This window comes from Lutra lutra, chromosome 6 (genome assembly GCF_902655055.1).
Source record: "Lutra lutra chromosome 6, mLutLut1.2, whole genome shotgun sequence".
Taxonomy (NCBI): domain Eukaryota; kingdom Metazoa; phylum Chordata; class Mammalia; order Carnivora; family Mustelidae; genus Lutra; species Lutra lutra.
Genome location: NC_062283.1, coordinates 55,220,707 through 55,281,654, shown reverse-complemented (window position 1 = coordinate 55,281,654; position 60,948 = coordinate 55,220,707). Strand labels below are relative to the sequence as shown.

Below are 60,948 nucleotides of genomic sequence, written 5' to 3'. Positions count from 1 at the left end.
GTTCTCACCCTTTGAGATTGCTCCTTCTTAAAGCAATAATATGGAAAATGTCCACAATGATGGAAATACCTGTCTTCCCGCATTAGTCACGCCAGGGAAAGCGCGCACCTCTCACATTTTGTGTATGAAATATCCCTTGGTATTGGGAACAACTGTGCTGTGGCTGTTTGCATCATTTACTCCAACCCCCCATCTTCCATTTCTTAACCTCTTTATCTCCAGAAGATAGAAATTTGAAAATTGTCCCCTGAGCAACTTCATACCCCTGCAATTAAACAGAAAAGTCTAAGGACATCAGAACATCTAAAATATGTAATAAAATTACTACTGCTCCTCAAAAGTCCAAGAGAAAGTAGTTTCTACAGGCACAGAGATTTTCATTCTTACAAGTGATTTCAACTAAATATCACTTTACAAGTTCACAAGTGCCCAACTGTTTGAAGATTGTGGTTAAAATAATAAATGCTATTTCCTTTCCAGTGTTTGTCTCACTCTATATAATCACAAAGAATCAATAGTCACTCTGTATAGTCACAAAGAGATCATTTCATCTTCGTTTAATTTTTGTAAACACTCCTGTGTAATTAGCTCCTCCTATTTTGTTTCCTCAGACCCAGACCAGTGAAACCTACATAGTAGCAAAGTCTTCTATAGCCAAGGATAGGTACTTGAATTGTGTTTTTACACATTTGATAGTAATTTTTCCAAGTCAATGTTAAAAGTATTTGATCAGGAGGCTCCTGGGTAGCTCAGTCAGTTAAGTATCTGCCATTGGTTGAGGTGGGATCAAGCCCCATGGCTGGCTCCCTGCTCAGTGGGGAGTCAACTTCTCCCTCTCTCTCTGCCTGCTGGTCCTCTTGTTTGTGCTCTCTCTCTATCAAATAAATGGATAAAATCTTTATATATATATATATGTATATGTATATACATATATATGTATATCTGATCAAGATTCTTTTAAAAATATGATTACGAGAAAGCTTCAAGATAGAACTGTGTTAGAAAAGAAGAGTCAGGCTTTCACCAATAAAAAGGGCAACTGTCATGTCTTATTAATCAACTTGGTGGAAAATTAATGGTTCTGATGGGTGAAAGGTGGGAGTGGAATCTGCACATGTCAGAGTAAGTCAGTGCTCCCTTTTGCCTTCTCCTTTGCCTGCTTATAAATCCAGAACAAAAACAACTCTGGAAAAACTTAATCCAAAAATGCTATCATCTTAATTTCAGAAGGAAGGGAGGAACGAAGAAAGATAGCATCATGGTGCTGTGAAGAAAGTGCTCAGTACGTGGAAGACCTAAATTGGTATTTCCATCCCACTTTCCAAACAGGAGATCATTTGAGCTCCTGCACCCAGACTGAGGAGGATCAGGGTCTTGACTTGGCACAATAATCCTAATTCTAAGTCTTGGCTTTTTCCATTTTATTATTCCTGTGTTTGTGGATGATAAAAATAAAAATAAAAAGGAAACCTAGGCGTCTCATGTAATGTATAAAAGAAAAGGTAGTCCATCAGGCAGCTGCAAAGGGAGCTCGTTTATGACCTGAAATCATAGGTGCCAAGAGCGGAAGGAAGGAAGTCTGAGAAAATTAGTTAATTCATAATTAGATTTTTAGAAAAAAGGAGACTTGACAGTGTTAACAGTTGATCTTGATTTAATATAATGGTATTTTTCAGGGATGCCTGGGTGGCTCAGTCATTAAGTGTCTGCCTTCAGTTCAGGTCATGATCCCCGGGTCCTGGGATTGAGCCCCACCTTGGGCTCAGCAGGAAGCCTTCTTCTCCCTCTTCCTCTCCTACTCCCTCTGCTTGTGTTCCCTCTTTCACTGTGTCTTTCTGTCAAATAAATAAATAAAATCTTTAAAAAATATATAATGGCATTTTTCAGTAACATTTTTAAATGAAAAGTTATAAGCCTACTCCGAAAACCACCAGCAGAGGGCTCTATCCTAGGTGCTGTGGCCTACGTTTATCAGAAAATACTCCCTCCATTTGAGACTGAGAAAACGAGGGCATTATTAACTCTCCTTTCTGTTCTTGTAAATGGAAATAAATATAAGTGAAAAGGGAAAATAATAATATAACTATCTCGAATGTCTCCAGCAAGCTTTTAACCTAGGCGATTGTGTGCGTGCCCTGAAAAAGAAATATAGGCATAAGGCAGGATGAATGGAAAAATGAAATGATGAAAATGCATATTTTACCCGTTTATCCTCCTTTTCAAACCAGAATTTGTTTCGCCTTTAGGTTTGCTTTGTTTGGCATCTATTAAGTCCTCCCGGGGTTCTTTTCCCACATCATGTGATTATTGGAAGTTAAAGCGAAATGCAGCAGAAAGTGAAGAGCAAAGCAAAGCAGGCTCAAGTGAGGAAAATTTTCTCAGTAGAGACTGAGTTTTTAAGTGAACATTTTAGATCTTGAAACAATCGTTTAAAAATTAGTACATGTAATAAGAACTGAACTTTTAAAACGCTTTTAACGAAAACAGGTTTTCAAGAATGGAACTGAACAGCTAGAAAAAGAAATCAGCGGCCCTGCAGGATTTGCTTGTTTAAAATCCCGACAGAGGGCGCTGTTGCCCGTTCGATGACTGAGCGTCGGCCTCCCAAGGAAAGATTTCTCTTGCAATTTCTAGGATTTTTTTTGAATAATGCCCATGTGGAAAAATTGACGCGGGTTTTAATTATTCTTATGTATTTTTTTGCATATCTCTTTATATATGTGTGTATATTTTTAAATTTATACTCCGTTCTTAATAAAACTAGATTTGGAGTTTTCTTTTTTTTTCCAGTTTTCCTAAAGAATGTATATAAATTTTAACCAAATATTTCAAGATGTTTCTAATCTTAAAAATACCTAATATTAGCAAAAAGTAAAATTACATATGCAAAATTTGAAATTATACATCTACAAGACTATAAAATAGCTATGCTAGTGATATAATTTAAATAGCTTTACATATAAAAGTATCTTCATGGGTTTTTTTCTTGTTTTAAGCTCTAGAGTTTGTTTATTTTAAACTAATCAATGATATATCAGAAAGATTTAAAGGATTTTAGAGGGAAAAAATTAAAAATTTTTCAAATGCTTTTTATTTGGGTTGGAATGATCTTTAGATTTAAAAAGATAATGGAGTTACTGACTTGAAAGGCAAAAGACAATTATTCTCATTAATAAATTTGTGTCCAAAGCATCTGAATTTCCAAGTCTGTAATAATTGTCTTGCAAAATATTGATCTGGGACTGATTTTAATTCTGGAAAAGGTGGGAAGGAATGGTAAAACCCGTTCCAAGTCCCACCACACAATGAAATTAGATAGAATGCTTTCCCATGTCCAAACCAGCTCTGGGGGCAAAGAGGAAATCTTTGCTCATGCTCCCAGTGGGAAATCTCTATAGATTTTGTATGATTTAGGGTGTTAATATTTAAAGTAGGGGAAAAGAAGAAGGAAGGATAACAGGATGGAAGGAAGAAAGAAAGGAGGGAGAGTGAAGGGTAGGAGGGAGGGAGAAAAGGAGAGGCGTACCATGAAAATTACAACTGGAAATGAAGAAAAAAAGGGTTTATTCCTGAAGTTCATTCTAAAGCACATTTTTTGGTGTTCTTATCGTTAAGAAAGCAAATAAAAACCTGCAGAATTGTTCATTCTGCATTATATGAAGCTTCTCCTTGGTTTTTATCGAGTCCACCGCGGTTGTCCGGAGCCCTGTCCTGAAGAGCGTCTGTCCCTGCGCGCACAAGGCGCGCTCAGCAGTCGTGAGATTTACAGACAATCGTCCTTTGCAGATTCACTCTTATCAGGTTTAATAACTTCCACCCCAAATTGTCCCGTCCCTCCTCATTCCCTCCTGTCATTTATTTTCTGCCCCACGGGCAGAGATCCTCCACTGTATTTCCCTTCTGGCTGTGGGAATCCTTCCGTACCCTGAAAGGGAGTAGGAAAATAGAGGGGGTGGGAAAAAGAGGAATGGAGTGAGTATTCACTTCGTGATGAAATTCGGAAACCTTGTGCCTTAAAGGGCACCCATTTGCAAGGTTTGGTTAACTTTGTTATTGTTGTTTATCTGTTCCTTTTTGAAAAAAAAAATACACAATTCACCTAAGGGGGGAAAATACATTCTAAACAAAAACAAAATTCGTACATAGTAAATATCTTCACTATCTCTTTGAAGAACATTCTGCTTAAATCTTCTACAGGTTCAGGTGAACATTTCTTGACTGTCCATGATTAAAAACAACTTAAAAGTTATAGGCAACTGTGCAAATACAATGTCCTATGCCTGTGCAAAGATGGCTTGGAATTAACAGTGTGTGAATGTGTGCATGTGTTGCTCCCAACATCAGAAAAAAAAACCCACTTCATAATATGGAGACTCTAGCCAAGGCACAAGGAATTCGTTGAAAATGCACACAAACAACACTTGAAATGACAAACAAGACAGACTGAGGTGTTCATACAGTATTTAAGTTTCCAAATGTGTAGGGCAAAATGGCCAAAAAATATTAGACATGGTCACCATCATGAGCAGGCTTTTGTTGTTGTTGTCGTTCTACACTGACAGAGGTACAGCTTAAAAAAAAAAAAAAAGTTTGTAGACATCAATACAGAGAGATTGCCCTAAAAAATCCCCAAATCCAGCTTTCAAAATACCCTCCTGCTGAACACACATGAATAGGAGCTTTTGTGTATAAAAATCTCAGAAATGGTCCCGCTTTTAAAATCTACATAGAAAATGGGGGACTCTTGGCCCCCTGGTTTCTCATTATGAATTGTAAAGACTTCAGTCAGTGGCTACAATGATTCATCATTTTCCATCTAGAGGTTTTTAAATCTGTATATTTATATTAATCACAATGAACGACTATCTCTCCTTTAAACGCATGTTCGGAGCCTGCAGACTCTGCGTGACCCAGGGGTGCTTATATAACTCAATGTGGGTGTCTGGGTGTAAATACGTGTTTATGATTTTTATAATATATATGTCTGTGGGTTGCATCTAACTCCTGTGTGTGTAATAATGTTTTTCTCTCTGCTGAGGCTTACTTCTCCAGCCTATTGTTTGAGACAACAGATATAAGTTGCGATGGGAGAGGAGCGTCGGATTTGGTGTGTATCCCCCATTTCCAATTATAGATGGATCATTACAGACAGCGGAGTCCTGAGAAGCCAGACATCTGCTCCTCACATGAATGCACTCACCTCCTAGAGACCAGGCTGCCATCATGCTCTGGAAGCTCGTGGAGAATGTCAAGTACGAAGATATCTATGAGGTGAGCCGACACCCCCGGATGCATCTTAGAGCTTTGCAGATAGAGAATTTGAGCTTCTTGACACCCCAACTGATATATATTTTTCGGCGTTTAGTCGTAGATTTCCGGCCGGTTTTCTCAGCTTTCTCTAACTTTTAGGAAAGGGGCAAGGGGGAGACTTCGCTATTCGGAAAAAGAACTTTAAGGTTGAAATCTGGCTACTTGAAGTTAGGAGATTTCTCTCGCGCGCTCTCTCTTTTTCTTTTATTTTTCTTTCTCTCTTCCTCGCCCCCCCACCCCCACTTTAAGGTTCTGATGGGGAAGGCGATGCTACTGAATGTGGGCAGAGGAAATAGGGACTGATAAAGGCAGAGGCTCTCCTCGTTTTGAGTGTGGGAGAGCATTAGATTTTCAAGCCTCATTCGTAACAGACTCGGGCTTTTAATTTTTATTTTCAATAATATTTCTGAAACCAATAACCAACGGATCCAAGTAGAGGACGGAAAATTAGAAAGAGGGAGGTAGATAGACGGCTAGACGGGTGCAGACAGAGCACAAGCCAAGGAGCCCTAACAGATCTTTTATTTCTGTTTTTATTTTTTCTTGTGTTTTGCTTTCTTGGGGGCCAGTGCGTCCAACCACCCCGCGTCTGGGCATTTTTAACTCAATGTTCTGCCCTTGTTCAGCGCGCCCGGCTCTCCAGCGCTGGATTAGCGCAACTCTCCTCGGGCTGGGGAAGTTGCCCGCCGCTGGGTGGGAGCGTGCCGCCCGGCGGGGCCGTGGCCGAGCACGCCTCTGCCCTTCTCGGTCCCGGGCGCCGACCGCTGCCGCGGCGGGGCAGCTCCGGGGCTCGCGGGCTAGGCGGGCGAGGCGGGCATCCGGGCGGGGCACGCGGCGGAACAGGGAGGGCACGTCGGCGGAGGCCCGCGGAACTTCGCTCGGAGCGGAATGGCCTCGCAGACCCGGACTTAGGTGCCAGGGCAAGAGGGAAGCGAAGGCTGGAAGAGACGTCGAGGGAGGCAGGACAGACAGAAAAGCTTCGAGGACGGGCGCCGCCGAATCCAGGCGGGGGGAGGTCGAAGCTGGCGAGCCGGGCGACGGAGACCGTAAAGCGGAAAAGTTGGAGCGAGGAGGGAGGACGGGAAGCAAAGTCCCGGGCTGGGAGGGCCAGGAGCGCTCGGTCGGCCGTACCCAACGACCGCGGCAGGACGCACAGCGCGCCCCCAAACCAGTGGGGAGAAAATGCGACCCCTCCGCGCCGGGACCACTCCGGAAAGCCCGGCGGGGAGCCGCCTGGCGGATAATGGGCCGCGCACTGCAGCGGCCGGTAAGCTCCGATTGACGCCGCCGGCCCGGTGTCAGCCGGCGGACCCGGGCTCGGAGGCCCGCCGCAGTCTGGCCGCTGCGTCCCGCAGGCAGCCCGCTGCCCCCAGCTCGGCCAGCTTCTAAGTGTGTGTGTGCGTGTGTGCGTGTGTGCGTGTGTGCGTGTGTGTGTGTGAGTGACAGAGATACGGAGACAGAAAGGGAGATTGAGGAGACTCGTCTTTCTGCGGAACGAGGATTAGGGTTTTCCTTTCCTCTTTTGTGGCTGTGTATTGACTGTAACGAAGAGCCGCGCCTCCGCCTGGTGGGGTTTGTTTCGGTTCGGCCTCCTTTTCTTTCTCTAACAGGCGGGATAATGGTAAAGTCGAAGTCGCTAGAAGTATCCTAAAGAATGTAAGCGCCCGAAGTGGGCAGGAGACGGGCGGAGACGGGGGCACGGTGTGTAAATAGCTCGGAATATACATTCAGGGATTTCAGTGGGTTCCCAAAAGTGAGCAGGATGAAACTTGTTCTTAGTTTATGAAAAAGTAAATGGCTAAATGGGGAAGGAGGGAGGGAGAGCAGAAAGGACTGACAGAGGGAGAGAAGAAGAGGGAGGGGTGGAGTGGAAGAGGGGTAGAGACAGGAGAATAAAATGGGAGGGAGGGGTGAAGAGAAGGGGAGAAGACAGAGGAGGGGGAGGGAGAAGAGAGAGGAGAGAGAATATTGCAGGTATCCCTATTTGCCTAAATTTTCTGCTCAGTAATATAGGAGAACCCGCAACCCTGTGGAAGGAACCTTTTTAAGTCAGGAGAAAGGTTGAACTTTAACAGAAATGGCAGTCAGGCCAGTTGAACGGGTTCTTGAAACATCCAAAAAGGTTTTCTGTTGCCCCTGGCTTTGCCTGGAAAGGATAAGTTTAGTGTACTTGAAGATTGATTGCATATATTTTAAACTGAGGTAAAAATCACGGGTCGAATGTGCAGTATAAGGAGGGAAAGTCTACACAAGGGATGAAAAGCCCCCATCTCGCCCCTGTCCTTTAGAAAGTAAGCATAATCTCCAGTATTCAGTACAAGTCTTTAAACGTCACTGTAAACAACCAGGCCCACCGGTTTACCTTCCCTTCCCCTCCAAATGATGAGGCAACGCCTTTTTATTTTGTTTTTTAATCTGCACACAAAGCACCTAGGGCGATCAGTTCTTCCCATTAGGAAAGTCCCTCTCCAGGAACAAGGACACCTACGTTCTGTAGAAGCCCCCAGCGATGCTCTCCCTCACTGCCTTGTCCAAAGGAGCAGGGGCTGCTTTACGCGTGTCCCCGGCTCAGTTAATTGAAGTTCTGCCTCTTTCCTGCTAAACTTTTTCCCCAGTCTGCCTTTGCCAGCCCCCTCGTCTGATTACATCTAGTAATTCTCCACTGAATGAACGTCATTTACAATAGTAGGGGAGCTCTGCGCTCGCTGCTGCTTCACGCTCCATTTGTCCTCCATTCTCCCTTTAAAGTACTCGTGTAATATTAATAGTCATGAATATCAATTATTATGAGGCGGTGTAGGCAAGCAGAGGGAGGAAGGGGCGCCCGAGCAGTCTGAGCCCAGCTTCGGGTGGAAGAGGACTGCATCTGGAGCCCGAAGAGCGGCAGAAGAAAAGAGGCCAAAAAGACAGCAAGAGACTGATGAACAGTTCTGTCTGTGTGTGACAGGCATCGCCAATCTTGTTTGGGGGTGGGGGGGGGGATTTTTTTTTTTTTTTTTTTTTTTTTGATGGCTTGTCCTGGAAACCCCTCAAGCTCGGCTCCTGTGTCCAGCTCGTTTCTCTGCTGGACTCCTTGATTTTTTTTTTTTTTAATCATTGTTTGATTTTGAGCAGTAACCAGGCTTTTTTTTCCAGATGTTAGTCCACACCTATTCATCCATGGTGAGTTTGGATTCACGTTGTACCAGAATTGCATGCTCCCTCCTCTCACTGTCTCTCTGTCTCTCCGTCTCTGTGCGTGTGTCTCACTCTGTCTCTGTCTTCCTTTGAGCGCCTTTGGCTTGGTAATTTAGCACCATAATTGGACGAGGCTGCAGCTGCTTCTCTCTGCATTGTGTGTTCTCCGTCTGAGCTCCATGAGTCAGCTGGGAAGGGGGGAGGCCTCAGAGAAAAACTTTTTATTTGCCATTGCAGTTTGGAAATTTAGGTGACTGTTTCTCCAAAAAGAACCATAGGGACTTTACCAAGGCATTTCCACAGAGGAGAGGGAGAAACTTAAACACTCCTCACACACACACCTCCCCCCTTCTCCTTCCACTTAGTTTGCCACTCCAAATAGACCCAACAGTAAGTTGTCTGGGTTTTTCTTGTTTTTCCCTTCCCAACCCCAGGTCCTTCATTTTCACACCCTGGAGTCTAATAGCATTAAATACAGAAAAGCAACCTTAGAAACAACTCCTCAGGACCACAATTCAACTTAATTTAACGTGGGCTCAGGATAGGATTTCAAATGAGAGTCATTCCAATCAAATACTATTTAAATTATTTAATTCCTTGAGGGGAGGGAGGGGTGACTGGGAACTCAGAGCAGGCAGATTCCTCAGAGCTCCTGGAATTATCAGGTCCTGTGGGGAGCTCTTTGGTCAGCCGGCTGGGTTGCCAGGGAGGGCAGAAGTTGGTTTTGAACCGGAGGAGCAGCACAGCAAAAGTATGGAGTTTCATTTGTTATGCTTTGGACCTCTGAAAGAGTTAGAAAAAAATAGTTTAAAATACCCAGAAGAGGAAATGAATGCTCTGTATAAGGCTACTGTATTTTTAACCAAGGAATTTAGAATCTCTCCCCATACACAGTTACTTTACCCTCACTCCTTTTGCCCGCTTTACACTCCCAACACAAGGCTCAGATGTTGGTTAAGTGGGTGGTGATTCTCCCCATTTTTTCCCCCAAAGCCTGGCATTTGGAATTGCTGAAATCATGTGCCCTCTGAGTCAACTTGGGAGTATAAGTTTCAGACTCTTGCTTTCCCTGTCCTGGGAAGAATATACAGAAGCCGGGCTTCTCCATTAGTCGCTTGTATTTTTTTTTTCTTTCTCTCTCTCTCTCTTTCTCTCTCCCTCTTTCTGTCTCTCTCTGTCACTCTGTTTCTCTCTCTCTCTTCTCTCCGCTCCCAGGACCGGCACGATGGCGTCCCGAGCCACAGCTCCAGGCTCTCCCAGCTGGGCTCGGTATCCCAAGGACCTTACTCCAGCGCCCCGCCGCTGTCCCACACCCCGTCGTCAGACTTCCAGCCGCCCTACTTCCCGCCTCCCTACCAACCGCTTCCCTACCACCAGAGCCAGGATCCCTACTCCCACGTCAACGACCCCTACTCCCTGAACCCACTGCACCAGCCCCAGCAGCATCCCTGGGGACAACGGCAGCGGCAAGAAGTGGGTTCGGAAGCCGGCTCTCTCCTGCCCCAGCCTCGGGCAGCCTTGCCCCAGCTCTCGGGCCTCGACCCCCGGAGGGACTACCACTCGGTCCGCCGGCCAGACGTGCTGCTGCATTCGGCGCACCACGGCCTGGACGCGGGCATGGGTGACAGCCTCTCGCTGCACGGCCTCGGCCATCCCGGAATGGAAGACGTCCAGGTAACCACAAACAAACAAATGAAAAGGATAATAAATAAATAAATAGCGAATGCCCCTGGGAGATGGGAGGGGTGGGGGAGGGGCAGCTCCGTGTCTTCTGGGGGAGGTAGCTTCCCTCTTTAGAAGAGGAATAGCTGGACACCACATATATAACTGTTTCTGTGTTGTACTGGTATGGCCCTGTAGTGGCGATTTCTGGAGGTCCGATTATGAAAGCTGGAACCACTTGAAATGAAATCACGAAGGAAAAAAATATTTGTGTGTGTGTTGGTAGTTTAGCATCATTAGAGTTAAGGTTAGATGTTTTTCGTCTTGCCTTAGCTACTTCCTAGTCCCTTGTACTTTGTGCCACACAGCTGGGTATCCTTCCCAACCAATTCCCCATGCATGTGCCTTAGTGGGCCTGGCCTCCTGACAAGGCAGGTGACAGACTGGGCTGCCTAGAGTCTGGAGCTTAAGCAGAGAGGCACAGGATCCTCTCGGGCTCCAGAGGTTCCTGCTTGATGTTAAGCATGACAAAGCACATGGGAAGAAAAACATGTGCTATGATTGTCCAAACTGGGTCCTATTTTGAATGTCTCATAAACTGCTGAGCCCTTTTTCAAGATAACTGAGTTCCAGAGTCATCTCCTGAGAAATGGAATAATTGTGGGGAGAGACCCAGAAAGCCATAATTTTGCTTGGGAGTCCAAGAGGACACATACCATTTTGGAGATTGTTTTCACCTTTTGATCCATTAAATGACTGTGGAGCAATATTCTTCACATCCCTCCTCAGTCCTCCCCCTCCGTTAATATTCTCCTCTCCCCAAAGCCACTCTCCCAGTTAAAGAGGCATCACGTGTTTGTTTCTTAAAACAAAAGGCTCAAAACACTCCCCCCACCCACTCCCTAACCCATCTGCAACCTACACAATGGAGCCTGATTTGGTTGAGAATACTTGGTTAAACTAAACAAAGAAACATCAAAGAAAAGATTTCTAAAAACTGTCTGGGTGATTCTGAGCAGGTCTCCCTTTGCTCCCTAATTTAAATAGTCTGCAGAAAAGATAAATATGGTTGAGAGGTATTTGACACTTTCGTCTCATTGGCATAGTTGTGTATATTATGCATCATTTTAGACATACCTCTAAAGCAAAGAAAAATGAAATGGGGAAGAAAAAAGAGTACTTGAGTCCTTTTTTACCTTACTTGAAAAAGAATGTATTTCGAAGAGTTAAAATATGGCGACAGCATCAAATGCGGCCTGTGTGCAGTTAATGATGGTTTATTGTTTTAGAAGAAATTCAGTTATTTATTATTTCCAAAAATGATGGAATCACCTGATTTGTGGTTGGATTTGCCCGTAGTAATAAGAACGATAGTTCTCTTGGTTTAATCAAGCTTTATTATCCCTGTCTGGAGGGATTGCTCTTTTTGGAATACCATACAAGAAAAATATTTAATAGCTTTTTAAAAAATGTACTGGGGTAATGTGTGTGTTTTGGGGTGTAAGTTCTTAAATTAACCTTACTGGGTGCGCTCAAAGTGCCAGTTAATGAAAGTGGATCAACTCATCACCAGTGCTGTTGGCAATGCCAACACACTAGCTGCGTCACCATCACCCCGCAGCCGAGTGACTTAGTCAACTGAACCCAGGAATTGTCCTAAAAGAGGGAATATATTTCTTTAGTTTTAGTTTAGGTTTAGATTAAAGAGGGGTTTTGAGTGTTTGGCCAAATGCAAAGGACGAGAGAACAAGAGCAGTTCAGTGTGTGTTGGGGAGAACAGCCTTGTCCAGGCGTCGCGCGGCAGGCTGAGTTGTTGCGTCAGAACTCGGACAGCGAGGTGCAGAGAGCCGCGAGGAGAGAAGGCGCAGGCCCCGGCCCACGCGTGCTCCCCACCCACACACCTCTGCCTGGTTCCTCCCGCAGAAGCTTCGTAGCTGCTCCTCTGGCGAGGTGGGGTGGCTCGCCGGACTTTATCTGGACGACCCTCAGTGCAGGGGGTCGGGGGGAGACACCCCACGCCTGTCCCAGGCAGCAGGGACGATCTCTGCTTCCGCGGATATGACAGGCCTTCCGAGGCCCGGGTGTGCTTGACGTGACACGGGACAGGTGACGAAGAAAGGGTAGAAGATGTACCTAGGACCAGAGCCCCGAATGCAGAGGCTGTGCCCCATCTGCTCCATCTTGGAAGATCCACTTCCGAATTAGGGATCTGGAGCGCACCGGGGCAAGGTGGGGGGAGCTGAAGTTACAAGAGTCTGTGGGGATCTCGCCGTTTCCTGCAGCAACGGTTTGGGTTGGCTGCGCCCGACCAGTCTTTTAAGAAGGGACCAGAGAGTGCCTCGGCCTGGACCTCAGTCACTGTTCGATCTCAAGAACCTGTTCTGTGTTCCGGATCCACCACCCCCTCGGCCCCCCCAACCCCGGCCCCCAGCGGCAGACCAGACAGATCCCCAGGGAGCTGCTGGGCCAATGGGCTTCCTAGCGAGGGGTACTCACCCGGCTGAGGCTTGGTGTGGGGGTGTGTTGGGTGACCCGGACACACACGCAGAGGGCCACCGCCCCGACCGTGAGAGAAGAGAAGGACGGGAGTTAATTAACCAAATGCTTCTAATATTTTTTAAACGAAACTATAAAACCCTGTCAATTTCTATTTCAATTTACTCGCAGGGGCTATTAAACTAGCAAATCGCTGTTTGGGTTCTGGGTATGCTACATTTCACCCATTGTGTGTACGTATGTTGGGGGGCGCAGTGTTAAAAACTCAGAAAAACAGCATCAGAGAGAAAGATGGAGTGAGATGACACCTAGTTTGGAGTTGAGTTGTCGTGAACACCTCTTCTTTCCAGTCTTTGCTCTCTAACCTCTCTCACCTCTACTACCCCTGAGTATAAACATATCAGGATGTTGTCAAATCTACCACACACACTCTCTCTCTCTCTCTCTCTCTCAAACACACTCTAGTGTCTTAAAGCAACCCCTGGTATCACTTTTAACTAAAGAAGTCTAGTAATTACGAGTCTGAGTTGTTTTTCTGCGCTTCCGCATGCAGTCCTAATTAAATCTTTACGATCCTCCCTGTGACGATTAAGCGCCAGCATGCTGCGTGAATATCCTGTACAAAAACCCAGCAGGCGGCCGTAATTAGATAGAAAATCAGACAAGAGCCTTCTCATTAACTACCACAACTACCCCACGTCGCTGATGAGGCGTATATACATATTTACGTATCGATGTGAGGGTGAGGTGTGGGGGAGCCTGGGTCCTGGCCTCTCAGATCCCTGGCCAGCCCGCCCCCAGACACAGGCGATTATTTTTGTCTTGAGTGGATACCTCACATTGTAGACACATGAGCATAGCAAGGTGTGAATCGTGTGTGTGTGTGTGTGTGTGTGTGTGTGTGTGTGTGGGGCAGGGTCTCCTGAGGAGTTTCAAACAAGTTATATGAAGTATTTTTTAAGGAAGTTTTTACTATTTCTTAATATGTACATGGCATGTTGCAACATGGAAAACGGTTCTTACAGAGAATAACAATTTTCCTCACCTTTCCGACAACTGAAGAGTGATTATTAAAAACGAAAAGAAACAAATTAACATGCTCCCTTCGCGATTAGATCATCTCATTTCTAATGTGCTGCTTGTTTGGGGTAGACAGTCTCCTCCTTGTGATGAACACACACCCTGTCTGGGGATGCAGCGTGAGTGGGTGGAAGGTGCTGTGAAAACATAGCCTCACTCTCAAGCCCTTTGCCTTTTACTTCCCTGTAGAGCGGGTGACAAACTGATCCAAACTTAGGTTTCTAAGAATCAGGGAAAGCAGCAGTACCTTTTAGAAAGACCTAGTATTTATTTTTCTTTGGGAAATGGAGGAGGGAGTACAATACTTTTGGATGCTCTGGGATACACAGCCAGAACTCTGTTCTTGTGCATCCTGACAGTAAGAAACTCATTCCAAAAAAAAAAAAAAAAAAAAAAAAAGAAAGAAAGAAAAGAAAAGAAAAGAAAAAGAAAGAAAAGAAACTCATTCTAACAGGTATTTCCCATCAGAAGTGCTGCCAACAACCAGGGTTGAAACTTCCCTTTTTTAGGATAAGACTGTGGCACAGAAGATAAATGCTCTTTGCCATTACCTAGGTGCTGCCTGGGAGGATCTGAGTCTCTGTATCTGTGTGTCTGTAGTTACTTCCCTCCTAACAGGTGTGTTTCTTGCTGGGAAGTAGCAGCAGCAGGATGGGGGTGGGGAACAAATTGTGCAGGTTCCTCTCAGGGATTATCATGCAGCATGAAATTCATAGCACACAAGGACGTGTATGGACTGCATGGGTGTGCGGTCCTGCCAGCTTGCAAACGTGTTCCTATGTGTTGCTGTTTGCATTCCATTCCAAATTGCTCAGACTTTAATTAAAATCCCATAATGTAAACTATTATGTATTTGTAAAATGACTCTAGGGTTAAGATGTGCTGGGATAGAATTGAAAACAGAAATTATTCTTACTAATATTGGTGAAAATCTTTCAGCTATTGCCAAATTTTCACAATTCATAAGAGCAAATAATATAAAATTTTATATGTCTGTGTAACATCTATGTTTAATATAATAACTAAACCAATACTGCATCCCAGATGTCTCTCACAGTTTCCTTTTTCCTCTGCTTCCATTGGAAGAATTTATAATTTGGGTGAATTTCATTTCCATGTTGATTTGGAGGTAATAATGATAATAATAAAACCTCCCTTTGTGAATTAATATAAATGGAAATAACAGAAACTCCAGTTTGGAATGACATGATTTATGTGTGCAATTCTTTAATATCCAGTCAATTTGAATAGTGATGTTTTTATATTCACAGTCAGTTGAAGATGCCAATAACAGCGGCATGAATCTATTGGACCAGTCTGTCATAAAAAAAGGTATGGATTATCCCTCCCAAAAGCAAGCAAAGTTTTCCTGTGCAGTCATGTCTTTATGAGTTTTCACTTTGGGGGATTTAGTTATTTTAGAAGACAGAAATGTTTGTTCACAGTCATAGGACAGGGGCTGTCCAGATGAAAAAGGCATGTCCGGAAGAAGGAAATTTGGGGGTGGGGGCAACCAAAGGCAGAAGCCCAGATAAGACACAGAGGGACAGAGACTATTGGTATTTTTCTCGGGGTACATTTGGTAGCAATTCTAGATGTATCTTAAATAACTGAACTACCATCATGTATGAAACTGACTAGGAAACACTGCTTTCAAAAATGTGCTATAATTATTTCATTGATAACTGGAATTTGCTAGGCTAAACCCAAAGTTGTTGAGATAGTTCCTCTTCTTGCTTTTGTATTTGGTGTGTGTGTGTGTGTGTGGTAATTCTGTTTCCAGTTCCCTGTGTTTTAGAAGTTGTCTCTTATTATGTTTTAAAAAATTGTGCCAAATGTGTTGTTAAATATGCACATCCTAAGACGTTGAGACAGCCTATGCCCATTCCTAAATCTTTCTACATATGCATTCATGATTTAGTGTGACTGTGGAATCACCCCATACTGTTAAAGGGCATGTGATATTAACAAATGTTTGCAGTCTCTTGTACAGCTGTAAGCAAAATAATTAACTAATTAAACTAATTAAATGTAATTACAATAACTCATTTCGGGCGTATTGCAGCTGCTTAATTTTTCCCCCTCTCTTCTGACAGTCACTGAGAGAATGCCTGGCGATTAGTGTGGCTGCCGAAAGGCCCGAAAGTCACTCACATGCCACTATTTAGGACCCTGAATGTGTAAACAGTGCAATCTTTAATTATCACAAGAACTGGTATTTGGAGATAAAATTTTAACTACTGTAACCCTTGCTTATCGATTCTAGAAAAAGGCCCGTCCTTATATTTGGTGTCAACAATCTCTAGCTTCAGTCATTTATGATTAATTTGAGCCACATAACACTCACAAAAATAATTGAAGAAAAAGTGCTTTGGAAAGTAACCCAAAGTCAAGCTGTTACAGTAGGAGCGCTGTGAAGTCAGAATTCCAAATAGGGTTAGGTATTCTAAATTATCTTCTTTTATACAGACAGAAAAAGTGGCTTTAAGAGGTGGAGGATGGGAGAGGGGGAGCTGTACTTGGAATAATGCCATTTGGCTTTGGAATGTAATATCCTGAAGAAGAAATAGTAAGATTTGGGGCAAAACTATTTATTTTAAGTGTTGCTCCAAACATCCCTCCCTCTCTGCTTTAGATAGTATCATTTCATTTTTTATTTTATTTATTATTATTATTATTATTTTAGATAGTATCACTCCAGTTTTTAATGCCAGCTTTTGGGTTTGCTCAGACACCCAGTCTTGGTGCTTAGATTTGCAACTGTGCTGACAGCTCACTTTCACCATTTCCTCTGGGGTCCTTCTCTTTTGGTTAATTGCTGGTTGATGAGGGTGAGTAGGGGAGGGTGGGGAGGCACTTCTCCATTGGCTTTTTTGTTTCAGCTTCCCCTCCCTTTTCATGGAAGACTTGAACCCCTTATCTCGGGGTTCTGTATCCTAGAAACAACATTTGGGCTGTCAGTGGGGCATGCCCAACAGATGACCAATCAGAAATGTTATTAATAGGCAGGCCAATAAAAATATTTGGAACTTAGCTTGCTTAACAAAACGGAGCTGAAAATGTTCTTAGATGTGGGATGCTTGGGTTTCAGGGCTTGTAAATGTTTGTCAGCAAAATGTGATTATCTATGTAGAAGGGTATCTCCGGTAATAAGAAAAGGAGAATATTGACTGAAGTTGCTGGTTCTATTTTGAAAACATGGAGTACTTTTTCTGGCTCTGAAAGCCTTTTTAAAAAAGACTTTGTGCAGCTTTAAACAACTAAGTGGCATCCCAGTCACTTTGTTGAGTTAGAGGGCAAGGTATGAATATGAAGTGTTAGGCTAACTCCATTATTTAATATTTCAGGTATTTGCTTTATTACATGAAGAAAAGATCCAAATATATGTTTATATTTAGAGAGGCATAGGTAAAATAGGAATAAGTGGTTGATTTACTGTTCTAGATAACTATGAACCACTTAAGGGTATGGATTCACTTGCTCCTTCCTGGCCCTCTGGTCTCTCATCTTTGTCCCCTCCCCTCGCCTTTAAGGGATCTCTCCCAGAGATTAATTTCATAAAAAAGGAGGTAAGAAAGTTTCTGAACTAAATTTTCTTAATTTCAACAACTCAAGGGACTTGGTTACTTTATGTTCTACTGGGCTTTTAGAGCGATTTTTTTTTTTTTAAAATTATGTTTTGTAGAGAGATTTTTAAAAGTCTGCCTCGTTAATAAAAGTGCAGCCACTGATCCAGGTTCGGATGTCTCTGCCATTATGTATACTGAAGCCAGAAGACTTGGACATAAAGGATATATATCTTTATGTCTCTCACTCTAATTATTGAAGGGCTCCCTCCTAAAATTTAACCAGTCCAATTTTTCACCCGTGTTGATATCACCCTATAGATTATAAGCTAGCTCTCTTGTTATGTTTGCTATCTGGGCTTAGCTGACATTTCTGAAGTAATTTAGTTAAGAGGAAATGAGTTGTTCCCAGTAGAGAGAGCAAACGAGTGGAGTGAAGGTAGCCAGCGTGATAAATGGCTCTTTCATTTGAAGATCTCCAGAGCTCGTTTACGGCTAATTTTCTGTATTGGCCCCCTTTGAGCTATTAATGCAATTGGCAGGGACCGTGGCCCCTCTCCTCTTAGCTGCCCCATTAGAGCTCCCATTAAGATGCCGAGTCTCAACTCCAAGGCAGGAGTGGAGGGAGTAATGAAAGGTACTTTTTAAACTCTCCTAATCTAAACCGGCAGAGGGTGGTTAATACGATTTGAAGGGGGCTGGTCAATGAGCAATCAATAAAGTAATAATGAGAAGGATTCGGTACATTAACAGTCTAAAAATCCAACGAGACATTAAAAAATCATTCTTAACTCTCAGTTCCATTAAGATTAGGAATCTGGGCTGGGGAGGGGGCAGGTTAGTGCCCAACTGATACAAATAAATGATCACTGCCACCATCCTATAGCTTAAATTTAAAAAAGGCTCACCTAGGCTTTAAGAAAAAGTTTTCGGTGCAATTAGAGGCTAATATGCAATCGGTTTGACACCTTAGAGAGCAGAAAATATGCTGGGATTTCTTGGAAAGGCTTGCATGGCTGGAATCCAAGGTTCAAATGTGACTGTGGGACATTTTGATTGGTCTTAGGGATATCCTGTTTGGTTAGTTTCAGTTCAACCTCAGTTCTCTCCCATTTTTTTCCCGTTAGTTCTGGCCCCTTCCCCATATAAACACTTTGGTTAGTGTGGATTTTCTTTGGGGTGGGGGAGGGGTTATGAAGAAATTGCCAATTTCATTACAATGTTAGGATTCTTCCTTCTGACCTAGAAGGTAAAAAGCACCAAGAGTGTGTCAGAGCCTCTGAAAAGGTATGAGTTTCCCCTCAAAGGAAGAGGTTCGCATTTCCAGGGCTGACTTGGATCCCAACAGGTATTTATTCAACTGGAGATTCTAAGATACATTCCAGCCACCCAGGGAGTGAGTAATCAGAGTTCACAGAATTTCAAAGTTGGAAAGGTTAGTCACTCTTCTCCAAATCCCACCCCACTCCACTCCCAGTGAAAAAACTGAGACAGAGAGAAGATAAATGACTTTCTCAAGGTCCCACACACAGAGTAAGTGATGGGACCCAATTCAGTTTCTAGACTCTTAGACTTTGTCCCTAGAGGGATGTTAACCCTGGATGTTTGTAGTTCTTTATATTCCAGCTTTCTTTGTAAGAATCCTTTTATTTTTCTTTCCAGGAATTTGGTGCTCACATTTTTTTTTTAAAGATTTTATTTATTTATTTGACAGAGAGAAATCACAAGTAGGCAGAGAGGCAGGCAGAGAGAGAGGAGGAAGCAGGCTCCCTGCTGAGCAGAAAGCCCGATGTGGGGCTCGAACCCAGGACCCGGGATCATGACCTGAGCCGAAGGCAGCGGCTTAACCCACTGAGCCACCCAGGCGCCCCGGTGCTCACATTTATAGATGTGCTATATATCCATGTGAAATAACATTTAGCCCTCAGGTAGATTAGAAACAATGCAAGTATAAAGGAAGGGGATGTTCTGCTAGTGAGAAGTAATTATTTCAAGCAATGTTCAAACTCTTGGTAGCTTCCTGGTGTAGCAGACATATTTAAGTCTGAGTATCTTTCAGGGGGGACTTATCCTTGAATCTATTAAATGGGTTCATTTCTTCCCTTCCTCGCCACCAGCAAATCAGAGCCATAGGGGGTCTGTTTGCAATCAAATACAAAGATATCAAGGCTCCAATTTCATACTTAAGCTTAAAGAATACAGATTAAGTGCTAGTCTATTAACCATTTGGCTCTCTGTAGTCCACTAATGAATAATACTTTCTCTAATCAGTCTTTCTTTTTCTCTCTTAAATAAAATTCCAGTCACTATAATGAAACATTGATCAGTTTTAAACCTTTCTTCTTCTCCCCAATATAATGCAAGAAAAAAAAAGAGGGGAGCAGGTTTTGTGGATGTGACATCCAGGAGTTGGTCATAATATGCAATGGAGAACCAAACGGGGGGGAAAAAAAACCACCGGTTTTAATATATGCACAGAAAATTGTAAACATGTAAAGAACTGAAAGCTTCACGCTGAGTTTTGCTATGCTCCATTTCCTTACCATTTCCTGCTGTTGCTTTAAACCTATCTTAGTCATCTCTGGGTTCCATGAGCAGGAACAGTGTGCTCATAATTACTAACAAATCAACCGGGCCCTGTTGCTTTCTGGGTTTATTGATAAGCTGGAGGAAAGCAGAAGGGAAAAGACAAAGAGAATAAAATATGGGGTTAATCAGCTGAGCTAAGCAGGTGTGAGAGTGGAAGGGAAGGTAGATAATAGTGCTAGGGATTTTAAGGAAAGTTAGGACAAGAAATGGGTAGGATCTATTCTACCTAGACCTAGTCTAGGGTCTAGGTTTAAGGCCAGAGTAGGAGAGGGTTAGAACCTAAAGATGAGAGGGTAGAGGGTAGGAACATGATTTATACTTAAATTAAGAAAATGGAAATATAACCTGAAGCATGTCTGCTCCAATAGTTTGCCTCTTTGGGGGGAAAACAACAACAACAAAAGAACAGTGGTGTGCTGACAGAAGCTAACTGGATTTGTGATATTTAAGTGATAATGCATTTGTGAAAGGTACAGCCCACAGGAGGGAACAATATACATTCCCCATAGGAAATGGCTCTTGTCAGGTAAATCAGGCAATTAACAATAGTGAAATTAGAGGGCAGGTTATAAAGTGTCTCTAAAGGCCTGGCTCTTCAAGAGATTTGACAACTGGGACTCTCAGAAGCAGATAAATTACAAACCTAAAGAGATATTTTGTTGTCCAATATGGGAAATTGGAACTGAACTTAACTATGTTCAGCTTAGCGAGGTTCTTTATTGTTAAAATATTCTTTCTAAAAAATATTTAATAGTATTAAATACTAAATATAAAAACATTGCTGAGTGTCAAAGGTAGATTTTTGTGCAGTTTATTTCTATAGTTCTTACCATGTTAAAATTACAAAAGGCCATCATCTGTATTTTGGGGAAAAGTTTCTCCAAGATTATCTGATGTTAATTCCTATGATCATAAATTATTTGCTTAGAGTTTTTGAATATGAATCTGAAAGATGAAAATTGAGAGTATTGCAAAGAATAAGACGGATCAAAACAGATGTAGATGTTGTGTAAGAGAATTAAATAACAGGGTGTTCCCACCCAAATCACTCACTTTTAAATAACTTTAACTCCATATTTTACTCAAATTTAATTAATACTTGCACTTGGACTTTTCATTGGCTCACTCTCAAATGGGAAGCAGCTTCACTGATAAGAATATGATGAGGGGAATCAGAAAGAAGCAAGCACCCTCTGTTGCGCCCCACCACCATCACAGCTGTGCAGAAGATCCACTCTGTTACCTAACATCATTCACCTGCCCTGAGACAAGGCTTTGGACTCTGTAGACAGATCCAGATATACCAAAATGTGTACTAAGGAGTAGCAAAAGGGAATGGTCCAGAACCCCCATCCATTCTCCTAGGAAAATCCTTTTCCACAAGATGTTTCTAAAGGGCCAAATGCAATTCCTAATAAATAAGAAATTTGGGACCTACCTGGCTTTCAGCAGTTTCTAGACAATCATGGAGGTCTGAATGACAGAATCTGTAGTAGAGAGAATAAGTTGTCACAAAAATACTCAGTGTTGGTTATTCTGTTCTATACAAGGGAGGTTGTGCAACTTGTTTGATATATAGTATTCTAGGCTCGAGATGGTGGAAAGAGCTTATCTTTCCCCTACCAGGATTATAGGATGAGACATTGTGTTTATTAAAGAGAAGGAATGGAAACCTTTTTCATGCCAGATGCATGTTCAACAAATACTGTTTGAAGATTTGGGAGCTTCATATCCCACTGGAAGTAGCTAAGGTGTGAGGCAAGTCAGGAAAAGTCATCTGCCCTGTGGCTTCTAGAACCTGCAGAAAGAAAATGGGCTTCAGCTGTGTAGAACTCCGAGGGAGTAAGATGGCCAGCAAGAACTGGGACATTGACCATTCATTATTCCTCATTCCCAGCCTTCTGGTTCTACTGAGCTCCGCCTCTTCCTGAGGTACAGATGACACTGAAACACAATTAAACAGATATACAGGCTGGAGAAACTGAATGAGCCTGGGTAGCAGTGGCAACCAGCTGTCAACTCTTATTAACTTCTGCATAAAACATACCTTGAGTGCGGTTTGTTATCAATTACTTGCCGAAATGAAACAACTGGGGCAAGGCAAGACCTCCGCTCACATGAATTAGAGTGATTGGTTGATTGATCAGGGCACCTGTTGTAAATCATAACTGCTCCAATCACCAGCCGGCGCTTTAGTTAATTTGTAAACAAAATTCATGTCACTGTGGAATTGCTTTCACTGGAGAGGAGCATTTGGGTTCACTTCTAAATGAATGTATTGTTATGATGTAGAGAAAAATGAGATCCACTTTGGAGCAATGAGCATCTCCTTTGAGCCCAAGCATAATGGTATTACTTGGCTGTTCTTGAGCACAGTGTCTCTGATAGGGCCCACTCTCCTGTGCTCTCCAGTGATGACCACATAAATGGGTCCAATAGGAAAGGAGGGAGGGGTTCCCATAAAGAACACTGATATTACCATTTTATATCATTTATAGTATAATCACTTTCAGACTTCAGCACCAAATGTGGTTATTAGCTTTAGGAGACCGTTGAGAAATCTGAGATTCAGAAAGGTTCACTGAGATGTCTCAGGTCACAAGCTAGCACACGATGAAACAGGATTCGCCGGGTTTCGCAGCACAATCCAAACTCTAGGCCGTGAGTTTTCTTGATTTATATAGTGAGCGGGACTATGGCAAGCGACACGCATAGGTCTACACACATGGGGTAAGTTTCCAGAGGAGTGATGGCTTTTCCATTTGTTTGTACACAGTGCTCTGAACGCACGGCAGCCCTACTGGAACAAACACTTCCTCCTCCAGCTTTCCACTTGTCGCCTGTCCTGTGGCCTCGCCCCTGCGCACGACACATTCTATCAGCCGGTCACCACGATCGAAACCCGGTCACCTTTATGGCATTTTTTTTTTTTTCTCTCTAGTTCCTGTTCCTCCCAAATCTGTGACTTCTCTGATGATGAATAAAGATGGCTTCCTGGGAGGCATGTCCGTCAACACCGGCGAGGTATTTTGCTCGGTCCCCGGCCGTCTGTCTCTGCTCAGTTCAACTTCAAAGTACAAAGTAACTGTGGGGGAAGTTCAGAGACGGCTTTCGCCCCCCGAATGCCTCAACGCGTCTCTCCTCGGCGGCGTCCTCAGAAGGTAAAACCCCCAAACCGGTTATTACCGGGTGAAGGAAGAGGGCTCTCCCGGAAACCAGCAGATAGCCGGACGCAGTTGCCTAGCAACCGGGCGTCCAGCGCGCGGCTCCCGCGCTGAGCGTGCAGAGAACCACGGCCGCCACGTGCTGGGGGCCCGCGCGCGCGCAGACGCCGCCGCCCTGGGACCCACGCGCCGCAAGCACGCGCCGCTCGTTCTCCCGCTGTTGTCAGTGCTGGGAACCTCCCTCTCTCCCTGCCCTGTGCCTGGCGCCTGGCTCTTTTTCTCCCCGGGACACTTGGAGGGCATTCTGTAGCATGAGTGAGACTCAGAACCTACACACACTTATCTAAAACAGACGTTTCATGGAGTAACCTACTTTGTACCAGTAATGTACTGTAATATTGCTCTGTTTTGTTTTAAAATATGGTTGGCAGCCGACTAAATTGGTCACTGCCCACCAAGGCATTGTTCCCTGCAGTTTGAAAAATTCCATGCTAGACTCGCGACCTCCTGTCTTCAGTAAGAACACCACCAATAATAACAATGAAATAGGAATAGTTATTTCTTGGGGGCATTCAAGTGCTCCTTAATATGGGAAGAAGACATTCCATAGACTCCTTTGGGAAAATGCGGGAAGAGATGGCTTTTATCTTCAGATTTACAGCCTTCCCCCGGAATTTCTGCCTGTGCCTGGTCGAAGGGCAATTTGGTACTGTCTCTAATATGAAGGTAACACTGTAGGAGATGAACTTTTCAAGTTAGCCTCTTTGGGGAGTTGAAAGTCCCTTTCTTTCCTGAAAGTGGCTGTGTGAACAGTACCACAAGAGAGGTCAGAGTAACTGGTTTTTTTTCTTGTATTTTTGCCCAGAATTTAACACATAGAGGGAGAATTTGGGGAGGAAGTAAATGTGTGACTCATGGATTTTTCTCACTTTGAATCCTCTTGCTCTGCTCTCCTGAAGTGAGCCCTTTGAGCCCCATTGTGTCGAAGTTTCTTTCAATCACCCCTGGGCATTGAGCGTGTGTGTATAAAACTTGCTATGAGATTAAGTGAGATAATCAATATACAGTGCTTATCGCATAACTAAATTCCCTAAAGTGTTAGTTTAACAGTTACTGTGATTACCATCATCATATTGGTTTCATGTTTCAGTCTTCCTTCCCCTTTTAACACAACTCCCATTTTATATCGACTCTTGACCCCTTCCTTCCTGGAAAACCCCACCTGTTTCAGCTAGTTAGTGCCTTCTCTCTGAACCACCCAGTTCTTTCCCTCTTTTCAGCAAGGTTGTGCTTGCCCAGTTTATGTTCACCTAACTGGCTCCATTACAAGGAAAGAGCTTGTGTGTTGCCTATGCAACTTCTACCTTTTCTGGACCCACAACCTAAACCCTGATTATTCCCATCTGGTATCATTTTTTTTTTTTTTCCTCACGAGATTAAAAAAAAAAAAAAAAACGACTCAATTTTTTTTTTATGCTCTGTATTGCAGAAATTAAGCAAACCTCAGCAAACTATCAGCAAATAACCAAAAGGAAAGGGGGAAAATGTGCTAACCTCGAGTTAAAACCTCTTCAAGCTCCACTGGGCTTTAGATTGCTAAATCTAAACTTTGTTTCAGGAACACTCTGAGGTTAATCAGAATGTTAATTCTTGCAATTTCAGAGCCAAATCGAAAAATGGGGGGAGATCTTTGCGAGAAAGGCTAGAAAAAATCGGTTTGAATTTACCCGCGGGCAGGCGCAAAGCAGCAAATGTCACGTTACTCACCTCCCTGGTGGAAGGTAAGCAAGACGTGTGGCCATTTCACGAAGTGGCTGAGTTTAACTGTTGGCTGAAGGCTGACATTTTACACATTTCATGATTAACTGGAAATCATTGAGATTGTTGTGCCCTTATGAGTTGGATGTCAAGCGGCTGCCTGAGAGAAGTTCAAAGGTCCTTTTACTTAGAGGGAGCTGGCAATTGCAGAGAGGCCAAGGGACATGTGTGAGGGTCCCTAAGCTCTGAAGAGTGCTCAGGTCCAGGCGCTAAAGCAGTGCAGGGGTCACATCTGCCATCAGGTGCAGGATGCAGTGTGTGAAACCCCTCTGCATGAACTCTTGCAAGGTAACTCCGGAAGCAGCAATGCATTCTAGACCTCTCTCCTTCCCAGGTTCTACCTCTGAATCGTCAGTAGTAGAAAACACATTGTCAGTTTATCAAACTATTATTGCATTCATGACCCCTATGGTTATTTTAAATCTCATGCCACTCCCAGGGTCCTATCTCTTACTGATTACCTGGGACTTGATAATTGATGAAATTGGCTTAGTGAAGCCAATGAGGCCTAGGAAAAAATGGGATCGAGGGTGGTGATGAGGAAACAAGGAGGGGAGTCACATAGGACCTTCTGTGTAGATTCATTGATTGTGAATTAAAGGCCCATAATTATAACAAGCACATTCTAATTTGCTCATCATTTTGGGGTTGGGGATGATATTTATGGTATATAATAAACAGGATCTTCTACACAGTTGAGAACAAGAGGATCTGCAGTTAATTTGCAGGATGGGGAAGGGATAGGAAATACAGCCAGATGGTCCTAATGAAGGAAGTAGAATTTTCTCTAGAGTCTAACATGTTGGTCTTGGTTTTTTTTTTGTTTGTTTGTTTTTCTATTTTATGGATGTGATATTATGACACTCCTATGGGGAACTGATTTTTGGAGATCTTAGAACATGCAAGTAACAACCATAAAGTCATCACATTCATAGGCGTTGCACTTTGCCATCTTTAAGGCAAAATTGTCTGGCCCAAACTTACCCTCCAGGGGCAGCAGTCACCAAATTTCCTTATCACACTTATTAGCAGTTGACTCAGCCCCTGGGAGTGGGGTGGGGTGGGGTGGGGTGTGAGGTTGTTTTTTGCCCTTCAGGGAATTACTAATATCACTGTCCTTATTTTGTAAAAGCAGTCAAGGTAATCTCTATCCAAGATGTGAATTTGGGTGAAGAAGGGACAAAACAGGAAAACTACTGAAATTTCAATATTCATTTGGCAGTTTTCAGTTTTATGGATCTGGATCATTGTAAGCATCATGCCTGAAGTCTTTTTTTTTTTTTTTTGTTACTATAATGATGATGATTAAAAGTAAGCCATGCCCCTTAAAAATATGGTAACTATGGGATAATTCAACATATCTCTTTTTCATGTTTGGTATCATCCCTTGAACTCCTAAGGCTGTGCATTAAAGGGTAATAATGCTTTATTTGAAACGGACTTCCACATTAGCCGAGGAATTTCTCAGGTGTCTGGGTTTTCTGTAGTTGCTGTGTCATCTTGTGCAGTGGAAAGTCCTTAAGTAGGAAGATGATGACAGGACCCTCTAAGGAGAAACCTGAAACCTATCAGGGAACTGACAAAGAATGAATACTTCATTGCTGGACAGAAACACTTATTCCATATATGTTTTACATATGTTCTTTAATATATGTGGGCATGTACACACATGGAATTATGGTTATATGTATATTAATTATTAATAAGAGGGGGTTTTTGTCCTAGTGCAGTTATAGGAAGATACAAAAGATAATACAAAAGATAGGAATACTTTTAAATTTTATTTAAAGCAGGTGCAACAGGTGCTTTTAAAAGGAGGAGGGAAATCTGGCTCCAATATCCAGCCAACTGTCTAGGTGCAATTGTAAGGTGACTCCTGAACTATCTGCCCATCTTTCTCTTAAGAGAAAACATGGGGTGTAGGAAGCCCGAAGCTATTCCGGAGATGTCTAGCTAGGACTTGGCTAAAAGGATCATCAAGGAGAGGCTGGAAAGAGCAGCAGGAGCAAAGTTTCTTCCATCAACTTTATGGCCTGAGAGTCATTTTTATTTGGGCTTCAGTCTCACCTTTGCTTTTGCCCCCAACAGCTGGTCTCTTCTGTAAATACCAACAGTTGACCAGGAAGGATCTCTTAGCCTGGGATGATTAGGAAATAGGGACTGATTATTACGTCTGCTGCTGTCTTTTCAGGAGAAGCTGTTCACTTAGCTCGGGATTTTGGGTATATTTGTGAAACGGAGTTTCCTGCTAAAGCTGTCTCGGAGTATTTGAACCGGCAGCACACCGACCCCAGTGACCTGCATTCCCGAAAGAATATGCTGCTGGCTACCAAGTGAGTGTCCCAGACTCTCAGCCCTCCCACCCTGCTGCATCACCTCATCAACTCCTTGGGCAGGGGGCGGGGGGGGGGGCGAGGCAGTGCTGGGGAGGCAATGCAGCCCCCACTGAGGGAAGCAGCTCAGTGGTAGAAGTAGCTTTTGCAGCCTGCGGATTGCTGGCAAGGAGCTCTTCGGGCTCCACCCTGCTGCCCTTCTCTCTCTCTCCTCTCTCCTCCCCACCCAGGTTGATTATGGGCTATGGGTTTGTCTGGGTCTGCTCTATTACCAAGGTTTGGGGGGGGGGAATGGCTTTATTAATATGAATCCAGGCTTTTTATAGTTCTTCTCCCCAACCCTGGGGAGACCAGGCAGACTATCTCTGGGTTGGTCCTTGTTCGAGTTCTTCCCCGGATCCCTAGGTGCCCATTTCTGCCAGGTTCACCTCTCTCTGTCATATGCATGCTCCGGGTGTCTTTATGTCACCCACGTGCACCCATCTCTACCCACAGCTCTAATTATTCTCTTTCCAACGTTGCTGTTTGGCATCTTCCACAGACGCAAAATTTACTACAACTCCAGAGGGGAAAACAGTAAATCTCTGGCTAAATTTAGGTCTAGAGCTCATTTGAACTTTTACAGTGGGTTTTCTATTTATTTGATTTACTCCTGTCTTTGGCTTGGGTGTCATATTGTTGGTGTTTTATGGCCGGCTCAGGCCTGCAGTGGGCGGCGCTGCGTGCACCCACACGTTTCTCTCGCAGGCTCGGCCCAAACAGCGGCGCTCATTTATTTAGTGCTGGAGGACGCGGTTTGTTTCGTTGACAGCGTAATTTAAAGAAATATATGGAAGGCTGAAAAATCATTTGCTCAAATTTGTCCAGATGTTTTTGAGACGTGATTGGAATTTGATTGCCCCTTTCCGCAGGGTCAAAAAATATTAATGTCCCAGAACTTTAATTGCTTACAGACCCTGCTTTGGGCTTTGAAGATTTAGAATGTTTGACTCCAAGCATTTGTTCTCCCCAGTTCAGAATTTCCTTTTTGGCACTTTGGTAATGAGTACAAACTTAAGGAAAGACTTCCTTAACCATCTCTTCCAAGATCAAAACCTGGCACCCATCCTCTTTTTTGGAAGGTTTCCTTCTGATGCACCAACTAGCAATGTAATAGATCTATTGCCCTTCTGCCCCTTGCCTCTCTCTCTGATGGTCGGGAAACTGTTGGTGCTTCATGAAAGAATAAATGTACTTTGGGGAAAAAAATAAAACTAAAGTGTATAAATCAGGTAATAAGATTTCCCTAAGGAATGCTTGTAACTTCCCCCACCTCATCACCTCTTGAAATCCTGTAACTTCACTTAGAACACCAACTGTTAACCTGGGGTGAGTATCAGAATCATCTGGGGAGCTTTTCCAAGGTATTTATTTGTGGACCTAGCCCCAAGCTCCCTGAATTGGAATCAGGGGGGCAGAGGCATGGATATGCGCATTTGAGCCCTGCAGGTGATTCCAAAGTACCCCAGGCTTAAGAGCTAACCTATTTAGATAGATAGAACCCTTACCTATCTTTTCCTGGTTGTAAGGATGTAGATGTGCATTTCGAATTGAGAAACCAGTAGTGGGGATGGTAGAGAGACAGTGTCTGTGAGGATTCTCTACCCGCCGGTCTTTTTTTTTTTTTTTTAATTTTTTAAATTTTGTTTATTTGTTAGAGAGAGAGCAAGCGAGCACAGGCAGACAGAGTGGCAGGCAGAGGCAAAGGGAGAAGCGGGCTCCCCACTGAGCAAGGAGCCCGATGTGGGACTCGATCCCAGGACACTGGGATCATGACCTGAGCCGAAGGCAGCTGCTTAACCAACTGAGCCACCCAGGTGTCCCTCTACCTGCCAGTCTTAAAACCAAAACCCTTTCTCTTGCTGCAGGTGGGAGTGGGGGGATGTATTCTCTGTCTCCTTCAGCCATTACTCTTCCTGGGAGTAATCTCCCTGGCGAAGGATGCCCCAGGGTCACTCAGATGGGCCTGTAGGTACCTGCCTTGTTTACCTGTTGTCCAGGCTCCACATGTCCCCAAATGTCAGGCCATGAAGAGAGTGGAGGGGTTGGGACTGGAACTCTGTAGTTTTTCTTTCTCACCGCCCCCCCCCCCCCGCCCTCCCACAACCAGTGGAAACAGACTGACAGGAGATGTCTGCCAGTCTGTGAAAGGCTATGGCCTTTGGGATGTCATTCCTCTGACTGGTAGCAGAGCCAAGCCATTGGAACTTCTGGGCTAAAACCCTCCTATATTAACCCTCTTGTCCACCTCCTATATTAAAAATTTCTCAAATAAGCTTAATTCATACTTAGGCACGCAGGATTTCTAAGGCTGAAAGATTCCTCTAAATTGTAGTTGCCTTGAGGAAATAAAAACCTTCAACAAATAAAAATCTACCCTCCCATGTCTTAAACACCTACCTGTAGATGGTTACGGTTTTTTGCTTTTTTTTTTTAAAACAATGTAGGGATCCTTTTATATTGACAACAATCCTGTTGTACAATGATTTTCAGTAGCCTGTGCTTAAAAGAAAGGGCGAAAAGGGGAAAAGGGGGGAAAACATATCTTCCTCCCCAAATACTACAGGTAAACAGATTTTTGTTTTAAATGGAATCAGCATTCTCTCCTGGAATAAACAGTTGCATGCCCTGGGCCATGCAAGTCTCTGGCAATCTGCTTCTGTGCCAGGGACAGGCTTGTGGCTCAGGGGCTTAAATCTTTCAGGGCTTTTTGAGTCTGATCACCAAGAGGTTAGCCATGCAGAGGAGAGAAGGGGGAAGGGTTTTGTTTTTGTTTTTGTTTTTTTTACAAAACTGCCAGGTAAGAGCCCCAAATTACTGAATATTCAAATCCAAACGCTAAAGCCTAGCGAATTTCCCACACAGACTTTAAGCGGTCCTGGAATGATGGGGGGAAAGATTGGATTTGAGAAAAAAAAAAAAAAAAAAAAAAGACAAGGCTTTGGGATAGAAGGGGTGCATAACTTCCCCACCCCCGCTTTCCTTCTAGTCCCAGCTGCTCCAGAAGGGAGAGCGCTGGGAAGGGAAACAGAGCGGAATCGTCCACATTAGCCTCGCTCTCGCACTCTATGGTGACCGGGCGCCTCTGGGCTTGTGTGAGCGTCTCCTTTCTAATGCCAATGACAACGACACTGAGTGATTCCCCCCCGCCCCACATTCCTTTCCCTTCTTCGCAGGCAACTCTGTAAAGAATTTACGGATCTGCTGGCGCAGGACCGGACGCCAATCGGGAACAGCAGGCCTAGCCCCATCCTGGAGCCGGGGATCCAGAGCTGCCTCACGCACTTCAGCCTCATCACGCACGGCTTCGGCGCCCCGGCCATTTGCGCCGCGCTCACGGCCCTGCAGAACTATCTCACCGAGGCGCTCAAAGGCATGGACAAGATGTTCTTGAACAACACCACCACTAACAGGCACACGTCTGGGGAAGGCCCAGGTAGTAAAACTGGCGACAAGGAGGAGAAACACAGGAAATGAAAAATTAAAAAAAAAAAAAAAAGAAAAAAGAAAGAAAAATGTTTTAAATACAAAAGGAAAACAAAAAATTTAACTTTAGCTTTAAAATGTTGGATTGGCTTGGAAGAATTATATTAGGTAGAATACACATACAATCAAATTTAAAAAAAGAGCTAAATAACTTAAAAAAAAAACTGAGGCGTACAACGGAGCAACAATATCGGTTCTCAGTGTCTATTTCAAGATACACTTGGAGACAAACGTCTGGATTTTCCACTTCGGTTCTTTCGAGCTTAGTAATACTGATAATAAAAGAAAACCATGATTTTCCCCCTTTGGAAAATAAACATAAGACTAAACATGAGGAAACGCTAACTTATTGGAAGAAAATCGGAGAAACGTTGGTGTCAGTGCTTTGAGAGTTGGTTGACTGAGACGCACGAACTTTTTAATTTTTAATATTTTTTAAGGAAACTCTCTCGCAGTCCCCACCCTTTCACCTCACCTCACCCCTCTCCCAGCCACTCTTTTCTAGGTTGCCCGCCCTCCCTCCCTCAAGCTGTCACGGGAATTTTCCGGGATGAAAATGAGTGTGGTTAGCCCCTTTGCGTTGTGTTTCAGTCCCCTCGGTACCCCGCCCCCGCCCCACCCTGCGTTCTTAACTCACCGGCGCCCAGCTCCCGGGCCGTTGGCACCCTTGGGAGGGCGAGGGCTGGCAGGGAGGGAGGCCCGCGGTGATGCGGGCGGGGCGCCAGCCAGCAGAGCAGAGGCTTCTGCGGCTGAGGAAAATCCAGATTAAGTTGATTCAGACTCATCATCAGTTCCTTTTAGAAATGTTACTAATTCCCAGCCTGGCCAGCATCTGCATACAGAGAATCTTGCATTTGTTTTATTTGTGTCATCTACCAATTTTAAGAACCATAGTAAAAAAAAAAAAAAAGCACAATATGAATACTTTGATTAGTATGTAATTCCTTCAAAGGGGTATGTACCATTTCATTCTCTTCTGTTTTCCAAAGCTTTGCCCGCATGGTTTATGAGCTTCTTCAAAGAGGACTTGGGCTTCCTACACAATCTATAAGGTACAGAGAAAAAAAAAATCCGATCCCTTTTAATCAAAGCCTGTGTGTCAGAATTCTGCAGGTGCACTTCTTTAAAGAAGCTCAAAGGGAATAATTTAGAAAGTGGCCAATAAGAGATTGAAGCTGCTTGGAGTCTAGTTGCTAACAGATACCTCAACATGGAATTCCAGGGGAGGGGGAACTGAAAAATGAATTTTAGGGGAGAAGAGTAAGGGTTCTTGGAGCCCAATATTTTAGCAATATTGCCCTGCTTTTGAAATAGATTCCATTTCCTTGGGCTCTTTGGTGATTGCTGTTCTAGCGCGTAAAGAAGCAGCTTTTCCAGTGGTTGTGGGTAGGAGGGTGCTGCAAGCTTTCGTGTTTCAGCCACAATTGCTTTCTTACAAGATGCTTTATGAATGAGACACTCCCCCCTTCCCAGATGCGTACTTCTTTTGGCATATAATGCGTACTTCTTTTGGCAAAATAATGAATGCAGAGTGAAAGGAGATGTATTTCAGCTTTGAATTTTACCGTCTGTACACACTGAGACTATTCCCAGTAGATAAAGTTTCCTGCATTTAATGTTTCTCATTCTGGCAGCTCTACTCCTTTCTTGGGCTTCATCTGAGCATTATCATGAAATAAGATCTGGAACCTGTTGTCGCCACCCTCCCCAAAGCAGTGGGGAAATCCACCCTCAGTGGTCTCTAAACTTAGTGTTGATGCACGCGCCTCTTTATACAAACTAGACCTTAGGACCTTTGCAACAGTCCTGAAAGATAAAGATCCAGATGTCTGTTCTGAGGATTTACACATAGGAACCACGGGGACTCTCAGTTCTGCCACCCCATGGGCTTTGGCTTTGGGAGAAGGTTGGAGGATTGGGGTTTAGGCACCTGCTGGGAGCTTTGCGCTGACACTTTTATGGGGGAGAGGGTTAGGGAGCTGGTTTCAGGTCACCAGGAAGGTCCAAGCAACAGTTTATGTCACATCCCAGCCCATCTACCACTAGCTCCTTTGGGAACATCTGGGTGTGCAGGGTTCAGCCCAAGACGAGGTTAAATACAAAGGTTGGGAACTAAACCTTATGGAGAGTGTAGACACTCCATCTCTCCCCAGCTCAGAAGCCTGCGCCTTTGTCGGAGGGCCTGGCCGCTTGCATTGTATGTATTCTGATTGCACAAGGCCAGGAGAAACCACACTGAAAACCATCGTCTCCTTTCCTTGCAGGGCAACGCGCCCCACGCGTGTGACGTGCGAGAGACGCGATGGACGCGCCTTGCTCTTACTGTGCAGGTCCTGAGAGCGTGTGGGCCACTCGCGCCCAGTCGTGTTGAGGACATAGAATCAGCCGCTGCAGGGGCCTCGGGCCGCGCGGGCCCTTTTCGCTCTAGGTCTCACCCTAAGGGCTAAGGCGACCGAGAAAGCCCCATTCTCCAGTAGGTAATGGGGCGGCGCCACGCGGGCTGCAGGCGGGGAGGGGTCTCTGCGCTGCCCAAGCCCTTTGCCACCAGCGGCCGCTCCGGGCGCCTGCTCCCGGAGGGCAAGTGGCCTAGAAATGTCCGGTGGAATCGGAAGCTTCCCCAGCCTTTGGCAGGACGAAAACGCCCCCTCCTCACGTTCCTAAAGGCGGGTGATGGGGTACGAATTGTCCTATTTGGCTATGCAGGCTCTCTTCACCGTCCTTCGCCCTCATTCGAGCCTGTCTCCCGCACCCCGGTTAAGTAGAGCCCCTTGCGCGTTTTCCCTGCCCCCCCCTACCCCGCGTGCAGAGAGCCCACTGCCTCCCCTCTCCCTCACTTCTCCTTCTCTGTACGACCCCCACCCCCTTTGCTTTCGTTAGCCAGGCCCGCTACGTTTATCTGATAATTGAGTTATTAAAAGATTTGGTTTCCTTGGGCCCATAAATCAATAAACAGTAGGATTAACGCAAGAGTTTGCCTTTTAAGTCAAGGGAAACGTTTAAAACAAGCCCTTTTGAGTTTTGTTTTCAAACCAAACAGGTGAGTTGCGGCTCTTCTTCCTCCCTGCACTCTGTAGACATTTTATCCGTGCCGCGTGCCCCTCCCGAATGCGCACACCCAAACGAAAATAGCTAAAGATAGAAAAAAGGAGTCAGGATGTGGCAGTGCTGCCTTCACACTTTCCACTTTCCAAGTTCCCTTAGGAGGTTCCAAAGGTCTCCTGACCATTCTCTGTCCAATCCTGCCTCTTCCTACAGGTATTATGGGTCTCAGGGGAGGGGGAAAAAAAAAAAAAAAAAGACAGAGGAGATCTCTGGGAGAAGTTTCCACCATCAAAATGCTCTTTTAATTTTCCCCCAAACTGGGAAAGTAACTTTCTCTCACCACCCCCAGCACAAAAATTATCTTGCATTTTTCTTTCCTTCTCTCTGGCTCCACATCCTTAGCTTTCTCCACACCCCCATAAAGAACCGAAGAGGCTTTCAAAGACCTGGCTGTTTTATTTTCTTTGGCCAAGGGAACCGCTTTCTCTCAAGCAATTATTTCATATCCTATGAAAACTTTGGTTGAATGGAAAACCTGAAGTCCCGGACTTATCTACACACTGTTCCTCTGGTACAAAGCCTTACTTAAAAGGGCAACTCCTTCCTACTTAGAGTGTTTATAGAGAATTTGTCATCACATCTGATATCCTGTATGCATAATACATTATGTGGAAAGGAAATAATAACCTTAAACCATCTGATGTTGCCTCAAGAGCCCAAATAGTGTTTCCTCTCCTGTGCCAATATATGTTAAATTATTGGGGTTAAAAAGAGAAAGAAAGAAAAAAAGAAAGAAGAGTAAGAAGAAATATCAAAATATCAAAATTCATTTTCCTTTTCTTTCAAAAAGTGGAATGAACACTATTCTTTAAATGCCAAAATTGACTCCACTGTTGAGTTTGTCTCTAATCCACTAATATTGTTTTTGCCACACAATCGAGAAGTATCAATCTATTGACTCTTCTGAAGAAGAGTTCTGGAGGGTATCCATGTTAAGTTTGTATATATTTATTTATGCTTAATTTAATGGGAATGTGTAAATATGGCAAGTAGTTTGGGATTATTTATCTGTGAATCTATACCTCTGTGAATGGGTGGTTAAAAAAAAAACGAGAAAAAAAAATAACGCTTGACCTTAGGTAGAATCCTATCTGAATTTTTCTGTTCTTTATAGACAAGCTGTTATGGTAATGGGTAGAAATTGGTTTATTGTCCAGTGTTGATCTGATTTACACAAATAAAAAGACTGTTGTGTTTTTGTTGTGTTTTCATCTTCAGTTTCTTGAATATGGACATTGTTTAATTCCACAGACAGAAAAAAAGTATAGCCAAGAATTTTTTTCCTTTTTGTCCTCTCTCACCGAAACGCAGGCAGTGTTTTCGTTATAGCATAAACACAATAAATTTTGTTTCTTAGAAGAACAGATACTTTTGTTTTCACTAGGAGGTGTTTTTTATTTTCTTAATTCTAAGTTGACACTCTTCTCTCTTATTTCTAATTAGATTTGTAATAAAAGCTCATGTTCACTGCATCTCTTGGTTCATTTTTGCCCTTTAAAAAAAATGAGGTGTCAAATTTACTTCCCAGGTAACTAAAGACTCTGTGTCTCAGTAACTAAAGGGCTCTGGGTCCAAGTCAAAGATGATGCTCCCCTCCCACTGCTAATAGGATTCCATTCTGGCATGGTATTCCTTGGAGGAAATGGTGCAGGAGATGCCCACAGGGCCAGGTATGGGCTCCTGCACCCTACACCTGGGGATCTGGAGGAGTTAACTGGCTTATTTCAGGATTGAACCCAACCCTGACCTCACCAGCTGTACAAGGCCCTCCATAAACAAATGAGGAACAGCTCCTTTGGCCCAGAGGAGGAAAAAGACATAGTTGTCTTAGGAGGTTGGATCTTACCTTAGGCTCAGAGGCTGCCTAGAGAAGCCAGAGCTTTTTTCATTTGGGTTAATGGGCTGCAGCCCAGCCCTAATGGGCTGCAGTGATCTTCTCAATCTGTGTTTCATCCCAAGGCTTGGGTGTCTTCCCTGAGGCAAGGAAAGTAAAGTCATCCAAGATGTTACACAGTTTGGACAAGTCGTTGTTTCTCTTTGGACCTCAAGGTCTTTATCTGTAAAATGTGGGCCTCTTAGGGTTCTTTCCAACATTGAAATACTGCCTGGTTTAATTATAAAAAGCAGAAACAGTAGCATGTATATACACTTAAGGATAACCAGCAAAGTTGAATCTTGATAACTCCAGATTAGGAGAGTACTTAGCATGTAGTTGGTGCTCAGTTAATTAATAATATGCCTCCCATATCAATTTTCTGTTTTTCAGGTGAATCATTCCCAGTTGGACTTCCCTATAGGGAAAGACAGAAGGGACAATGGAATCTGCTTTATGTGAGATCTTCCACTTCTTGGCTTCCTTATTAACTAAAGAAAGGTGGGGGAGGGTACCATGGCTAGAACTATAAATGACCAAATCATAGAACCCTCCTCTTCTCCCTGCAAAAAGAAAGGGAAGTAGAAGCAAGGAAAGAATTGCAAGGGAAATGTGATTAAGCGGGCATGCAATCCATTTATCTATAATGAAAATAGGTGTACGTATTTGTATTTACCTCTGGCTCAACTGTATTGCATTGAGTTCCCTTTTCATTTACTTTTTGGGGAGAGAGGGCTTGGTTACCACTGGGATTATACAAAAGGAGTGGTGAGTAATATCCATCTCCTATGGCAAATTCTCCTTCAGAAGCGTCAGCTCCAACTCTGGTGAAACAGACCTGTCATCTATCATCCCATAGGTAAATTCCAGACCACCCCGCCCTTGCCACCATCATTTGACAAGGAGAGTATCTGAGACAATCATCTTTCCTAGGTAAAAGCCAGGATCCTGAGGGGCCCAAATGTGAGAAAAGAACTGCGAAAGACGTGGAAGAACTAGAAAGAGAAGGAAAGGGTTAGGGAGCCTGAGACAGACTTGCCTAACAAAATGGCCTTCTCACAGTTCCCCAATCCCTTTGTTACTATTTTACCAGGCTGTGGAAGGAGTAAGGAAAGCCACAGCTGGAATCGCTAGGCCAGGGACCCTGGCCACAAGGCCTGCACAGGGACCCTAGGTAACCTTGGAGGAAGTGTCCCTCCCTGCCCTCTCTGCCAGGAGGCAGCCAGCCAGGTTGAGCCGCTTACAGTGCCCCCTTAAGCCCGCCTCCCCACTGGTATTAGCGGCTTAAGGACCCTGATTAAAAATTATGCTAGGAGGAAGACTCGCTTCTTTCTTTCTTTATTTTTTTAAAATGAGGCCACATTCTTTTCCTTCATTTGCAAATAACAGCCGGTGGGGTCCCTCCCCTAAAACCCAGGGCAACCAGAGCCTAGCGCCCCTAGAGGGGTGCTGGCCCAAAGGGATGTGTCCCTTCCTGAGGAAGATCGGGGCTCCCTGACCGCAAGCTGCCTTCCATGCTTGAACTTCGAAAGGGCGGTTGTCTGTCATGTAGAAGCCACAGAAATTAAATGCGCAGCTCACAAGTCCATTAATTTTAGCTCCCCATTAATCTATTTATAAATGAGCCAGCGCTGGCTCTATAAATACAGTCCTATAAAATTGAACTCCTTCCCATAAATCTTCCAAGTTGTTTATTTACATGTATTCCCTCGCCCTGTAACGAGCCTCCTTTAAACTTGGGGAAGATTCGAGCAGACTCCACCCGGGATGGGGTGTGCTCACCCTCCCTAGCTTCCTGGTTGGAATCCTAAGCTCCTGGGGAAGGAAGGAAAGGCACAGAAGCAGAGGGAGAGGGGGTGGGGTGGAAAAAGAAGGCGAAAACTAATTTTTCCTTTTTTACTTTGTTTCCTCGTTTCTACCCCAAACTCACTCTCTCCATATTTCCCATCACAAGCTCCACGTTGATTTATATCGTCATAAACAGCATTCGTGAGTCTATAGCTTCTCTCATAGCTTGGGGTGAGCTCCTTTTTCACTTCCCTAGCAGCCACTACTTTTAAATCAGGGCTCATAAATAACCCCGTCGCTTCTTCCGGATGAGGTCGCTCAAACGTCTCCTGGGGTCCACTTTCTTGCTTGGATCCCGATTCCCTGCCCTCCCTCAGGTCACTAGTTGGCACCGCCCTTCCCGCTCGTTTCCAGAACGCAGCCTGGAGCAGCAGCGCTCAGCCGGGGCACCAGGCGGGTGACACGGACACCCAGGCAAGGTGTGTGCGTGCGCACGCACGTAGCACGCGTGCGCCGCCCCTGCCTCCGCCGAGCCCACGCATAGCGCGCCGCTGCCCGGGTGTAGGCACGCTCTCCCAGCTGCAGGGTCTGGTGTCAAGAATCATGCACGCGCGGACACACGCGCCTCCGCGCCTCGGGGGCGCGACTCCAGTCCCGGCTACTGCCCTGGACGCGCACACGCTTGCAGGGGTTTTTGCTGTGCGTCTTCGGGACTGAGGCTCCGAGTTTGCAAAAAACGGCTGTAGTGTGGGCTGTGGGCTGTGTGTGTGTGTGTGTGTGTGTGTGTGTGTGTGTGTGTGTGTGTGTGTGTGTTCAGTTTTGTCACACAAGTTCAGTACGTGCCACGCAGGTCACAAGCTAGCAAGGTCAGGCGGTGATTTTTGCCCATTTGTTCGAAACCTTATTCGTTCTGCCCACCCTGCTTCTTTTCGCTTTCTCTCTTCCCTCCGAAGGTCTGCCGCCTTCTGGAACTGACTCAGGCAGGGAGGCGTCCAGACCCAAGTAGGGGTCACACCTGCTGCCAGGAGAGGCCTCTGCATAAAAATGCTTTTTAAAAAAATTTAAAAAGCAGTACAATAGCCAATGGACTTAGCAAAGCGTGACTTGCCCAGACCACAAGAAGGGCAACTCTGGCAGTCATCTGTAAGTCGCCCACCAGTTAACGTCCTGGACGTGCCTGTTAGTGGGGATATTAACCAACGTTTCTAGGATGTGGCTGTCGAATGTCATTAGCCAACACACTTAACTGAAGGGCGGGCATGGGCAGGGCATATATGCGAATATTTTGGGGAGGCCAGAGTCCGCTCTCTGTAACAAATGTCCCTTCCTGTACGGACATTTATCAAATGACCAGAGAAAAGAAGCCGGCACAAGAACAGTGGGGTACAGAGCTGTGGGAAGGGGAGCTTCCTTGGGAGCGAGACTGGGGCTGTGAGTCTTTTCTGGAGTGGAAACTTGACCCAGGTCAGACTGTACTGCGGCAGACGGAAGGGAAGGAGGATCGAGTCAACCCAGTGAGTTTTAGTACTCACAGGGCGAACCACTGGGTCCTGAGCGGATAGAACCTGGCATCTGGATGCGCAATTAGAAGCTGGGCAGCTTGGAAACACCTGAGTACAGAAGGGCCCGTGGCTGTTCAAGTGGCAAAAGTGAGTGCGACCATAATCTGAGTTTCTAAAGAAATAGGATTTTAGACAGCTTCTACACAGCAGTGTTTTGTTTTTTTTTGTTTTTTTTTTTTTGTTTTTTTTCTGTTGAAATGTCAACAGTTCTAGGTTTGGAAAGGGGCAGTGAGGGATTGTACAAAAATCACAGTCAAGACAAATAAAACAATATAAAACCAAATCAAACTCAGTGTCCTCTCAGCCCTCACAAAAGAAAAAAAAAAAAAAGGAGGAGGAGAAAAGGTGCCAGCACTAACTTTGAGATCAATGTATTAATCTTGAACCAGGATGAATTTTGTGTATATGTTATCCTACTTTATAAATCATTCTACCAGGAACCTAGATGAGAGACCTTTTTTTTGGGGGGGGGGGCATTATAGTTAGGGCTATTTACGTGTGTGCGCACACACACACACACACACACACTTCACAATATGGGAAGTCCCTAAGAATTGGACTAAACAAAAAACAGCCACAGTGAAACAGTTACCAGTGTGAATTTTCTTTGCCATGAAACCCCCATGTGTTGGAAAGTTTGTTCTAGAGCTCTTGTTTTTAGGACCAAATTCTTTTGACCAGAGATTCCTATAGATAGGAAGCTTCTAAGAGTTGAAGCAGAAGCACTCTTTACTCTTTTTAATGCATTCACACACTTTCCCTTCTGCTGTCTTTAAGAAGCAGGGAGCACAGGCAAGAGCCCTACCAACAAAATGGGCCCACATGAGTGATTCATTCACGTTTATGTTCAACCTAAATATTCTTTTCTTCTTCAAAAAAAATAAGAGCCATTCAAGACAATGGGGCCAAATAATCCAAAGAAGGCTCTAGCTGATCCGGGTCCCTCTGACCTTTTACCCTTCCTTTTTTTACCCTTCCTTTAATTCTCAATAGTGAACATCTGTGTTTGGTGGCCAGTGTCTGAAAGTAATAAAGACAATTAGAGCATTTTATTTTTTCTTGGGGGAGAGAGGTTTGGTTGCTGGTATGGAGAGGTAAAAATTTTGTCTATGACACTGTTTTAGGATGAAACTAGGGGAATACCAGCCACTAGGCCTGTTGCTTGATAGGACCTACCTAAGGAATTGAGCATAGTAATATGTATATTGAAGTTACAGGTAATTCATATTGCCCCTCTGTTTGTTAGTCTGTGTAAAATTTTTTTTTTATTTGTTTATTTGACAGAGAGATCACAAGTAGACAGAGAGGCAGGCAGAGAGAGAGAGAGAGAGAGAGAGAGAGAGAGAAGCAGGCTCCCTGCTGAGCAGAGAGCCCGATGCGGGACTCGATCCCAGGACCCTGAGATCATGACCTGAGCTGAAGGCAGAGGCTTAACCCACTGAGCCACCCAGGCACCCCTGTGTAAAATTTTTTAAAAACAATCCTATCATTTGTCAACTCTACCACAAAAAGAAAATAATGTTCACCTCTCTCTAGTCTTGTTCTGAGTTTTCTTCCAATTGTAAAGACTGTTAAATTAGGTTCCTGAATACATACTCCTTCTCTCACCACTTTTGGTGAAGTTTTTGAAGGTTTTTCTCTCTCTTCCACCTAAGAACAAACCATCACCAAGCCAACGCCAAACAACTTGACATGTTAATTGACTGAAAAGTATTTTAGCTTTTGGTGTGTAAAACTGTGAAACCCACCAATCTTGAGACCATTTTAAAGGGTCAACGTTCTGAAAGAATAAGATATTCTAGGGATAATAAATTAGAGAAATTTATCTTCCAAACAGATGTCAGGGGTGAAAGAAGATGTTTTCTTAGTATGTGTTGTCTTCTTGGCACTCTGCTGTGGGTTTTTTTTTTTTTAAAGATTTTATTTATTTATTTGACAGAGAGATCACAAGCAGGCAGAGAGGCAGGCAGAGAGAGAGGAGGAAGCAGGCTCCCCGCTGAGCAGAGAGCCCGATGCGGGGCTCGATCCCAGGACTCTGAGATCATGACCTGAGCCGAAGGCAGCGGCTTAACCCACTGAGCCACCCAGGCGCCCCTGCTGTGGGTTTTTGATGATGCAAAGTGGTTTCTTATAAAGGACATATGAATGTCCTCATACGAATGAGCAAACAGGATATATATATATATATATATATATATATATATATATATATATATACCTCCATGCATAAAACTACATAGCTATTTTTTAAAGATGTATTTATTTATTTTGAAAGAGAGTGTGTGAGCAGGGAGGGGGGTTGAAGAAAGGGGGTAGAGGGAGAGAATCTTTCAAGCAGACTACTTATTGAGCAAGGAGCTCAATGTGGGACTTGATCCCACAATCCATGAGATCATGACCTGAAGTGAAACCAATAGTCAGATGCTCAACTGACTGAGCCACCCAGGTGCCCTGCTACATAACAATTTAAAACTCTTCGGTGAAGTTAAAGTTAAAAAATGACTATGTGAGGGACGCCTGGGTGGCTCAGTTGGTTAAGCAGCTGACTTCGGCTCAGGTCATGATCCCAGCATCCTGGGATCGAGTCCCACATCGGGCTCCTTGCTCATCAGGGAGCCTGCTTCTCCCTCTGCCTCTGCCTGCCATTCTGTCTGCCTGTGCTTGCTCTCTCTCCCTCTCTCTCTCTGACAAATAAATAAATAAAATCTTAAAAAAATGACTATGTGATAGACTATATTATATATGGACTATTATATATTGTATGTAATATATGTGTGTCCTGGAATCTCAGTTGCAGTGAAATTTTTTTTATTCTTCTTTTAAGATTTTATTTATTTATTTGAGAGAGAGAAGGAGAGCAGAACCAGAGAGAGAGAGCACAAGTGGGCAGGAAGAGAAGGAGTAGTAGGACCCCGACAAGCAAGGAGCCCAATGCGGGGCTTGATCCCAGAACCCTGGGATCCCAGAACCCTGGGATCATGACCTGAGCCGAAGGCACACAATTAACCAACTGAGCTACCCAGGCACCTCTGCAGTGACACTTTTTTAAATGGAGGTCATTTAGAAACATTTTTAATGTTCTCAAATTTGTAGAAGGGTGTGTGTTTAAGAACTACAGCACGAAACTTTAAAATGAGGCTCGAGTTTTCCCGTCCACTGGACACTGGATGGCTTCTGTGCATGTCATCGCTCTAATGCACACACGGAAACATGAATTTGTAGTGGAATTGTTCTACATTTAATCGCATATGTGCATAGGCACACAGAGAAGACTGTTTTCATTCACCATTTCTCCTTGATGTTAAACACGTGTTGGGAATTTTGGAAACTGACTTCTCCAGATCATATTTGTGACTTTGTTCTTACACATGCAGTTTAGAAACCTACAAGGTGATAACTAGGTTATTCTTCCTCTCTCTCTCTCTCTCTTTTTTTTTTTTTTTTTGGCGTTAATAACTCTGTCCTTCTTCCTTTTCTCTCCCCCACTGGTTTCACCCCTCCCCAGCATTCTGTCAAGCAATAGGCTATAAAATAGTTATCCAGACCAGCAGCCAGGCAAGTGCTGGTTGAGAGTAATTTCTGCCCCAAGCATTTAGCCCAGGGCAAAGCAAGCGTGCTCTCTAACTGATCAACCTGGATATTTCATTATTCATTAATTTACTGTTTAACCAAATCCCACTCATTATCAGAGGCAACGCTTGGCAGAGCCCAGCGAACAGTAGCAGTTGGTGTCAGGCGTGGAGAATTGGCCCATTTGATCCTGGGCTGTTTTATTATTCAACACCACTGACTGAGAAAAAGGTCCATGAATAATAAAGAGCCAAAGCGTGTTTGAACTGAGAAGCATGACACAGCCTTACAAAACAGCAGTTAGAAAATTAAAGGCAAGGTGGCCCAGACTTTGCATTTTTTATCTTGGCTGTGGGCACAGACGTTTATATCCCTACATTGTTTTCAGTCTTTTTTTTTTTTTTAAGTCCTTAAGACAGAGGCATTTGCTTCAGTCAGTCTCACCCTTTCAAAACAGACCATTGAAGAACTCAGGAGCAAACTGACACGGCAAGAAACAAACATGCCTCCAGATGGGAACTTGAAAATGTCATTTCTAACCTTATAATCAGTTAGGTCCTTTGTGGCCCTACCCAGCTATGGGGAAGATTTGGGTGATTTTAATTCTCCTTTGGACCTGCCATGATTCATACCCTGGGTTAGTTTAATAATATAATTCACGATGCTGATCAAATACATGTTAAATTCCATTTCTGTCCAATTGGTTCCTGGATAAGACTTTGGGTCCATGAGCCCCTGGCTACAAAGCTCACATAGCTAGGGCTTTTGGGATCCTGTAGGTAGTATCTAAAATCTCATAAACATGGGAGAAGGACCTATGAAATATATAGTGATGAAGGGAGGGGTTTATGTTCCCTCAGAAACACCCTTTTTGAGTTTACAGAAGCAGTAGTGGTCATGAGTTCTTTCAGGCTTTGTTAGGTCTGTAAATGTACAGATGAATTGAACACACTTGTTGGATCCATTGGTGGTGGGGGGCTTGAAAGTATGACTGCCTTTCGGACGACCTGTCCTGTCATTCCACTCATGTATCCATTTTACTCATTGATTTACAGTCTTTGAATAAGCATGATGAAACCTAAAACAGTAATAATAACAATACCTTTTGTATGTTGCCTTTTACTACCTAACAGCCCCTTCACTTTATCCATACCCAACCGGACTTAGGCAGAGAAATAGGGCACAGGAGCTGTAACTCTTCATTTAGATGAATAGTAGCTGTGTAGAAATAAATTTCTTGCAACCAAGAAAGTCCATTTGGGCTGCCTATATTCATCAAAAGTTATAATCTTCCAAGATTTTCCATGACCAGGTCAGGATAGAATTGCCTTGGTGCTAAGATACTTAGAATGACACATGAAGATGTGTCATCCAAAGATGTTGATGGTGTGTCAAACTTGGAGTGATTTTTTTTTTTTTAACGTTCAAATCAATAAATAAAGGTTGAAAACACTAGAGGGAGACTTGTCCTTTTCTTTCCTCTGGATATTCTCTTGCCTGCCTTGGATGCATTTGGGAATTGTTGTTAATATGTTAAATTTAAAGTAGGACAGGAGGGTAGCATGGAAAAGATTCTCCTACCATCATCAACCTCAACGCTTCATTTTACAGATGCTTAGAGAATGGCTTATCCAACCTTATGCTTGTAGCTCCTGGTAGAACACAATTAGTTCCAAAGTGCTTTTTCCTCTATAGAAGGTCTTAGGGCTTTGGTATGTAAACATGTATATATGTATGTGTGTATGTATTTATAAGAACTTATTTATTTATTTGACAGAAAGAGACACAGCGAGAGAGGGAACACAAGAGTAGGAGAGAGAGAAGCAGGCTTCCTGCTGAGCAGAGAGCCTGATGAGGGGTTTGATTCCAGAACCCTGGGATCATGACCTGAGCCGAAGGCAGATGCTTAAGGACTGAGCCACCTAGGCACCCTGGGCTTTGGTTTTTATTCTTGATAAGATTGTTGGATTTTTTCCCTACATATATTTTAGTAGTTTTGAAGAAGAGGCTTTAAAAAAAAATACAGATCTCCTATGACTAAAGTACAGTATTTTGAAAAACACATCTCTTTTAATGCTCTTTTGGCATTGAAATTTTGGGCATTAATTATAAGAAGAGGGTCAAAATCCTTCCTCCAACTTAATTCGGATTGGAGGGTCAAGATAATAAGATAAAGAACTCCATTGTTTTCCTTCCTAATATGGTGGACCAGGTTGTTCACTTTTAAATAAAAGTGAGTGTAAGTTCACAGACCTGTACCCCTGGGGATAAAAATACATTATGTGTTTATAAAAAAATAAAACAAAAACATTAAAAAAAAATAAAAAAATAAAAAAAAGTGAGTGTAAGTTAACATCAAGTATGAACATGACTGAAACTTATGACAAAGTTAATATCTTGACTTCTCAGATCATACCAGTTCTCATTAAATCGTAAAACACATTCCCTTGCATATGACCACATATAAAGAACTCCCAAAATGAAGAAATTAGACAACATCAGGCAATTCATCTACTTGAGAATCACAAGTTCCCTGTCCTCCCTTTTTTTTCAGGCTTGTTGCAGATTGAGATATTGAATCTTACTCTCTTGTGAACTCTATTTAGGACTCTTAAGATCCTCTGTTACCCCTTTAGGTCCTTGGGATTTAGAACTTCACAAGGTCTCTTTGGAGAGGAGACACTGCTGGAAATTTGGAAGCAGAAGCTATCTTAGCATTTTTCTGATCTTGATGGGTCATAGGGATGAATAGGCCTGGTATAAACATGACCTCATCTGAGAAAAATTACTTTCCTGACTCCTTTATCTACTGTTATACTTTTTAACTTCTCTTCCCATGGTTCTCAACCCTGGCTGCACATTAAAGTGACCTAGAGACAGTTTTTAAAGATACTGATGTCCAAGCTCCATCCTCTGATGTATTTAGTCTGAGACAGTGGTACGGCTTCACAAGATCCCCAGACAATCCTAATGTGCACAGGATAACAAATCAGTGCTTTATGCTCTCAGAGTACTTTCTTCAAAATATGGCACTTGCCTCATTGTCTCATTATAAAAATCTCTCTCGGCCACCTTACATTATAAACTTTAAGGGTAAATGGCATGTTTCAATCAACTTACATAAAATATGGCATACAGTAGTTGCTAATTCATCCAGTAGATTCTTATTAAGCAGTTACTAAGTTGGAGGATTTGGTGATACATCAGTAACAAGATTGATCTGGTCTTTTACCTTGTAAAATTTGTGGTCTTTTGTTCTTGAAGGCAAGTATGTGGATCCTGCATTTGTGAATCTATCTAGGATTAGCTGATAACTGGCCAAGAGACATCATCATACAACAGGTTATTGTTGAGGGCTTCCTATGTCCTATGTCCTAGTTATTACGCTAGGTCTTGGCTACATTACAGTAGATGAACTGGGCTGCAAAGTCTATTGGTTGGGGCATACTGTTTTATCTGCTCTTTGAATTGGCCCATCCTGTGTGTCCCAAACTCTGTCCACTTGTGAGATTTTCACTTACCCATGTAAGGAATCTCAGATTTTTAAAATCTAAAAGATTTCTACAAATTGCTAAAATACCTATGATTTTGATCCCTAATGCTGCACTGTAGGTGGTAAAAAGAATGAGTAGGTGTTTGCTTCAATTTCCTTTACTATAGTTTTGCCCCAAGCCAGGACATAGTATATTTTTCAGGTAATAATGAATTTGAAATTTGTATCCGGATATTTTAATATGCTGTGCCTCATCAACATTTCCTTCTAAATCAAAGATAAGTATCTGTCATGTATATAAAATAACTATATTTGCATTTCACTTTTTGAAGTATTTTCATCAACTTAAGAAACAAGATTTAATTTGATTCTTGCAACAAGTCTGAGATGTAAGATAGGTATTAAAACACCTCTCTTGGTTTTGCGGGTAGGAAACCTAGGCTCAGGTTGAGAAACCAAGTTCCTCTTGCAGGAAAGTGGCAGAACACATAAGTTTGATGCTCTTATCTAGATCATTCCATACTGCCATACTTAATCCAAGTATGTATCCATACATGCCATAGAAATGCACACATACTTTTTTATAGCACTTAAAATGCAAAATAATAAAGCTAGAATATGAATGTATAATAGCATGATATATATTTTAATAGTGTACTAATGTACATCAACTGGACAAAGGTGTGATACATTTGTGAGAAGTCTGAACCATAGAGTATTTTAAAAGGATGCAGTATTACCTCTTCTGAGTATATAGAAATGGACCTGCAATAATTAAATCTTCCTTTTAGAAATCCTTGGAGTACTAACTTTGATTAATACATAAGATTGCCTTGTAATTATACTCTCAATTATTTGTATGTAAATGGGTGCTTCCCAAGTGCTGGAGGATACTGAAAACAGTGTCTTCTCTTAAACAGTTTATATACTCTCCCTGTAATCTTTATTTACACTAGCAATTTGTTCAGCAAGTCTTTTATCCATTGATATGGTAAAGGCAAACTTCGCTCAGCCCAGATCCTTGTTAGATCAGAAATTCTGATTTAAGTGACTCTGAATTAATGAGGTTTTACTTTATTTGCAATGTAATAGGTTTCCCACCACATGTCTGCCTTTACATGCACATATAACCTTATTAATATATGTTTTCATACATTTAAAAATATTCTGCAGAGCTAATGACTTGATTTATCAATGAACCTGAGAGGTTTCAAATTATTTTATAGCTTCTTAGTATAGATTTGCCTTAGTCCATCTGTAGCAGTGGAGGAAAAATTCTGTTTCCTTAAGTCCTTTTATGAGGGTGCCAAAAGGTATAAAAATATGAAGCCATTTAATAGCCAGGCTCTTTGAAAGTACCAACACACACAGTGTGCATGCTAAGTTTAATCACACTGATGGATTTCCATGTAATGTCTCAATTCCAGACTCCCTCATTAGTGAAGTCAATCTTGAAGTTCTCCCCGGTGAGTGAAGGGTGAAGGTGACTTGGACACCCGTGAGAGGGTGGCGGGAGATTGCCAACACCCAGAAAAAGACAGTGGGAAAAAGTTCTACCATATGAGGCTATAATCCTAGCTGTGGTCAATGTGTTGAAAGCTTTATATTTCCTGACCACAGGATCTTTCTATAAAATGAGCAGGGAGGAGGGATATTCCCAGGATTAGCCAGCTGGCTATTTCTATATGCTTATTAAAATTTCTGGAAGAAGTAGTGGGGCCTTTTAACCCCTTTAAGATATATCTGCTTGGGAAATCATAAGCTTCTCCCTCATCCCAACTATTTAGTACAAGAGGGCTGGATAAAATATTTTCAAACTTAAATTTTGACAGTTGCAGTGAAAAAAAATAGGAATATAGAAAATAGTGGTAAAAACAGTAGCAGTAGCAGAAGCAGGGAGAGAATCCAGATGTCACCTTCGGAGGAAATCTTTTTCTCCTCGAAGGACCCGCAGGTCAGGCTTTTTAATTTTAGACAAAACACAGTTTCATTATATCCCATGCAGGGTACAGGGACAACCTCCTCTTTTCGAGGCTGCATTTGGAACCTGCTGCCTCTTTGTATTCAATATCCACATGCTATTCCCCTAGCTTGCTGAGCGAATCCTTGCACAATAGTGGCATTAAGGAAAGCAAAGCACCAGCAATGCATTTGGTTCTTTCTTTAGGGAAGAAAAACAAACAACTTAATGCTTAACATTCATCAAAAGACACTGGGTCATCACATATACTATTGAAGTAGTGGTAGAGTTGAGTCCATCATATGACAAGTCCTCAGAGCTTTTAGTCAGAACTGTTTGATAGAGGGATATTCTTAAAAATTTTCTTATTCTGGGGCACCTGGGTGGCTCAGTGGGTTAAAGCCTCTGCCTTCGGCTCAGGTCATGATCCCAGGGTCCTGGGATTGAGCCCTGCATCGGGCTCTCTGCTCAGCGGGGAGCCTGCTTCCTCCTCTCTCTCTGCCTGTCTCTCTACCTACTTGTGATCTCTCTCTGTCAAATGAATAAATAAAAAAATCTTTAAAAAATTTTTCTTATTCTTTCTCTTTCTCCTCCTTTTTTTCCCCTCTCCTCCTCCTCCTTCTTCTTTGAGAGGGATTTAGTAAATAAAACCAAGTTGCTCTCTCTCTCTCCCTTCCTCCCCCACTTCATACATATATACATGTATATGTTTATATATGTATATGTGTATATATATATATATATATATACACATAGAGCAGGATAGATATAGGTATAGATAAAAATGAAGATAGATAAACACACAGATATATAAATTGCTCTTCTCCATTTCCTTCTTCCTCTTTTCTCCTCCGTTAAATAAAACCACTGAGCTAACCAAATCATTTTTGGTTGTAGGGCTCCCAGGATATACATAGAGGAAATCCAATGTCCTTTTAGTATCTTGAAATTTTATCATTCCAACTGAGACACCTTTTCTCCTTTAATTAATATCTTCAGAACCAGTGCATAAGCATGGGTATTAGATTGGAGCTTTAAGCCAACTCCAAGTAAATTCTTTTGTTGAAAAGGATCATGAAAACAATAGCTTTTAGTTTTTTACATTGTGTAGTGTGCCTTCACATATTCTGTTTCATTCGATCTCTTCCAAGTTCTCTGGAATATTATGGACCTCATAGGGTTGGTTAAATAAAGGGAGATTTGAAAGTTAATAGGCTTGCCCAGTAACAAGGAATGAAGAGATTCTCAGCTGATTCTCTGGAAGTCTTCTAGAGGCCAACAGACATCCTACTATATAGAGTTCTCTAAATTGTAACAGAAAATACACACTTACCAATTTGACTATAAAAAGTTAGGTGAATAGTGAAATAATGAATTAGATGACTTGTAAGTGTGTGTGTGTGTGTGTGTGTGTGTCCAATTACCTTGTTCCTAAGGAGGGTTGTGTGTCAGGTCAAAGGTAGAAGCGGGAGAGGAAAGGAGGGCACTGATTTCTGAGAAATATTTCTGCTTTTTGGCATCTAACCATGAGGAGTTTGGAGCACAGGAAGACAAAAAGTAAGTTGAATGATGATCTAAGGAAGGAATGAATGATGGGAATACAGGGATAGAAAGGAAAGTAAGATAGAAAGACAGAAGAAGAAATAAAGAATGAATTAAGGAATGAGCAAATAAAATGGCTAGTAATGGCATTTTTCTTTCTCACCTAAAGCCTGATATTAGGACCCTAAAGTATTATGTTTACATTAGAATTAGGCAGACATTTAATAAGACTGAGGCAAGAGAAGGCTTCCTCCCTCCTAAATAACTCTTCTACTTGCTTTTTGATGCCAGAAATTTTCTTAACACCAGGTTAAGTTTTCAATTCTCTATTGTAAATTTAAGATTTTAAGACAAATACACTGGTAAAATAGTCCATAGCACGAATGATTTTTTATTAAAGTATAAAGGATGATTTCAATTTATTTACTGTTTGGATATAGGAGAAGTATTTCTACTAATGTGTTCTTTGACCCTTGGAGAATGGGATGGAGTTGTTATTGAACTGAATATGAATGGAGGACATCAGGGGAGACTTTTAACTTATCAGTGGAGAAATCTGGTTAGCAGCATCTTAACCAGTGCTGTGTGCCTCCTGATGTGATATACTGAGAAGAAAATGTCACTTGTGTGGTCACTATACACTTTGATTTCTTGCAAAAAAAAAGGGAGGGCATCATCTGAATTTGATCACAAGGACACATCCTATAGATCCAAATGTAGGGACCATATATGCAGCAACTGGTATGTGGTCTTCAAAAGTATCAGTTTGTGTTGTGGAAGATGAAGAATGGCCAAGGAACTCTTTCATATTGGAGAAGACTAAAGAGACATGCAACCAAATGCAAATTATGATCCCATAATAGGATGTGGACCAAAGAAAAAATTGCTATAAGGATTTATTGAGGAAATTTATGAAATTTAAATATGAATACCATGTTAGAAAATAGTATTGCATCAATGTTAGGTTTTGTGATTTTGCAATTGTACTGTGATATAAGGGTGTGGTATGGGCAACTCCTTGTCAAATAGTTCAGGACAGAAAGAGAGAAGGAGAGAAGGAGGAAGGTAACAAATGTAGTAGAACTGAATCTAGGTGAATACAGAAGTTCTTGGTTCTATTTTTGTAAATCTTTCTACATAAAAAGTTCTTAAAAAGTAGAGAAAGCATTTTTTTTCTTTTTTTTAAAGATTTTATTTATTTATTTGACAGAGAGAAATCACAAGTAAGCAGAGAGGCAGGCAGAGAGAGAGGAGGAAGCAGGTTCCCCACTGAGCAGAAAGCCCAACATGGGGCTCGAACCCAGGACCTGGGATCATGACCTGAGCCGAAGGCAGCGGCTTAACCCACTGAGCCACCCAGGTGCCCCAGCATTTTCTTTTCAAAGAAGATTTCCTTCTGTTGGAGAGGAAATCGAATTATGCATTTGGGCTGTTTCTGCAACTGGTAACCTAGCAGCTCTCACTGGTGAGAAAGAGCAACAGGCTTAGATTATGTCATATTTCTTTAGGTTCAAACAGTCCATTTTGAAGATGCCCGTTGGTCAGACAACATATCTCCTCCATTTGCGATATGTTAAATAATAGTTATGTCCTCCACCTAAAGGTATAATAGAAGATATATTCACACAGGGCTAGACCTAGAACAGACATCATTTTGTTTAACATGCTTCCCTGGAGATAAAGATCTTGATTGAAAACCTAATTTGGGACATTTTAGTAGAGTTTACTCTCCTTAAAAATGATCAAATGCAGTTACTTAAAGTCTTTATAAAGATTCTTTAGAAAGATCACAATAATTAAGGACAATTAAATGCTCATGATGGAATGAATTAGATGTGCTTACTGAATCATGAATGTAAGCACAGCTATAGATGAAACAAATTCTAAGTTATATTTGGAAATAATGATATTATAGTTTTATGTTATCTCTCCGTTTCTTCTCACCAAATCCAGGAGAAGCAGCAGATAGGGGTAGGAAAACATCTCTGCCCTGGGTCAGGTCCAGCCATTAGTTTTTTTGTTTGTTTGTTTGTTCTCATCACCTGGTGTCCCATTGATCCATGCATGCCCATGTGGACGCATTCCATTTTACAGTGGCCAGTATATGCACAATCTACTTATGTCAGGGTGATGTATCAATTCTGGAGAATTCTTAGTCTCTCAATCTGCCACAACCAAGTTTTATATTAGTATTTTTTTTTTTTTTTAGTATTTGAAGTGCAAACTTATATGCTGATTTTCATGGCTTTAGCTATTTACTTCCTATCTTTTACTATATGGGTTCATGTAAATGCTGAAAATGTGATTAACTTCCCATTCAGTAATTGTATAGTCCTTCCATAGCTGCCTAGATAAAAATATCTCTCCTTTGTAGTAGCGACGAAGAGGTTTTGAAGATTCTATTGGCTTTTAGGGGTGGGAAATAGAGCAAACTTCAGGCTGAGCACTAGTTAAAAAATTGTCTCCCCCACTACTCAGAAGTCATTTACTTTATTGTTGCTTCCTGTGTTTTGCCATCAACGACCCCCGCATGACATCAGCAGCCTTTGGTTAAAAGCTGTTCACTGGCTGCCTTGACAGGCTTTTGCTGTTTAACTGTTTCATGGCCACTTAAATATGTCACATATACATGCTTCCAGTGGGGTTTCCCACGACATAGGTTCTGGATCCAGATTACAATCTGTAAAGACATGGCTGTTTTTAAAACTAGCAGGTTTTGAGTAGAACTCTAGAAAAAAAGAAAGTGGCAAATGCACAGAATCTGTGGGTCTCTCACCATAAATTCTTTACTGTCAAATTTCCATCATAGCACAGGACACAGTCTAGTACAATGCCGGTGGGGATTTGGGAGTTGGGGAGGGAGAAATGGGGTGTTTCTACTTCTGTATAACCACCCTGATCCTGTCTACAACTATCCAGTCCTCTACCCAAGAGTGATTTCTGCTGAATCTGAGTTAGCTCTCTACCAGCATCCATCAGAACACAGCTATTAGCAGGAGCTGTCACAAATGTGGGGGCAGTAACATGCTAAGATTCTCCCTTCAGCACTGGCTGTTCCTTGGGGTCTCCGGAAATGTAACCTCCTATCAGGTTGGCTTACAGATTGCCATAGTGTTTACAGATTGTCCTGAAAATGAGATGTCATGTGAGGGGATCCTGGGGTGCAGTTCTTGAAATGAATTCAATATGAAAAATTAAAGTGATGTGGGATCTTAGTATGAGTCAAAAAACCTATGTAGAATTGTAAATGAAAGGAAGTTAGTACTGTAAATTATGTTATCATGGATGGGGAACATTTATATCAATCATCAGGGCTGGAGGATGAATTTATATAGGGGTAATTGATGAGTCACATTAAAAAAAAGCTAATGTAGATAATAAGTGAGTAGAGAATAATACCCCTGGTGTTTGGGCCTGAAGCTGTCCTCTGGGTCACAGTAGCTAACATTCAAGAAATTATTTTTAACTATAGGTATAAGAAAATGCTGAGTACCTTTTCCTTTAGACATCCCTGAACATCCTAAGTCATTACAGGTGCTAAAGCCATGTAAGGATTTTAAAGTACTACTTCCAGATTCCACAAGAGAAGTCCTGTGTGGTCTGTTTTACTGCAAGCACAGTAAAAATTAGTGGGCTCTATTTATTCATTATTAATCTGGTGGCAGAGATGTATCTTAAGTCCTCATGTGCTTTAAGTGCTGCTGTTATTATTTGTTGGGAAATTTTCCCTTTTTTTCCTATTAAATCTTCATTCCAGGAGTTGTGTTTATTTGGCACTAAGTTAAAAGGAGAGGATGTTGTTAAAGGAAGGGACCACTTTACTGTTCCTATTAACACAGCATCGTACTCCCTACCGCTACTAAAATCCAATTGATTCAGTCTCTGAAGTCTGTCATCAAAGGGTAATTTGGAAACTATTAGAATTCACAGATATCATTTTTTAATTTAAATACAGATCATGGTAAAATGGTTGAAATGTGGTACAACATATTTCTGTTTTCTAGGTTTTGGTAATATGATATTAGCCATATCATATTTTAATTTTATTTTTCTGTGGTATTCATAGAATAGAGTTTCTATCCTAGAGGGGCAAATGCATTTAAAAAAAAGGAAGGAAAAACTTTTTTTTTTTTTTTTAAAGATTTTATTTATTTATTTGACAGAGAGAAATCACAAGTAGGCAGAGAGGCAGGCAGAGAGAGAGGAGGAAGCAGGCTCCCCGCTGAGGAGAAAGCCCGATGTGGGGCTTGAACCCAGGACCTGGGATCATGACCTGAGCCGAAGGCAGCGGCTTAACCCACTGAGCCACCCAGGCGCCCGGAAAAACTTTTCTTATAGAGTTTTATTGATACACTGACAAGTACTAGTAAGAGCATTTCAAATTAGAGCCAATGATGGGCAACATCTGAAGTCTCACAAGATTGAAGTGGTTAATAAAGATGTATCTGGCCATGCTTTAAAACTGAAGTAAACAGCATGGACAGAAACATAATGAAATCCAAAGAGGTATTAAATGGTACATTTTCTTCCCAAAGAGTGATAATTTATCTCCTAAGATTTCCCTTTTACCCAAAGAACTCAAGTGACTAAGAAGGTTAAGTTCATTTGAAGTATTTGAACTTCATATTACATAGGCATAATTGAGTGAACACTCCCTCTAAATTCAAATGTTGAAAGAGTACCCCCTCCCTATATGATAGTATCAGGAGGTAGAGAGTTTGGGAGATAATTAGGATTCAAGGAGGTCGAGCTCTTATGAACAGGGATTAGCACCCTTACAAGAGTCATTGCTTCTCCTTTCTGCTCTCAGCTATGTGGGGATATAAGGATAGGTCAGCTGTCTGTATCCTGGAAGAATCTCATCAGAACCCGACCCATGCTGGCATCATGATCTTGGGCTTCTAGGTTCCAGGACTTCGAGAAACGAATTTCTGTTGTTTAAAAATCCCACAGTCTGAACTATTTTTGTTATAGCAGGCTGAGTAAGATACTCCCTGAGATAACTCCCCTTACTTTTTTAAATAAGATTTTATTTAATCATTTATTTTAGAGAGAGAGAGAGGGTGAGCCCACACAAGCGGGGTAGGTGGGGGAGGAGTGGTGGGAGAAGAAGGGGAAAAGAATCTCCACCAGACTCTGCCAAGTGCAGAGCCCCACATAGGGTCTGACCCTATGATCCTGCACCCATGCCTCCCCACCCCATCCAAGACCACTACTGGACTGAGCTAAGAGTTGGACGTTCAACCAACTGAGATGCCCAGGTGCCCCATTTTTAAACCTGGAGACCAAATTGATGGTTTCCTGTAATATGAGCATATTTGTTTATTTAAAGAGTTTTGGGGATTGTTTTTTTTTTTTTAAGATTTTTATTTTTAAATAATTTCTACACCCAACATGGGTCTTGAACTTACACCCCTGAGATCAAGCGTTGTATGTTCCACCAACAAAGCCACCTCTGGTGGTGGCCTATTTTGACCCCAATCTAGTTTCAGATGTTCTAAGAATACTGGAATTAATTTATTAACTAATTAATTAATTTTAAATATTTATTTATTTGAGAGATACAGAATGAAAGAGAGAGAGAGAGAGCGTGAGATGGCCAAGGGTCAGAGGGAGAAGCAGGCTGAGCAGGGAGCCTGATGCAGGACTTGATCCTGGGACTCCAGGATCATGACCCTAGCCAAAGGCAGACCCTAGCCAAATGAGCCACCCAGGTGCCCCAGAATACTGGAATTTAAAGCTACTATTTTTGAGGGTACTTGACAGAGTCAGGAGAGTACCGCGGTTAGTCGGCTTTTCCCTCTTGTCACAGGCTCTCTGGAGGGAGGGAGCAGTGGCCACTCATTGTGCCCTGGGCAACTCTGGGTGGGGAACATATCTAGGGTAAAATGTTGTTTTTGACTTACGTTGGGGTGCATCATACATTTTTGCTGCCAGCCTTTTCCTTTTCCTTGCAAAGGCTTTCAGTGGTAGTGCAAAGCAATAAAACTTGTCTCAATTACTAGCTTTTCTTTCATTGAGCCTTCTTCATTTTGTTTTTTTCCTGGTTCATCTGAAATGAGCTCCCCAAATTGGGCTGCTGTAAGACTTGCTGGAGAGGCTGCTGAAGTTTCATGTTGACTCTGAAGACTTTCGTGGCACTGTGTCTGCCCCTTCTTATCTATTCTGATGTTCATACATTCAAGAGACATTCAAACATTCTTGAATATGAGCCTTTACTTTTTTTTGTTGCTCAGCAAGGAAGTCTTGTATAAGAATTCAATTTATCTTAATAGGAAAAGAATGCCTGTTACAGGTCAAGGATAATGCACAAAAATGAAGACATGATAAAAGAGGAAACATGCTGCTTCCGTGAGATAACCAGAGAGCAATACAAAGCAATGAACACTAGTGCTGTTATGGTCCAACATGTCATTTCATTTCCTTCATGGGTGAATTTGGGAGAGAGTACAGATGAAGCCTTACGACTGTGATGTCAGCACTTCCTCATCAAGGAAAGGGGACTCCTCTCTTTCTGGCAGTCATGACCTCCTTTGAGAGAATATCCCTCTCACAGAGGATCTCCTACACCCCTCCCACTCCAGAACAGGAGAAGAGGTAACATGAGAAGAAGTGCTTAGTGCAGTACACCAATTCCTACTGGGTGGATGTGAAATACCCACAATGCTTATAAAAGCAGCACCCTCAGGAGCCATTCCCACTAGCACTTTTGTGTGCTGACTGCTCCACCATCCTCTTCCAGCCTACAGAAGGAAAAGCAAGGCTTAGAGGAAGATACTCCTTCACACAGAAGCAGCACTAAGAGGCACCTGTAGTGAGATGAGTGGGAAACCATCCTGACAAACACATTTTAGATAAAAAAGGAAATGCGACACGGCCTTTCTATTTTAGTGACATTTAGTTTTTCAGTGGCTATCTGAAAGAATGATATCTGATCAACAGGCATAACTAAGCTCTTAAGAAAAAAAAAAGAATTCAACTATGTTAAATCTATAAACTATGAAAATAATGTAATAGCATATTAGAGATTACTGTTATTGGTGTGAGAACAACCCTCGATCAATTGGTGGTCAAGATACGTGAACGCTAGTGCTGTGTTCTGTCACTGTGTAGCCACATGACCTTGTACACCTCTCCTAAGCTCCTTGGGCCTTAGTTTCTTCACCTGTAAAAGGAGAGAGCATAGGTAGACCAACTGGACTTTATAGGCCTTTTCAGTTTGGTGACTCCATGCCTTACAAAGGCATTTTAAAAAATAATAATCATTCAGCCTTTCCCCCTCTTTATTTCTTTTTATTTTTTAAATTCTCCTGTTGGGGTATGTACCCAGGTGACAGCTGGGGCTCTGTTCAGTCAACTTATTAATGAAAATATTACTGAGTTTGTTCAGGAGATCTACAGATATGCTAATTGGCAGCTGCTCCATTCTTCTCAGGGAGCGATTCCAAGGGAAATATTTGGAATTGGGTTTGAAATACTTCTTCCTTATTCCTGCCTGGGGGATTTATGTAAAAGAATAAAAAATTTACCCTAAGTCAGAAGATTCTCTGGTCTGATCCACCTTTTCTAGGACTTTATGAGCAGGAGGGAAGGTTATGGCAGTTTTTCATTTTCTATGAGAATGTCAGAGCTTGGAACAATAATGGAGTCTGGAATTGCTCTTCATAAAAGTGTATGAAATTATCAGCAGAATGGAAGGGAAATGCAGGAGGTGAGATCAGCGATATAAAAATAATTTTCTTATTACAAGGTAGTTGTCTTTCTTTAAATGGCATGCAGGACTAATCCACCCTGATATCCATGCTGGGTATTTATCTGGTAATATATTTCTTTGCAAATAACTTCACATGCTATTATTATTGTGATAAATTCCTCTCTATCTGGAGTTTTCCCAAGTGGCATAACATCCTAAGCAACGTTTCTTCTGTCAATGATGCAGGTGACTATGTAACTCTAGAGCTCTAGAGCAGGGATGAGGTACACTGTGAAACAAAACATCCAAGAGGTTAATAAAAATCATAAAAGTCTTGACTAACTTTGCAAGAGGAATGGGCATAAGGCAACTCAAGTATCCCAGCACAAGCCAACCACAATGCCTGAGAAGAACTGGCATTCATGTAACCCTAAGAATGTAAGTTGAATAATAATTTTGTAGATATTAAAGCCACAGAAGATGCCTGGGGTCAATATTAAATGCAGAAAAAAAAGATTCTGTGCTTAAAATTCTGTTATAGAAACTTGAAGACTTTGTCAGATTTTCAAGGCTTTCTCTATACAGAAAAAACATATTCTGTTGAGCACATGCATGATTCATTATACATGCAGACATTCTAGGGGTTTCTGGGTGGTGGTGGAGGGAGTAATTATGGACTACTGTTCAGAGAAAAGGAAAGAGGAGAGATAGAATTGCATTTTAATGTCACAGATATTTCAAAGACAAGCTGAGACATTTTTAGAAAGGGAAGAAGCTGAGCAGGAAGATGCAGAGCTGTCTCCAAAGGATTTGCTCAGAGTGGAGAGCCCTCCAGATCATTCTCTGGAGAGTGGTCTTACAGTTAGAATCACTGAAGACCTTGAGCTTAAATTTAATTCCCTGCTCAGTCTCTGGAAATGGTGCCTTTCTTTTTGTGTTTGCTTTTTCTTTTTTTAAGGATACATATCAACCCTGCCTATTATATCCTCTTCAAAGAATTTCTTTAATTTATAAAATTAAAAGTTTTAATTTTTAATTTTAATTTAATTTTTTAATTTAAATTTTTAATTTAATCTTTAATTCCAAATTCTATATATTCAAAAATTGGTAAGTCAGGCCTATTCCAGTCAATTTCTATGTAATTCAATTCAATTCAGACACACAGCTACTTTTCTAAATGTACGTTTCAAGTACATTTTCCATGTTGGTAGGCAGAACTTCTAACAACTTCCACCTTTTTCTATTCTTTTTTTTTTTTTAAGATTTATTTATTTATCGGAGAGATGGAGAGAGGGTGAGAGTGTGAGCATAAGTGGGAGGGTCAGAGGGAGAGGAAAAGAGAATCTCAAGCAGACCCCACACTGAGCTGGGAGCCCTAACACAGGGCTTGAACTCACCACCTTGAGATCACAACCTGAGCTGAAACCAAGATTTGGTGGCTTCCAAAGGTCGCTTACTTCCTCCCAAAGGACCACAGATCTCTGACTGAGGAGTGTAAACTCATTCAACTCTGTTGGTTATGGCTTGTAAATAAACATGGACTATTTTTTTGGAGGGGCTTTCCATTGGTGGTTCAGAGGTAACACAGAACCCCACTACCTGCTAAACCATTTCCTTTTTTGTACTTTTTCTGTATTTAAATTTCAACGTTACTATTTCACCCCATTGTCTAACTCACTTAACATTTTATTAGTCTCATACAATTTTGATATTAATGATAACTGTACAAGAACTATAAAATCTATAGAATCATATTGGAACCATTTTTTTTTCAGTTGTGTATCTTGTTTACTTCATTTAAACATGGGTCCCCGGGTAGGGATGTGAGTTGATAATAGGTGGGAAGGATGACATCTCACTGAGGCTGGGGATCATCCAAAATAATGCCACTTACCATGAGACTTTCCATTTTGGTCCACAGATTTGCTGGAGGCCTTCAGTATAAATCTGGCTTATGTAACTTGATTATAAAAAGAAAGCGTTCGAGTATGTCACTAATGCCATGCTTGAAATGTTACGTGTGATTTTTGCTGTGTTTGGCATTTTACTGTATTTTTAACAGTAACTGTGACGCTTGATGGGCTTGGCCCTTTTAGAGCTCCATCCAGTTGTCTAACAGGCCAACTTTCTGGGACAGTCCGAGGCCACCATCTTCTCCCAGGGTGTTTGTTGTAATCTAATCTACTGACAGGCGTTTTCTTAGCCTAGATCCACCTGAAAGAGGCTGAGAAAACGGCTTGGTATGGGTCATATAACTTGGGAAGCGAACCCTAGAGAAAGGAATGACTGGCTGGTGCCAAACCAGGAAAGAGGGAAGGCCAATCAGGAAGTTTGTTACAGAATGATCACTAAGTACGCACCATCTAGAGATAAGGGAAGTGCGCATCCTCCTGCTCCCGACCCCACGGGTCCTGAGTTGCGGTGTCTATCGCCTTGTCCCTCCAGCTGTGCGCATGAGTCAGCGCGGCTGCGTGCTTCCGGGGCACCCGGGACCTGGAGCTGCCACCTAAAGGGAACAGGGCACGTGCTGCTGCCTCCCTGGGGCGCCTCGGGAGGACACAAAATGTCCCAGAAGTTATGAGCAGTATCAAATCCAGAAGCGCTCTTTCCCTTCCAGCCTATTGAAGAAGGACCTCATTTCCTTGGGGACCTGTCTGCTTTGTGAGAAACCGGAAACTTTTTATTTCACTCTGTAGTTAGCGTCCACAGGCTTCAGCTACTTTAGGGCATCGTCTTCGCTGGGGTCCCTTGAAAGAAGAGCCCGTGACAGTTTGGATGGAGTTAGTTTGAGGTTTTCATCTCTGCGACTGGAATTCAAGAGAGGGGAACGGGATACAGGGAGCTGGAGAGCCAATTCAAAGATGCAATAGGATGCAGTAATGTTTGGTCACATTAGGTGGGGGTGGGGGTGTGCGTTTGGATTGATCTTGCCAGGTCTTTTTTTTTTAATAATTTTTTTTTTATTTTTTAAATAAACATATAATGTATTATTAGCCCCAGGGGTACAGGTCTGTGAATCACCAGGTTTACACGCTTCATAGCACTCACCATAGCACATACCCTCCCCAATGTACATAACCCAATCACCGTCTCCCTACCCCTTCCCTCCAGCATCCCTCAGTTTGTTTTGTGACATTAAGAGTCTCTTATGGTTTATCTCCTCCCAATCCCATCTTGTTTCAATTATTTTTTTTCTACTCCCAAACCCCCCACATTGCATCCCCACTTCCTCATATCAGGGAAGTCATATGATAGTTGTCTTTCTCCGATTGACTTATTTCGCTAAGCATAATACCCTCTAGTTCCATCCATGTAGTCGCAAATGGCAAGATTTCATTTCTTTTGATGGCTGTATAGTATTCTATATACCACATCTTCTTTATCCGTTCCTCTGTTGATGGACATCTACCTTTCCATAGTTTGGTTATTGTGGACATTGCTGCTATAAACATTCGGGTGCACGTGCCCCTTCGGATCACTACGTTTGTATCTTTAGGGTAAATACCCAGTAGTGCAATTGCTGGGTCCCAAGGTAGCTCTATTTTAAACTTTTTGAGGAACCACCAAGCTGTTTTCCAGAGTCCTGCCAGGTCTTTTGAGGATCTTCTGAAATGTGTGAAATGTGTCTGCTTCATTGTTCCTTAG

The 60,948-nt window shown here is 42.6% G+C and overlaps 1 protein-coding gene and 1 long non-coding RNA gene across 5 annotated transcripts; one reads left to right on the top strand and one right to left on the bottom strand.

Annotated features, from left to right (window-relative positions):
• The first annotated feature begins 4,856 nt into the window (after positions 1-4,856).
• On the top strand, positions 4,857-35,181 carry TFAP2B (transcription factor AP-2 beta). 4 transcript variants are annotated; one of them, XR_007128263.1, is made up of 9 exons: positions 4,857-5,271; positions 8,446-8,472; positions 9,703-10,161; positions 14,997-15,057; positions 22,822-23,041; positions 24,707-24,825; positions 27,054-27,195; positions 30,411-31,772; positions 32,985-35,181. XR_007128263.1 is itself a non-coding variant. In XM_047734794.1 (8 exons), the coding sequence occupies exons 1-8, from the start codon at positions 5,191-5,193 to the stop codon at positions 30,709-30,711; spliced, it is 1,410 nt and encodes a 469-aa protein (XP_047590750.1). In that variant the 5' UTR covers positions 4,857-5,190; the 3' UTR covers positions 30,712-35,181. The 4 variants fall into 4 exon arrangements, 3 of the variants coding, with proteins under 3 accessions (XP_047590750.1, XP_047590751.1, XP_047590752.1); XM_047734794.1 differs by having other exon boundaries at positions 30,411-35,181; XM_047734796.1 differs by lacking the exon at positions 4,857-5,271 and adding an exon at positions 6,182-6,577 and having other exon boundaries at positions 30,411-35,181.
• On the bottom strand, positions 20,866-22,917 carry LOC125103036 (uncharacterized). Its single transcript, XR_007128264.1, has 3 exons — positions 21,928-22,917; positions 21,755-21,824; positions 20,866-21,678 (listed from the first exon to the last, which is right to left on the bottom strand). It is a non-coding gene; the product is annotated as an uncharacterized LOC125103036 (long non-coding RNA).
• Positions 35,182-60,948: the final 25,767 nt, after the last annotated feature.

What these genes read in the sequence shown, in the direction of transcription:
- TFAP2B (XM_047734794.1), top strand. Translation starts at nt 5,191, where the DNA reads ATGCACTCACCTCCTAGAGACCAGGCTGCCATCATGCTCTGGAAGCTC. An exon ending in CCAGTCTGTCATAAAAAAAG is followed by an intron (nt 15,058 to 22,821) that starts GTATGGATTATC and finishes TTTTCTCTCTAG; the next exon opens with TTCCTGTTCCTCCCAAATCT. An exon ending in CTCGGCGGCGTCCTCAGAAG is followed by an intron (nt 23,042 to 24,706) that starts GTAAAACCCCCA and finishes TTGCAATTTCAG; the next exon opens with AGCCAAATCGAAAAATGGGG.